At 45.3% G+C, this 60,948-nt stretch overlaps 1 protein-coding gene across 1 annotated transcript; it reads left to right on the forward strand.

Moving 5' to 3' along the window:
• Positions 1 to 4,654: 4,654 nt before the first annotated feature.
• On the forward strand, positions 4,655 to 60,336 carry LOC144100585 (sodium-coupled monocarboxylate transporter 1-like). Its single transcript, XM_077633483.1, has 16 exons — positions 4,655 to 5,556; positions 17,904 to 18,161; positions 20,125 to 20,190; positions 22,122 to 22,173; positions 22,550 to 22,617; positions 25,365 to 25,522; positions 27,988 to 28,128; positions 28,213 to 28,342; positions 31,531 to 31,619; positions 34,944 to 35,053; positions 40,624 to 40,691; positions 42,745 to 42,831; positions 44,159 to 44,328; positions 51,189 to 51,289; positions 55,711 to 55,805; positions 57,676 to 60,336. Exons 1-16 carry the CDS (start codon positions 5,443 to 5,445, stop codon positions 57,829 to 57,831), a joined length of 1,863 nt encoding a protein of 620 aa, XP_077489609.1. The 5' UTR covers positions 4,655 to 5,442; the 3' UTR covers positions 57,832 to 60,336.
• Positions 60,337 to 60,948: the final 612 nt, after the last annotated feature.

The following is a 60,948-nucleotide window of genomic DNA, read 5'->3' on the forward strand; positions in this document are numbered from 1 at the left end:
GCTATCTCTTCAGCGAGCCAATTCGAATCTGTTATAGACCTTGGAAAAAAAATCATTCTTGTACAAGTCAGATCTAAAGGCAATTTCCCTTACTTTTAATGGATGATCACGCCAAACGAAACATGGTGCGGTGCATGAAATACAAGTCACTGTTTATGCCAGAGTAGTAATTAAAAATACAACTAAAAATTACTCTCAAAGATTATTTGCATTTTTCTAGTGACTGCCATCCCGGAGAGATTTTTTTGCGATAAAACGATAAAATTCTTGCCATAATTATAAATACATATCGAACACCCAAGCTCTGTACGCCCTCTAGCTTATCAATATCTGTTTTATACAAAGGGTTCCATACTGAGAAAGCATATTCCACAACTGAGCGAACGTTAGCTTTCAAAAGTACCTCTTTTACTTCTGAAGGAGAATGTTTAGTGTTACACCTTAAAAAGCCTAGAATATGACACGTCTTTCCAGTGACATAGTCGACAGTTTTGTATTCATGCATGGGTTGCTTATATAGGGAAGACAGCCGGCTGCTTTGTTCGCTCAGAGCCCTTTGGCAATAAGGGCATAGGTTCTTATTCAGGCATACAGTACCACATCTTCACAATAGAAACTGGTGAATAATCATGGCAAGAGTTAAGGCTCTTGTTTCAGCCTTTTCACCAACCATAGCAATTAAGTCAAAATGCACATCATAAGAATGATCCAACAGCAGCCTTTCATATAACTTGCGGCCTGACCTCGTTATTAGCAAGGAACTTTTTTTGTAGTTCGCCATAAATTAAACTGAAACTATTATCGGTTGTTTTTTTGGATTAATTATTTTGACATTCTGGCATGTATTCAACTGGCAATAACATGCCTTGAGCTAAAATGCGCACGCTGCTCTTTGTTTTCTTGAGATGTCGCTGCTGACACCGTCGAAATGTGAATAATGCAATACAGTAGCGACTTCTTGCAGAACTCCCTGCTTGTACTTCCCTACAGCATGCCATAATTTCTATGCTGTTTTTTTGTCTTCGAGCCTGTTATTAATCATGAACAGTTTTGCACACGTTGCTCAAAACCACTGTAATACTAATGCAGTTAGCATTCGGTTAACACACATGAGTTAACAGGTCCGCAATTTATTCACTGCAACTGCTTGCAGAAAACAGCAGAGATAATTTAATTCTTTCACATGTTGGGAAACGTAAAGCCTGTGGTCAGTGTGACCGTGCTGACTGGCAATGTATTTTAGTGTCTGGTAGCGCCTTTCCGGAAAAATGGTTGACAGAATAACCGCATGCGCCTGGAGGTGCCGCAAGCCCCGCCTCAAAGCTTCCAGCTCCAAAGAAAAATGAAGGAAATGGAAAAAATATTTCTATAGAGCAACATGTTCACGTCATTCTTACTTTCTAAATTCTATACGAAAAAGAAAAACAAGCGAAAAAGAAAGAAGTCAACAAAGACGGTATTGATATTGATGACGTCTGCAGCTAGTTCTTCCCTGCTTTTCTAGAAATTTAAGCCTTTGTAGAATTTTCGCCATTTCAATATATATTTATTTCACACTAGGCGATGCAAGGCTGCATGTGACAAACGGAGGCGTAAGTAGCCTAAAGACGCTCAAGGTGCACAGTCTAGTAGCGAACAGTGTCCAGCATGCTACACCTGCCGTAGTTTTCATGAAACACCGGCCAGTCAACCCGCCATCCCCAGCGATGGTTAGAGGCTGCTTCTCTTTCTCTGCGAGCAGTCCTTCCTCTGGGATACTTCCACACGTAATAAAGTTACAACATAGCTCTACCAAACAACAATACGGTCAAGTACCGCCATGAATATAATGCTGCCACCTGAAAGCTTTAATGTAGACTTACTTTCACGACAGACGACAGTAAGAACTTTGATATCGAAATAACGTTCGTTGGCAGATGGTCGCTGCACTGATTTCCGAAAGCATGCCAAAACCCTTTGCTGAGCTGCGCCTTGTGAAAAGAATTCTCGCAGCTAAGCGAATATTGCCCGCCTCGCGTGGTCGAATCTTGAGCTGGTTTAGCCAAGAAAATGAGTGAATATCGCTGCAGGTAGCTGCAGTTGTATCAGATCCATAGACTTCGTGTTTAGCTTTCGTTCCTTGCAAGCGAACAAGGCATCATTCTTTACTGAAACGTTCCATACGAGTCGCTCGTATGAAATTAAGAGAATATGGAGTCCATAACGTATGGAAATTTTGTGGACATGCGCACGTTTTCTGTACGGTTTCTTTAAGCTTTAAATAAAATCTCTGTACAACTTCCATAAAGTGTGCATGACGTCATATGAAGTCCGTTAAGCTTCAATAAGCGCTTTCCATACAGTCCATACCGACTCTATGCACTCCGTACTGACTCCATATAATTCATCTGGAAATATATGAAATTATGGGATTCGCCTTATCGAAACTTTCAGAAGGAAAAGAGCGACGTCGGGGAAAACGATCGCGCCAACATTGATCCAAGAGGTGCCAGCGGGATTCATGCAATCTAGTCATGCTCACGCATTCTAGTCAGATCGACCCATCGATTACCGTTGAATTTTCGTCCACTGCACTGCTTTGTACAAAGTGAAAGTTTTGTAGAAGGTAACAACGTCTACTGGAGCTACTCCTCTCCTTAGCTGGCCATGAAATTAGTGTATGGGAGAACCAGATAATGTATCCGCTGCGCAAAAAACGTAGGTACACATGCGAAGATCCGCTGGCCATCGCTCGACATGTCTGTAATTAGATGGGTAGATGGCAGAAAGAGATAGAGAGGAAACGGCTTCCTTTCACTCTCTCAGCCGTGCCAAGATCTTTAGTTGCTCTCCCCTTCGCCAGGGAAGCTAACTGACGGCATGAAATCTGGGGGGGGGGGGGGGGAAGAGACGTTCCGTGACATTACTGTCGTTCCTCTGCTGAATTACACCCGCAGGCGGCAGGAAGAGAAGTGCCGTAAAGAAGCTGATGCCCCTTGTGCTTAATGGAGTACCTGTGAATGGTTCTGCGTTTATGGCGGCTCGTGGTCATGTTATAGAATGGTAGCAGCGCACGCCAATCTTGCTTGTCATGTTTAGCATACGATCTGTAAAACTCAGATGATTATCCATACGCCACAGCAAAATTAGGGGGTATACGTGAGAGATTTTGCGCCACTCAAATTTAGCAATAAACCAGCGTGTTGCAGGCAAGTTTTCCGTCTGTTTTATCGGAGCGGGATATCTGCAGCGTAAGTGAACTCTTCCTGGGCTGGATTTTTGTGACGAGTCGAGAACTGCAAAGAGCGCCTGGCGAAATTTTTTTCTTCACTCGAGGTTAACAACTGCCCAGCTGTTCGAGATATGGCTCCGAAAACACATGCCGTACACCGGATCATGGACCATTGCTTCGTCTATCGCAGAGTCAGCGCACCCGCGTGTTAATCCCATCCGTAGCTTGACTCATTACCTCTTTAATTACGCTCTTGCACGATAGAACGGAAACCCGCATTTATTTGATTCTCATCTAGCATCAGAACTCTCTCGTGCGAGCATCACAAGGCTGTCAAAGATAGAGGTCTTTGCCAAGCGTAACTAGGCTGCATGGTTTGCATAGGTTTCCCTAAAGATGAATAGGTCTTCAAAGATGAAGACAAGGGCATTTTTACCATAAAGACATTTCGGTTCACCTCTTTATGACTGAGAAGCAGAGCTTAAAATATGGTTACTTTTGACATACAAGGTACATCTGGAATCAAAAGTTTGCGGAAGCCTTTTGTAGAGAAAAAATTTTTATTTTGTCGGCGTCGTTCTGTACACCCGCATACAGACACCAGTTGTCGAATTGAGATTGTACGAAATGCACAGCACATTAATTACGCAATACGCCTTGGATGAAAACATACAAATTTCTCTGACAAAGTTCCCTGGCAAACAACCTAAATTGCGGGCGTGTACATATCTGTTGAAATTGAAAACAAATGAAGATTTTTGCAACTAGCCAGACAAAAGTTTTCTGGAAGTGACTACGTACTTTTCGAATGCCGATCTATATGGCAAGCATCCCATTGCTACTTTGATGGGGCACTGATAAATATTCCGCGGATTTCAAATAATGACCAATAGGACCTCACGTTTGGCCACATAACTTCTTGCCCACAAGCGTTATCTGCCGGCCTGAAAAGAGAAGCCACTAAAACATACCGCTTTATGCCAGCTAATGCGTTCCGGTATTGTTTCCCATGCTGAACCTTGTAAATGGCCCCCATTGCTTGCAATCGACGGATGTGACTACGAATTTCGGTGGTAGGATGCAACAGAACCTTTCTGATGTGGCACCTGCGTGCTAGGGCATAATGTGCTTGTTGATTACTTATATTTGCTTTGTAACCAGGGGAATATAGGCCACAGAGCTTCGAATAGCGTTCTTATGCGCTAGATTTTCCAGCGAGTTTGAGCAGCTGGCGCCTTATTTTCCCGGCAATGTGCTATGCGACCCGGACGCAACTGTTCGCGCTCTGAAAACGTAGCGACCGCGCGTGTACGCGGTCACATGGAATGTACCGCTGATGCCTGCGCAACTAGTTTGGCGATGCGGTCACACTTGTATAACTCGGCAGGAATGTTGTTTTGTTCGCCCTGATGATCGCTGACGCCGCAGAGCATACGCTGAGCCCCGCTCTTTAACACTATTCTGCGTCTAGACTTGCATGCACATCGTCTTCGGCGTCAGACCAACATCATCTTCCTGTCGAGGCATGCCCGTCATTAGCCCGATTCAGCGAAGAGGAAATCGAGCTTCTTGCAAAAAGGGGAGCAAAGAGTGAATCCCATCGGGAGATACTGAGACCGGTGTTTGTGTCTCGACATCGTCCTGTGCAGTAGGTGATACCCCTATCCACACGACATCGGTCAAGTGATCGTGAGTAGGAACATCTGGCTGTAACATTCAGACGCGGTGCATATTAGCCGAAGATATGATGATAGATTGAATATCGTAACCGGAGACGGAAGTGGCAGCTGGTGGAAGAAATAACAGGGGAGAAATTTGGAGCCCTATAGCCGGAGCTGCAAAGACAACGCCAGTGACAGCTGCAGAAAAAGTTGTTGGTAGGAGAAACATTTTGGTAAGAAACTTACATTGGGGTGTTGTGCATTCATCTCGCTACACGCGCACCGGCAGTGAAGTGGTGAACACCCAAGAGTCAGGCAAGCAGGCAGGCTGAAAAGAATATTCGCATGGGGTTAAATAGGACCACAAGTTCTTACATAAAGCAGGTAACTGGACAAGGACACGTATTGGTCTGATCTTAATGAGGTTGCAGTGACAGCCTAAAGAGCTTAAGGTATTTTCACACTCCAGTCAACGACAAAGTGCGACAGGCCTGCCAAAATAGAATACACAAGCGGACAGCGTCCCAGTCACCACCGTCGGCAGTGGCAGAGGAAAAAATCGAAGGAAACATGTCTTCACTGCCCAAGAGCCTAGATACCGCTGACTACGTCGTGTTCGGAGTGCTCACCGCAATCGGATACCTGGTCGGCCTCTACTTCTCCGTAGTTCGGCGGCGGGGGCAGGTAAGTTTTATGATGCACGCACCTGTGTTCATGACGTTAGCTTCGCGTTGATGGCGTGTCAGTAACCGAAACATATAAAACAGTATCACCCAATGTGTAACCAACATACTGTGCCCAACCATATTTAGGTCTGCCCAAGGTTGGCTACGAAGGTTGGCACAAATATGGGGCAGAAATGTGGACAGTAACAAACAAGGTTTTTAGCTTAAGTTGAGGACGACGCAGCAAGCTGTTAAAAAGGAAATGATAGGTGCAACGATAAGAGAGAGATAGAGGTCACAGTGGGCAGGGAACAAACGCAGGCTAATGATGTCCTAGTCGAAATCAAGAGGAAGAATTGGTCTTTCACAAGACATGTAATGCGAAGGCAAGATAACTGATGGTCTTTAAGTGTAGCGGAGTGGATTCCAAGAGAAGACAAGTGTAGCAGGGGTGACAGAATGTTAGGTGGGTAGATGAGATTAAGAATTTTGCGTAGGTATAAGGGGGCCGCAGCTGGAACAAAAGAGGGATAAGTGGAGAGACATGGGAGAGGCCTTTGTCGGGCAGTGGGGGTAGTGAGGCGCTGAAGGCTGGCCAGCATAGAGGCCACCGACACAACGGCAACATGGTCTACTGCAATCTAGCGCAATAATTGTGTTTAACGTCTGGTTAATGGGAGTCAGAATGACGCCGTAGTTAAACATATTTGATAGCAACTTAGCTTAGAATTAAATTTATTAAACACTAGCTCAAAGTTTCACAGCGTTAGGGATCACGCATAACTGATTGATGTAATTTAAACGAAAAGTGCTCGAAATGGTATAGTTGTGGCTTGTTCTGCTGCTCTGAAATGCGTCTGAAAAGCCTCTTAAATTCGGAAATATGATTATTCCCTGCTAATGTCGGCAAGATAGTGCCCCCTGCGCCTTCTGCACGGGGAAGCGTTGCCGGAACGACGTAACGTTCGCCAGAAAAATGCTTGAATTTTCTAGTGACCGAGAATACCCAGCGGTATGTCGAATGAGATGGTTAAATAGCTGAGACTTCTTATTGCTATTAAATAATTTTTAAGGAAGGCCACCGAGTTACTTCCAAAAGTACACTAAATATTTCCCAGCTGGACTCATGCATGAAGGAAATCAGAGCTATGAGTAGAAAATATTGTTTTGCATTCTCGCATTATCCAGTACTAAGCGGCTGGGCTTCCAGATGTAGCAAAAGCGCACAGTCTGCGAAAAAGTAGTCATCGTTTATCGCATGCGTTCCTACCTCAAATGCCTGGACGCAAACATTCGCCATTATTTCTGAGGAAATGTCTGTCAAGCCGGCATATGCACGCCTGGCTACGTTGAAATCAATGCACGCCACGCATCAACACTACGTGCACATCTATATGCCAAGGCGACATTAGCATATAACAGCGCTCCCACTTACTCTAAGAGGAAATATTATTTTTGTGACTTCAAACACAAGGAATATCAAATACAAATTCTATGCTTCCGGCCTTCATTGCACTGAACAAGAACTGTTGCTGGCCTGAATTTTTGTGCCAAGCCCAAAACTGGCAAAGAGCACTTGCGAACTTTTTCCTTTACCTGAGGTTAAACAGCTGTACAGCTGTTCTAGAAGGTCCAGCTTAGAAAACACATGCCGGATGGCGTGTCAGGGACCGCTGCTTGGTTGGTTCCGACTCACCGCACCTGCAATTTTTTTTACGTGCGTTGTTATGCTCTTTATCGTTTTCAATTTCGCTCTTGGCCGCCACAATGGATTCTCGTATCCGTTCGATTCTCATTGGCATGGCAACACATTTGTGTGAGCCCGACAAGGCTGTGAAATATAGACGTACGGCCTTTGCCAAAAGTAACCAGGCCGAACGGTTTTGTTCTCACTCGTATAATGGACCCTTTAAGGCTTTACTTAAGCTCAAAAGGTCCTTAAATATCAGAGCAATGGCTTTCTTTGCACTAAAAAGGTTTGCAGCTCGAGAGGTGGAGTGAGTTCTCTATTGTACGACTGAAAAGCAAACCTGGCAGCCCGGGGCTGTATTCCTAGTTTCGCCGTTTTCGCCCACACCAGAATGGCCGAAACGTCGAAAGAGGGTGTAGCGGCTCGGATGCAGCGAAAATTGCAGGAGAAATTGGACGGTGAGGTCGCAGACATAGCGTACCCTCCCGCAGCAGATGCTCAAGGAGTCAAACGAGACAAATAGCCAAGATGGTGGCGCGCGCTGAAGCGCAGTCTTTTGCTTCGATGTGAACTGGTCTGTTTTACTGCGTTTTTCGGGATCTCGTCTGGCTATAAATTGGGCTCAGGGGCTTTCGCTCCGTCTTATTTTGGTTATTACATATTGGATGCCCAATAAAGTTGACCTTGTGAACTACCACATTAGGCGAGCCTGCTCCAAGATATCTGCTTCTATCTAACCTCAACTGGCTATAAACTGGGGTCAGGACTTTTGCTCCGTCTTATTTTGCTTGCAACACATTGGATGCACAATAAAGTTGGCCTGTATTTCATTTCGTTGGACGATCTGGTAGCTCCTAGGCCTGACGAGAAACACCAGATGGCTGCATAAGTGCTTCACTTTACGATAACTAGATGGCGCCACTATCAGAGCAGTAGTTATTGTGTCTGCGTATCTGTACATTGAACGATGCGACATAAAGCGCAATGTCCCACAAAATGCTTGTGTTCACTGCACGCAAAGATGCATTCGCTATTCAAGAGCTCTCAATAAGCTGTCGGAGCGTCTCGCTTCGTAATCCTGTCGTCCAGCATGAACACGCTCATCATGCAGATGTGCCGTCGCCAGCGACGCGACAGTGCACCGACGCGTCCGACATGCCAGAGGTGGTTTTGCGGTGTCACGCACGGTTCTCGATAGCCGCGATGCCGAGGCTCTGCGTTGAGCTTCGAGTTAGCTCGCAAATGAAGTATTCTGGCTTGAGTGTGCATGCGTGCGCTTCATGCAATGTTGAGACTCAAAACATCGTCTATGATGGCACCGAACGCATGTATGAAGAAAACGAAGTTATCAATAGTCGGGTGCAAGCCAAGAAAAAGCGGTTTTTCCCCTTCAACAGAACACCTTCCAGCCAATGACGTCGCCCAATTCTGATGAACCTGCTATCCTCAGCAGCGTGACAATGCAGAAATGGAGGGCACCTTCAGAAACCCCCATTCTATTTATCTGTGATAAAGAAAACCTCATGTGTATCTTTTTTCGAGCTGCAAAGAAAGCCCGCGAAATACGAAAAAAAATCACGTGACTAGCACATCTGTGCGCCACTACTGGGCTGCTCTCAATCCTGGCTTGAGTGAACGAAATCAGCTGCTGGCATGGTGCAGGCTCGCGAGAATCGGCCGACGCCATTGTCTGGAAGGGGTCTCCTTGACAGGAAAAAGCAGGTTTTTTTTCCTGACTTGTATCCCACTATAGCTCATCTCTTTTATTTTTATACTGCAGAAAAAAAGAGCGCAAGAGCGACATCTCGCGGTTCATGCAGTGCCTCCATAATGCAATTAAAAGCGCTAATTACAGTGTGCACAAAGGCTCAGTCACAGAAGTAACTTGCGTTTAGCGATGTAGCACAAACGTCTTCAAGGTGACTTTCTGGTACAGCCATGGTTGAGCACTGAAGCAAACGTGGATTGTGTTGCGAGTGAGTGCAAGCCACTCCCTTGGTTAAAAAATTCTTTCCGCTCCTTTATCCATCCAGCCGAATGTAACGCGCCTTGTTACGTGAAGAAACAAGCTGTCTGCTATTTATCACAGGTGATTAGCGGCTGCAGTGGCCGTCATCTGCCACTGCACAGCCGTGCATAGTTGCGTACAATAATTATCTTTTTTTATGTAGCCTTCCTGGCTTTAGGTGCCGAATTAATTCATTGAAGTCCACTCTGTGAATGAAGCAGCTGTTGATCACCTTTTTGCTGTGGCATCTGAGGCTCAACTAAAAATGTGACTAAATTATTATTTTGTTATATTGCGTGTATCGGAAAATAGCAACAGTGCTGCTGGGCGTTTGGCCGCGGCAGCTGCAGCGAACTGACATCCCGCCGCAGCTCATAGTTGCAGCAAAACTGATGTCCTCTTCCAGCGTTTCGACTAATCGGGGATGTCTGTAAACGAAGGTTTTCAGGACGGCAAAGATCGGGATACGGTTTCTGGTTGCTTTTGGCAAAGAGGGTACCCCTACATTGAAAAGTTTGCGAAAGCCAATTTCAGCAATAAATTTGGTCACCATGTATTTACAGATTTATGGGCGTTTAACGTCCAAAGGTGACTCAGGCTATGCGGGACGCCTTATTGAAGGGCTCCGGAAATTTTGACCACCTGGGAGTTCTTCAGGGTTCACTGTCATCGTACAGTACACGGACCTCTAGAAATCCGCCTCCATCGAAATTTGACCGCAGCGGCCAGGATCGAACCCGCGTCTTTCAGGTTAGCAGCTGAGCGCCATAACCACAGAGCCACCGCGGCGGACAACATTATTTATGTAACCGTGAACAGATACATGAAGTATAATTGCGATTGCACGAATTACAAAGAGAACCATTAAAGCTGAAGCAAAGAATAGACCTTGCATACAAAGCAATCAGATATTTTTCACATTCTCACCTTCCATATACTTGAGACTGTTATCTTTGCATATGAAAAACCAGCAGGTCTAAGTGTCCTGAAAGTAGACTCCGTACCCTTGCAATGCCGAAATATATAGAAAGTATTCCATTCGTGTTTCGGTGAGGAAGTGATGAACATAGCGCCGATTTCAGATCATGAGCAATGAGATGTCGCGCTTTACCCCTTATTGTTACCTGCCGGCCTGGGTGGAGAGACTCTTCGAACTTAGTTGTTGAAAATTTTTTGATATTGTTCCCCATGTCTAGACACTACAAATGTCCCCCACCGCTTGTAGTCGACGGATGTGACTGTAACTTCCGGCGGTTGGATGTGACTGAACCTTTCTGATGTGGTTGCTGCGTGCTACGGTGCAATGCACGCTTTGATCACTTATTTTTTTCTTAGTAACGAGTGGAAAATAGGCGAGAGGGCTTCGAATGGCGTTAATATGCACTAGAGTTTCCAGCGAGTGCGCGGCTTATGTTGTAGCTTATTTTATGGGGACTTCAATAAAAACTAGGCGCATGTGCTCCGCTTTGAAAAGGTTGCGACCGCACGTGTACATGGTTACCTTGCGACGTGCCCCTGTTGCGGGCACAGGAACTAGATTCGTGACGCAGTGAAGCTTACCTCATTTGCCGGCTATGTTATTTTGTTCAGCACTGATGATCACTGACAACGGTGTCATCGCTGCGCTTACGCTGAGCACGCCTCTTTTCGAGTGGTCTCTGTCTAGATGTGCATGTACCAGGGCGCGTCGTTGTCGGTACAAGGCCCGCTTTATCTACTGTCGAGGCATCTCCGTCATTTACACGAAGAAAAGCGTGAATCCCGTCCGATTATATGGAGACTGGTGTTTGTAGCCCGACATTGTGCTGCGTAGCAGTGGCAACGCCTGAACGCCCGGCGGCGGTAAAGTTAACGTAAGTCAGAACTTCTAGCAGCAACATTCGGACGCAGCGACTTTTTGGTTGACGATTACAGCGAAAACATTAGAGACAGAAAGCACAACTGGTCGATGAAGCAATTTGGAAGAGAATTGGAGCCGAACAGTAGCAGTCATTGCTACGAAGACAACGCAAGTAAGGCCTGTTGCAAAAGGTGTTAGTGCCCGACACATTATCCTAGAAAACTCATGCTCGGGCTGTGAAGAACAGGTGTTGTGGATTTACAGCATTCTTCACTTCTCGTTCGTTGGGACCATCGCCTTGTTCTCTGAAGAAAAAAAAAAATACGGGCGCACCCGCAATGAAGTTGTGAACAGCCAAGGGTCAGCCAAGCACAGAGGTGATAAGAAACGTTCTGGAGGTGTTCAAAAGGACTACAATCTCCTGCAGCCCGCATATAATTGGACAAGCTCTCATCGTGAAGACGTCTTAATCGGTTTCTGTGGCAGCTCAAAGAACTCAAGCTATTTTAACTCTCCACTGACTGACAAACTTTAGCCGGACTGCCAAGGAAACGGGTATATTCTAAAATTGTTAGCGGGCAGAGAATCCCTCCCAGCAGCAATGTCAGATCAAGGAACCGGAGGAACCTTGTCTTCACCGCCCAAGAGCCTAGACTCCGTTGACTGCGCCGTGTTTGGGGTGCTCACCACACTTGGATACCTGGTCGGCCTCTATTTCTCCGTGGCTCGTCGGCGGCGGCAGGTATGTTCCGTAATGACCGCATCTGTGTCAAGGACGTTATCGTTATGCTGATCGCATGCCAGCAATCCAAGTAGATAAAAACTTACTGCGGCCAATCTTATTTATGTTTACTGAAAGTTGCCTACCAAGGCGGGCGCAACTTGAAAGACTCACACTGACCGAAGCCTGTTCAACAATACGGCACCAACACAGGGCAAACCTGGTCGTCTTAAACCCATTGAGATAGTTTGAGTCAACATAAAAGCAAAAAAAACAAGGTAAACACAATCGATGTGGCCTTGTTTTCAACACCCCCACTCATTCACAACATTGTTACTGCAGAATCTGGGCCCAGAAAAATGCACTTAAGATATGGTCACATCTTCACACTGCGATACGATGTGCAAATCAACCACCATAAGACCATTAGTGCTGCAAAATTGCATTTCAATCAGCAGTCTTAGCAGACCTGCACGCCCTACACAATGACAGCGAAGCTGGGCAAGCTGCTGTCGTATCTTTCGTTTTCAACACATTAGGATCCGAATACGGCTATATAGGCAATGCTCACGGAAGATATGACACAAAATTGTAAATGTGATATGACCCTTGAAAAGATCGTGCATGAAGGATGTGTTCTTTTAACACATTTTTTTCATGCTGAAATTAACACTGTGTTAATGCATTCTCATGCTTCGATTGAAAATAAAATTAGTTAACCTTCTTCTTGGTACCATACTCATAGGCTTGTCGAATATTATTCGTTTAAGGAGCTGTTACTGCCAGGATATAAATCCCTGCTGAGTAATGTGTCTGAAAGCCGATACAAATGAATAAGAACAAAGGCGCACTACGATTGCTAACATCGCATGAAATACTAATAAGAAATGTCTGTTCGCGTTAAACAACTTCTATTTAATACCGTATTAAAAGTGCTAAGGCAATGTTATTGTTGTTTAGCATATCCTTTCAAACGAACACTCGCCAAAGTCAAAAAGGAAAAAAAAAACGTAAGAGAATTTACGTTTCGGCACCACTACGGGTGCCTTGTTCACAGTGGGATAAAAAACGAGACGGGCTGCTGCTTATGTAGGGAAAACTTTGCGTATCGTGCGGATGTATATCTCGGGTAGATTGCCCTGTGTCCTGTTAACCGCTTGGCTTGTCATTTGTATGTGAAGGAATTCCTTGAGCAGACGAGTAGATAATGACCAGGGTAGCTGGTTTTTTCAAGCGGGTCCTTTACTCGTACCAAATGGTTTCTGAGCTTGCTGGATGGGACATGGGCAACTTGGATATCGTAGTCAGCCAGTATCCTGCATAACGTCTCGCTGACACTAGGGGCATATGGGATGGCTGCACGTGTTTTCTTTTTGGCTGCTCTTGCTTCGGCTTGAGGGGCCGCAGCGTGTCGTTCTTGTGATTGCAGCACTTGACGCAGGTATCCGTTCTTTGAAAGCTCCCTTCTTATGCGGCGGACTTCACGAGTTCTTTCGCATGGGCTTGAACAAGGCTTGAAGGCACGATTGTAAAGCGCCGTGGCAACTGAGCGTTTCTGCCCTATTGGGTGCCCAGAATGAAATTTCAGGTACTTCCCTGTGTGGGTGGGCTTCCTGTACACGCTCGTCGTGATGCCGTTTGCTGTTCGTTCGATCAGGACGTCGAGGAAAGGGAGGCACCCATTGCTCTCTTCTTCCATCGTGAACTGAACGCTCTCTTGAAATGAGTTCAGGTGCCATAGAAATTCTTCCGCATCCTGTCGTCGGATGACGCAGAAACAGTCGTCGACGTACCGCAGGAAAAACCTAGGTGGCGGGTCGAACGACGCAAGCGCACGACTCTCTATCGTTTCTAGGGCCAGGTTGGAGCAGACTACCGAAATGGAGGCTCCCATTGCTGTCCCGAAGACATGCTGGTACATAGTCTGGTTGAACACAAAGTATGTGTTTTACAAGCAGAATTTTAGGAGCCGGCACAAGTCGTCTGTCTCTATGGGCGTACGTTCTGGAAGAGACAAGTCGTTCTTCAGGGCATTCCTGCAACACTTGGCTGCGAAGTCCACCGGCACGCATGTGAACACGGAGCTCGCGTCGAATTACACCATCATATTATCGTCGCCAAAAGTCGCAGCCTTCAGTTTGTCAGTAAAGTGTGCCGAGTCTTTGACGTGCGTAGGCGTATTTCCTGCCAAAGGCGCAAGTACCCGGTGGAGGTGTCCCGACAACTTGTTCAGTGGTGACCGTGTGAAGTCAACAATCGGGCGAAGTGGTACCTCCTTTTTGTGTATCTTGGGCACGCCGTATACAGCTGGCGCCGAGCCGTTGTGATAAAGTAGGCGATTGTAAAGATAGCCTTTGTCGGGGGGGGGGGGGGGGGGACGAACTTGAAAATATCAGTAAGAAGTTTTTGCAGCTCGGACTCGATTTTCTTTGTAGGGTCTCGCGCCAGCCTGGCGTACGTCGCTGTGTCCTCCAGAAGGGCGTCCATTTTTCGCACATAGTCGGTGCGGTCTAAAACGACAGTGGCGTTACCCTTGTCAGCAGGCAAGATGCCGGTGTCTTTGTTCTTCTGCAGCCTCGTCAATGCTGTTTGCTCTGCGGGTGTGATAGTGCGAGTCTTGCTTTTTGAAACAAACTTGCTGCCACTGTAAAACAATGCAACTGCATCAGCGTGGGAATGGAAGGTTGAGCCGGGGCTCCGATTCAAAAATCATTTCAGTGGCGGAGCTTCATTTTATCTATCTATATTGATACTTATAGCTTTTAGATTTTATCGCAGAAGTGGAAAGAATGACAATAAATTCTCATTCATCACCAGTTAAATTCAGCAACCATAGTAATTGGACACAATATAGAAACAATTACGCCTGAAAAAAATGGAGAAGAAAACTATTAGAGATAAGCTTACCGGCTTTTCGTATTAATCAGGGAAATGTGTTGACATTAGAGGTTGAGAAGTCTTGATTTTTCAGTTTTGATGTTGATGTTTCACAGGTGACTGCTCTGTTGGGCGCCTCACAGGCCCGTTTGTGGCGACTATGCGCTCACAAGCATACTCAGCCTTCTGTCACTTGCGGTTTTCGATTTCCTCATCAATAGGGGCTCCAATGCACCCTTGCACGAAACAAATAGTCTACTTCCCAGTGTTGTCTTATTCGCGGTCTAAAGCCTCTGTTGGCTTTGAGAAAAGGAAAGGCACATAACGTGCTCCCTGGTTCAGTGGACGCATTAGTTACGTTTGAGGTACGTGGCAGTAGTAGCCAGCTAAAATGTTACGCGTAACCCGTTACACGGCTGACGTTATACCTATTAATTTCATTCTATTGAATGGCTTGTACAAAGCTATAACAGCTCTCGCTGTAAAAATCAGCAAGAAAATGAGTCAACCAAAGAACGGAACGCATAAGTTGAGGCATAATCCATACTAGTATTGAAGTGCGGTATGGTAGGTATGAATTTCGGCTCTCAAGAAATATATCAGCGTAGACACTTTCCACACGAAATCAGGCAGCGCGTTCCAGTTTTTGATAACATTAGGAAAAAAGCTGTATTTAAAACAATAATTATGAGAAAGTGGCACTGGAATGTACAGTCAGGGACAAAAGTATGTGGACTGCGTGTTCCGCAAACAGAGTCGATAGTTTCAGTGTTATACGGCAGGAGACCAAACTTGTGGAGCTTCCAGTACACAATTTTGGCTTTCAGCTGGACAAGTGCGGTTTTCTGCCGCCGGCTAATATAATGGCTATCGGCTTCATTTACGGAGCCCGTGGTCCACAGACTTTTGTTCCCGACTGTACATACTATAACGACGTGTTGATGGTTTATCGGGGAACTCCAAAATGCAGTGATGTCTTAATTTTCAAGCGACCATGAATTGGTAGAAAAAGTAGCTTCAACCTTTCTACCTTTGGTCTGCTCAGTCGATGTAAATGATAGCACTCAGAGCGATGCTGGACATTTTTATGGCATCTCCATGCAGAGCCCTCCATTTTCCATACAGAGATAGCAGCGGCTCGCATTGGACTACATCGCTCTCCCACAGTGTTTACCATTTAGCTGGCAAGGAGCTCGCTAAATAGCGCTTGCTGAATAGCCTCTCTGTATGCCCAACCTCTTTCTGACAGTTTAAATAACGCTTATCTCTGAATGGCTTTGGGCACTACGCACACTAAGAAAATTTCGCCCTCACAAGCTCGCACAAGCTTCGTGAGATGTTCTACATGTAGAGACCAAGGGGCACAACTGGCACTAGAAGAGCTTCTTTTTGCAGTGGCTGCGGAGGCGTGATAAAACTCGGTACTCGGTTTTTACAGCGTCACTGCTGCAAAGGCTTTCACCTTCAAAGACATGCAAAGACTTTTCACAGAATGCAATGATATTTTAGCAACGTTGCAAACTATGAATTTCTTTCATAATCACATTCATAAAAAAATTGATAAAACCTGCCCTGGGCTCCCTTCTACGGCAATTCCTGCAATGTTTCCTAATTCTTCTTTCAAATTTCTGTTGACATCAAATTTTTACTCTTTCCTGACTAATGCCGGAAAGTACTTCATGGGAGACAAAGTGTGTTTAATGCTCCGGTCCACAACAAATTCTCTTGCCAGTTTACCAATGATGGACGTGGAAAGCAGAGCACCTTCCAAGCATGAAGTCTGATTTTCTTTAGTTTTGACGATGCATATCGGCTCTCTCCTCTTCCGTTATATTTAGTAGAACACGATCTGGGGCAAGTTCTGGGGCAAGATAAGAATACTAAACGCACTAATTCACTTTTGTGCCCTCCATTGCATTGTCCTTGTCCTCGCACTTGTCATTTTTGTATGTTTTTGTATGATTTGTCCTCTTGGCTATATAATAGACCACATCTGGTTTCAATAAACAGCTCAAAGTAGCGCCTTTCTTCTGTTATTCTTTGTCTCCGTGCTGTATTTTGAGCGCTTCATCTACTTAGACCGTTCCATGTAAACTGGCAGCAGCCTGAAATAAAATTTGGCAGCAGCCTGCAAGCTATGTCTGGAGCATCTGTGCCTCTGAACACAGAAAACTAGATGACCTGCAATGTAGAAAAGCCTAGTCAGTTAAAGCAAGATCACTGCATTTGTCTTGAGTTCACAGCGAGTAGCTCCTGCAAGAACAAAGCCGCAACATATGGGACCTCTTTCATTAGCATATCATCTATTTGTACAACGTAGGGTATCGCAATAGAAATAAATTTCTTTTGTTGTTTTCTATGCTGGCACGAACATTGCCCACCGATTTAGACCGGTAATTGAGCGGAAATAATACGCTATATGTCGCGTCTCCGGAAACAGTCCGAGCGCGTGCAGCTCGCTTGAACAATCACTGGCTTTTTCATCAACCTGTTCACGGTCAGTTTTGCAGGTTTTGTATGGAAAAGTACGCTCAATAACTCCTTTACCTTTTCCGGTCCTCGCAAGCGCTGTGCATTGCTGATAAATGTTTTTTTTTATGCACGCTACAACAGTTGGACCTGCAAGCGAAAAGAGAAAGAATGAGTCAATCGCTCTGTCAACGAACAATATTTCTTGCCTGAAGAGACCGGAAGCTGTATTTTTAGGGATGCTTGTACACTTGCACTCTTTTTTATCGCGGCGCTAGCCTTTGATAATGGACAGGAGAGTTAGTCACAGGCGGCAGATAGAGAATGTTGAAGAGCCATAGACTGACTTAGCAAACGAACTTAACATACGGCTCCTGAAATCGACTGTCGTAATTGGCGAAAATTGTTCATACAGAACTCTACATTTACTGCATTGATGACGTCGAAATGAACAAAAAAAGACCAGTAATACCCAGTCTCTTGAAATGCCTTCCATAAAAACCTGAATTTTAGCTTTAGAGGAGCTTCAGGGAGGTGAACTCCAAAAACTTTCACTAAATTTGTATATCTTGCTGCCGTTGACATTCCTGTAGTACATCTATGATGTGCTCTTGTCGTAGCACACTATGAATGTGCCGCTGGAAAAATAATAGAAACACTGCTTAAGTGCTGGACTGATGTTTAAAGTTATGATTTTTTTTCGCTCCTTGAGGGACCACTGTAAAAATAGAGCTAAGAATATATCTCATTTTTATATTTAGGGGGCAGATGGTAGCGGTGGCAACGGTGCCGTGGTAGAAGCATTGCTCGGGGGCCGCAGCCTTCCCGAGTTCGCGCTCACCATCTCCGTCTTGGGTTCCGTGGTGAATGCGGTGTCTGTGGTGGGCTTCCTCGGCCACTACTACGCCTACGGGTTCCACGTGCTGTGGCCGTTAACCTCGATACCTTTGGCGGTGATCGTCACGTCGACGGTCCTGGTGCCCCTGCTGTACGACCTGCGCGCGGCGTCTGTCTTCCAGGTAACTCCCTGAAGGCCGTAGTAGAATGTCAGTGATAGACAACGGCACTATAAGATGCTATAAGTGCCAGGAGAGAAAGGCACACTGACTTTCATGAAGGGCTAACTCTATATGTGAATTTGTCTTGGGTAAACAAAATCGGAGTGAAATATGCCTTGACCAAAGACTACCGCGGTCGCCGCCTGCTGCCTTAAGAGCGTGTTGCCCAGGCGTTGTCTGAGCCATAAGGAACGTGTGGGTCGGACCGTCAGCGATCCCGAATCAATCAATCAATCAATCAAGTAATCAATCAATCAATCAATCAATCAATAAATCAGTCAATCAATCAATCAATCAATCGATCAATCAATCAATCAATCAATCAATCAATCAATTTTATTTCCACCAAAAAGAGATACGCGTGGAAAAAATGCGAGAAAAGCTGCAAAATTCCTGCTCGACAACAGTCCAACCACCTGGCCAATGATGAAAGAATTGTATTGATTTAAAGTTGCATTCTAATTACTAGGCAAAGTACGTAAAACGACAGAGGAAACCGGCATTAAAAACATAATAAAAAAAGCTGTATGTAGCCTCAACTAAAGGTCGTTGCAGAAATAACTCCGTAATGCCGCTTTTGTTCAGTGCTATTGCATCTGTTTTGTGCTTCACGGAATCATTATGTGTAGACAGGAGCATGTAATAAACGCGAAGGTGGTCAGAGCTTGTGTGTGTGAAAGGAATTTTCCATGGCAGTTGAATTTGATGAGGGTAGATGTACTTTTTTTTGCGGAGATTAGCAAGTAAGACAATAGAATCTAACTACCACGTATCGCTCCAATGTAACATTTGATTTGTTTGTATTTGTATATATTAGCAGCGTTTATTTCGTATTTGTGAAAAAGACTTTCAGCATGCACATTAAATAGAACATTTCTTATTGCTCCAACTGCCTTCTGTTAAAGATCCCCAGGTGGTCTAAATTATTCCGCAACCCTCCACTGCGGCACCCCCTTTTTCCTTTCTTCTTTCACTCTCTCTTTTATCCCTTCACTTATGGCGCGCTTCAGGTGTCCGCCGAGATGTGAGACCGATACTGCGCCATTTCTTTTCCCCGAAAAACAATTTTCATATTTTTTTCAAGATTGGTTTATCTTTTGTGAACTAGTATTTGGTCGCGCCAGTGCACAGTAATTGAATACTTAATGAAACAAATAATTAAAATATAGCTGTTTAGCTTCGGCAGGGAATGAATGGCGATTTGTATTGAGCATACCCACCACTTTTGACGTCTGTGAGCAATGTTAATGGACATTACCATCTTTATCCCCTGTGTCGATTTCCTCCACCTGGGGCAGGACGTTGATGCATTGGTGGGGGGAGATATGAACTGCTCGATTACTATTGTTATTTCTAAACCCAGAGGGTAGCGAAAATATTTCGATATCCCCGTGGTCGCAGCTGTATAAGGCAGACAATAGGCGAAAGCAAACGTCTACAATCCAAAAATAAGGTCCTACTTGGACTTCAGCACTGCTGTGATGTGCTTAATTTGTGCTGTCTGGTATGTACGGAGAATCAGGCAATTTTAAGATTAGAGGATCGGGTGCAACATTTATGAGGCATCGTTTACTTTCGTGGGAACTGCACAGTTCCCACGACGACAGCTAGGAGTGCCTGTGCTGACACATACGAGACAGAAGAGGTCGATGAGCGTGGCCGGCTTTTTTTAAACTATCTGTTTTACCTTAAAGTACGGCCACGGTAAAGCAAATGCCGGAACTAATTGCAAGGGTAGCCCCACTTGTAAGCCAACACCAACTTAAACCTAACGCTGTAATCATGGGAGTTTGCAAACGCAGATAATGGCAAAGTGACGTCAGAAGTGCGTAACTTCCAATTTACAGGTACTACAGTACACCCCGTCACTCGCACGTCACAAATCATTCTGTTTGTGATTGTTCTCTTCTTTTTCATGACAAAGTACTTGCGTCTGCGCTTCGACAACAAGGTCGGAATCACAGCTTGCGTCGTCTACTTTGTCCTCAGCGTAAGTGATTGACATTTATGTGTATGAAATAATGGTGTGCGACACTGTTCGAGTAAACAGTTAACGGTTCTTTGCTCTGGGTGCCACCAGTTTCTTAACAGGTGACGTTTTGTGATAATAACTAACTTAAGTTGTTGCTTTCACTTAGATGCAGATGAGGTTATGGCTCAACAATAAACTAAAAACTTATGTCATGAAGTAGAAATACTCTTCGATTAAGAACAATACATCTCAACAAAAACAACTCCGGAGCGGGTACGAACTACCAAATGCCTTGCCTATGCTGCACAGAGCAAGCTGCGGATGCCATTAGAAACTAGACATTCTTAAAAAATAACTCGGAGAGGTTCTGACAATTCGCTATGAAACACAGCCTTTATTATTGCAACTCGTAGACCCCTAATAAATGGAAGCAGCTTACTGTAGTCGTGATCTTGGGCTTCCCGGCATATGATAGCAACAGTGATGAGAAATAAATAAATAGGGTGTAAAAACGGGGCTTCTGAAATTTGCTGTCTTTGGAAGGACATATGTCCATGTGTAGATTGCTTGAGTGTTGCCTCCGTACTGTGAAAATGGTGCATGTTTGAAAATGCGCACTGCCGCGTTATCTGTAACTCAATGCAGAAAGGTGTAACCTTGAAGACACTTACTTCTTATTTTTGCTCTCAGAAGCCCACAAGCACCGTAGTTAATGGCAAAAAAAAGGTGGCTAATGCGGCGCTATGGTGATATGCGCGGCTAATTATCATGCTCATGCCAAGCCCGTTATTTTTATATCTCTCTGAACTAAAACAATTCGCAACTTTGCCCGTTTCTAAAGGTGACTGACCCCGTATTTGGAGCTTGTCAATGATATTCGTTCCTAGGTCTTTTTCAGGAAAACGAAAGACAATCATTACCGCTATCAATCACATAAAGATAAGACTTATATTCAGTCCGCAGTGTTTTCCAGAAATGCGAGAGACTATCATTACTTTTATCAACCAAATGAAACTGCTTCGGGCCCACCTGCGAACTCCGTTCTGAGCAATCAGCATGAAAATTATCTTGAAAAGTAACTAGGAAAACTTCTTCTTGGTCAGTAAATTTCGGCTCGCACAGTTTCGTAGAAATGAAAGAAGAGCAATTTCGGTCACATAAAAATAGCGTGTTTCGTTGTTAACATCAGAGAGCATGCTTCTGGACTTGGGTAACAAAAAATCGGAAAGCAGGACGTGTCTGATGTCACGGCGGTCTGTATAACAATGCCATCCTGGTATCTTGATTCATACCAACCATCTCAATATTTTTCTCTCATCGTATTAGCGACAGTTGGATTCCGCTTGAGAATTCTGAAGAGAGTGAATGAATGCGTGTAAATGGCAGGCAGCTTTTTATATATTTTTGGGGAATGGGTCGTCCGTACATTTCAAGAAAGATGCAAGGGCAGAAATTTCAAAGAGCAATGAACAAATTTAAGTTAACCGAATTATCAGGAATGAAAAGGAATAAAACAGACGCAAACACATTCTTGTTACCAGTGCTGAAAATGCTCTTGCAGATCAAGGTTCCATGATTAAAAAAAAGTGACGCTGCTGCAAAGAGGTATAGGCAGGCCTTAGTGCCCCTTAGGAGGGAGTACCTTGCTTTCCTGTGATCACGCACGCAAATGCTCCTAGAGTATTTTCCTGCGTGATAGCAGGAAAATAGTATTTGCCAAACAGATCAACAATAGGGGAATATCAAACCACATATGTTTTGGAATCACTCGGGAGATCTACCAACCGCGTATGCAAAGCCTTGCCATGCCAGCAAGCCCGACAGCGACGTATGTGTTCTGCGGAGACATTCTTCAAAGGATGTGCAATCGTTCGAAGTACGCAGAACGGTGCACAACTTTTGAACGTATTTACAATTTGCTGACCGTTCTCAAACGCACTCAAACGCAGCAAACACTGGGGGCAGTGGGAATCTACAGCGCCGCCATTGGAATATCCACCTGTACGTATCTCATTCAATATCTCTTCATACCTGTAGATCGAAATTATTATTATATAAAATGAGAGGAGTTGGTGAATGATCATGGCTATACTGAGTTCATTAAAGCAGTTCACTAGCTGTGAGCTCAGCGATCACCTCCTTTTGCGTAATATAAGAAATAAAGCACGCTATGGTAATTAACGGTCCGGAGAAAATGCATTCCAAGCGTTTGCGGATATTCAAAAAAATTTCTTTCAAAGACAAGCTAATCAGTTCAGAATTAGGTTTCTGAAACAAAGCTTCTTTGTTTAATCAACCCGTTCCGCGTCATTTTGCGATATAACCAGACATTGTGCAATGGCGAGACATTGTCATTGAATGTTTTCTACTTTTGCAGTCTTTCCAGTGCCTCTGGTGTACTCAAACATTGGCATCGGATTGGCAGGCACGATATACACAGCCATGGTAAATGAAATTTCCAACTTTTACTCATACCTAGACTATGCTCGATACGTTTAATGCCACCTCGAACATTATTTTCTGCGTAGTTAGGTGCATATTAGCCGCAATATCAACGAGACAGAGCACGAAATACGACATGCGTGAGAGAGGCGCTCGTAACTTCTTACATTCTTAATAACGAACTAGAGCTGCGGAACTTGCAAGCAAACTGGAAAGAAAGAAAAGCTGTCTCGTGTGTTGCCATCATGAACTGAGAGACACTGTAGATCTATAGATTTGGCCTGCGCCGACAGTGTGCAACGTTATAATCACAAGAACACCAGTGTCCCCGAAAATGTAGTGTTTGCACTGTTATAAGCTAGAAAATATTTAAAAAAACTGTATACAGGTGTCGCCATCACCGGTATATTTCGCAAGTAAGATGTGTGTGCTGACATTTAATTCTTAAGCGCGGATCCCAGAAGCTATGCTACAAATCCATTTACCTCAAACGGTGGAAACCCATCCGTTATCGGTAAGGACGTAAAGAATTTTAGGCGCTTGGCGGGAAGTATTATAAATACAGTTTTCTTGGCGATAAATCTGTCTGCTGCTGCTGGACAAACGTCAGCGCACGGAGAAAGAGCCTAAGAACGAATTTTTGCGCACAACAATAATTCAGTTGCTTTCTTCCCAAAGTCACTTTAATAATCTGAATAGTTTAATTCTCTACTGCACACTGCTTAGTTCCACGCGTCTCTAGGTTGAAGAATAAGCATTCTTCACGAAGGGTCTAATTGGCTCCCCGAAAACACAGAGGATCAGGAAGCAAGAAAAGAACATTTTATTTATCAAGAGCGAAAGTAAAGGATTCAAGCGCGTTAGCTTACGATTGACAATTATGCTTCCTGGTGAAAAAGAAATGACAGGTCAAAGGCAACCGCATCGCCAGAAAAGAACCAACAACGACCGGCCTCAAAACAGCTAATCACGCCTTATTCAAGGAACGTCAAACCATTCGCAGACCTCTCGTTCTCTGGCCCAGGGACGTCTGGCCGCGCTCCTCGTTGATTTACCTTTTAATCTCTCGTGGCCCCCTGGTGAGCGCGGCGCACAGTTGAGTTCGTGACACATAGGTGGCACTGGATATGCTTAACATGCTGCGCTGATCGTGAGTACATGCAGGTGGCGCTTACCGTGGTGTCATGAGCCGCGGGGCCCTACAAGATAAATGTGATAGCGTTAGTTATTTCGCATTCGTTAGTTATTTAGTTATTTAAGTGTTTAATTACGAATCCAGAGAGGGACAGCGAACATCGTGCCGCTGTGCAGTCCCGCGGCTTTCCTGTCGCAGGCACCTTTCTCTAGCAACCGAGAGTGCTCTAACAAAACATTGAGGTCTCGCGAACATATAAGTTTCTTGAGATGAGGAGCTGTCGCAATTTCGGTGTAGTTCTCGAGCTCTTCCCAGCATGCCACTTTTAATTAAAAAGATTAAGAAAAAGGTTTAGACAAATAAAATGCGCAGTAACTTCCTTATAGCTTAATCGGCGCCTCAACTGCGCCATGAGTCAATCGATGAATGAGGTAGTGAAAGAAGGACAAGAAAACTCAGTTCAGCAGCTGCGGACTTCTGAAAATTTTCGATCTTGGTTTCCTTAATTAACGCACACTGGTGCCTTTTGTGTTTCACCTCCGGAAAGGAAGACCGCGGACATTGGTTTAACGCGAAAGTTGGTGAGATGAGGTTCACGAAACAATGTGACAGTCATGAAGAAGATAAGGGTGCTTTTTGCCCGTGTCGGCTGGTGTCTCGAAAGCAGCGTTCAACACACTGCGTGGTTTAAATTCGCGCAGTCACATTCTCTTACTTTTGGGATCAAAGACGACAGTACGAACGTAATCCCCACTCATTCTGGCAAACGGATGATTTCGAATAAAGAAACAAAGAAAGCAGCGGACGCCCTGTCGAAAGCAAGCCATATAACTTCAGGTGTGAACCAAAATCAGTTCAATGAACATATTTGGTTTATGGGGGTTTAAAGTCTCAAAGCAACTCAGGCTATGAGGGACGCCGTAGCGAGGGTCTCCGGAAATTTCGACCTCAACTGGGGTTCTTTAACATGCAGTCACATCTCACAGTGCACGGGCATCTAGAATTTCGCCTCCATCGAAATTTGACCGCCGCGGCCAGGATGGAACCCGATCGAGCCGAGCGCCATAACCACTGATCCACCGCGGCGGATCAATGGACATGTAGTGAGGACCACTCTTGGAAAGGACTGCAAAGCTGTCCCCCTTTTTCACGCGGTGACTCTGTGCACGGGCGCTTTTCCTCCTCTGCCCTCTCTCGAGCTCCACTGGATGAAAACAAAACCACCACGTTGAAATGCACATGCGCATTTGATGATGGTGACAGATGCTGGCGACAGATGGCGGAAGCTGTCAGACACACTGTTGCGAATTCGCATGCAAAGTTGGCGCCTAGTGGACGCGGACTGCGTTTTGGTCGCCCTCATACGCTGATTTTCAACCAGTTCTTGTTTTCCTGCACATGAACGCAAGCAATGCCTCGTGCATGGCGTTTCGGTCTACAAGTGAAAGCCGTTATATAAGGGAATAAACTGGTTCGGTGTGTACACTCACCGCGTATCCTTCTCTCTAATCTCTCACCCATTGTGTGTTCTTTGAGGAATGTCCTCTTATTTGACAATGTTCTAGGTTACAGAGGTTTTACCCGCATACTAACAACGATTATTTTTGTACCGGAGGGTGGACTCCGCAGTGTCGTGTGGGCGGACTGCGTGCAAGCTCTTGTGATGCTGTCCTCACCGGCAATAATAATCGGAAAAGTCATCTACGACTCAAGCAGTGCTGACCCACCTCTGAGGCCTCTGACTGATTTCAACGTCACACAGTATATCCTGCGGTAAGATATTTTGGGAGAACGTTTTGTTGTAAAGTACACCCTAGCAGCGCTGATACATGTACCTCTCCACGAGACAGATGAGCCGATAACTGTGACTGCGTGAATTTTCTGGTGCAATCAACACAAAGCCATTATGGTAACAGTAAGACGCCAGGCTGCACTGGAACGCGTTTCTGGACCGTGACAGCGCAGCGATTGCCAGGCACACAGCCTATCTGTTTAAAAAGTTAACCTGCCCGATCTGGAAGAGACTTTGCACATGCAAAGAGCATTTGTTAACGAGCGTCGCTGAGTAAACATGAATAATGGGCGCATTTCAAGCACAAAGAGCCTTTCAAACGTTTGGAAACGTTTTGAAGATAGAAATGTATCATCTTAGCTAACTATTTCCGCTGGGCCAGAATTGCAAGAAAAAGACCCTCGTGCTGCCGGTCTTTTGTTTGCGCCGAAAATGTTTTCGACGGTGTTTTTTTTTTCTCACAAAATCTATTGCCATAATCCTCTCCACAGCGATAATCGTTTTGCCCACCCTTCGTATGTTTCACCCCGTTTTGATCGCATGTTTAAAACTTTAGAACTAAAATGTATCTTAATTCTTTTATTCGAAGAACTAGCGCGACTGGAATGACCTTCCTCCCTCCATCAGTGCCACCTCCGGCATTACAAACTTTAAGAATGTTGCATTAACTACTGTTTTGTAAAGATATCTTCTTTTTTTTATTGTGCAGGATGTTGGTTTGTGATTTACCAGTAGTTTCTGTAATGACTCCGGGATGGCAGAATAATGAAATAAATAGATATTCAACTGATCCTCCATTGGCAAGTCTTATTACGGCATGCGTGTTTAGCGATATGATGTTTTGTCATCCAAGGAAAGCGGGGCGTGATGTAATTTTTTCATTTGAATTAAGTACAGTTTATTTTCATTCTTTTCACAGTTCGTTATTGCCCTGTACTCTCACTCTCCTTGCAATAAGTTAGTCAGGCGGGCGTATGATAAGAGCCGAAGAACCTGTGATGAAAAGAACTATATGATAGCAGCCTTACGCTCATTACGTGAAATCGATCAACTGCTTATGAGAAAACTGATAGTGGAAGGTTTTGTTTATTTCTGCGAGAAAACAGTGCGCGCCGAAACCAGCACCCTCATTCTCTTCGCTGTTCACCGTAGCGAACAATTAGAGATATAAATTAACATTTAGGAACTACGTGGTTCATAAAATTTATGCACAGAGGAAAGGCAAAAGGGCGTGCCTTTATTATTAGTTAAAACTCAGGCAACAGCTCTGCAAGTTCGTTTTCTCTCTAAGCAGCATTGCAACCAATAGGGCTTGCTTAACAGCAGCGCTCAGTTCAAATGATTGCGCTCGTAGTTTTGTCATCTGACCGCTCTACAAGTTTTCATCATGGATGTCCCCGATTTTATCTCTCCAAAGTAAACGTTCAATATCTGCTTCGCCGTTTTCCCGCCGGCTATTTTCAAACACCAGGCTGCAATTTCCTCCTTGTCTTTCATTTATTCATTTCCAACCACGGCAAAAGAGGCCGTTTGGCTCATATTAGGCGGCCACCGTCCACGAAAAAGCATGTGTTTATCGTGAAATTTCAGAAAAAGAGTGGGTCTACCTTTGCTGACCATAGAATAAGTCCTCCGTATGGCAGCCATGTTTGACCAATCGAGGCGCCTCGATGAGCCACGAAAATTGCAAATTATCTTTGTCCACTTCCTTTATTTCATTTGAAGGCATTTAATGCATTTTTAGTTGTAGGACTGCCAGACTCGACTTGAGTTTTTGTAATCAGAGTGCATGAGACGGCGAGAAATTGTTTTGCGAGAGCTGGCTTTTTGAACGGTATTAAATGTGCGTTTGCGATCCCCTTTTAACTTTTCTTTTTAAACAATTTCATCCACTTCCTCTAGAGGACAAAGCGATGGCCGAGTTGGTCAGAAAATCAAACCGCTACAGTTTGAAAGACGGAGACAGAGAGAAGAGACAAACACGGCCCTGTTTGTCTTACCTCGCGGCCGTGTTTTTCCTGCTGCGTTCTTTGTTTCCGTCTTTCGCGCTGTAACAGTATGAATTCACTTCTTGGTGTCACTCATGTAAAGTAATTTCTATCAGCCTAACTTAGTTTTCTTTTTTAAAAGGACGGGACTCATCTTTATCCCCTCGTGCAGGGTAAAAGTGCAAGATACTAGATGGCCTAGTTCTCTTGCTCTAAAATATCTCGAGCACTGTCAGGGCATAAAGCCCTTGTCGCACCGCCCAGTGACTAATGTGACAGCAAGCGGTGTAATCTGAGACATCTCAAAAGCTGCGTGAGGTGTGAACCACAACACAGCGCGAACAATTTTTTATGTCCCTCCGTCACATTTTAGGCGCCTGTCAATAGAATGTCAAAAGAGACGTTGGCGCCTCTTCCTTGATCAGACTCTCGAACGAACCTTCAATTCCCATGCGTAGGACTGACTTTGACCTTACCAGCGACGAGAACGTCTGGAGTGGTCTGATTGGAGGGCTGTCGTACACCATTGTGCGCATCGGATTCGACCAAATGGCTGTCCAGAGGTTCATTGCTGCGAGGAATTTGCAAGAAGCGAGATGGTTTGCATTATACTCCTTTGCTTGTGAGCGAAAAGATTTTAAATAATTATGGAAACATATTTGTTCCTATCTCCACAATTCCAGGATAGCGATCACTGGCGCTGTATTCGTCGTGTTCTTCTTCGGACTTGGAGCATGCGGAGGGTTAGCCATCTTATACTGGTACAGGGACTGCGACCTAGTCCAGTCCGGAGCCATCAGCAGCTATGACCAGGTAACTACAGCTGTTTGATTTTTTTAATGCGAAAGCATTACATGTCCTATTAGCACAAAAGCCGGCGTCCACCGTCTATGGCACGGAATTCGCAATATATCAGAACATTTTTTCACGCGGCAGCAGTTTTCATTTTGGCGTCGCGTCATCATGTTCAACGCACCCGAGCATACCCACCATCCATTGACTGACATGTGGATCAAGATTTTTGCCCGCCAGCGTTCGACAGCTGGCAGTGCCTGCATCATCACTCTACGTCAACTTGAGTAGAGTAGTGTGAACCAGGACTCCAGGGGGGACGCAGTGCAATCAAAGATGATTATTTTCTTTTTGTCGCGAGGGCATCAGTGGCCAAAGAGCGCCATGGCACAAGGTTTTTTCTTCTACTCAAGCTATGGTAAAGTCGAAGAACATATATTTTTCCTGAAGGCTGGGAATTGTTACGCCAGGCAGTATTGGGAAACGTGTTCAGATTGACACAACTTTCAAGTCCGGTGCCTTTTAGCGCACCCAGCGTACACGAAGACATCGCGATAACATCAGAGAATATCAAGCAAGAAGTACAAATAAGAGACAACCACATGAAAACACAAAAATGCATTCACCAGGAGCAATAGCCACAATCGGCGGAAAGGGACAAATTGCAAAATGGAACTAAAAACATTTGACAGTACCAACCTGAAACCAGATATATGCGAGTTTAAAAACTACAAAAAGCTGGAACGAACGAAAAGATGAATTTCACGAAACGAGCAGATGTGCGAAAAGTAAGAAGGTGCGGAGAGAAGGGTCCGAGAGGTTTTTTTTTAGTGCGTGTGTGCGTAAATAATTTTATTGCTACACAAAATACTGCTGGGGATTGGGGATGGGTACGCATTGATCCGGTTGGACGAAGGAAGATGGTTTTGTTTGCCACGGGTAGCAATTCGGCCGTGGTGGCTGCCTTCTTCCGGGCTATGACCTCTAGTTTGCATGGCGGGGTTAGAACTTGACAGCATGGCCTCCAGCAGCTCTTGTGTAACGTTTGTTCTGTACTCTGGTGGTTCTTTGGGACGTGCCCATAATATATAGAAAATATTTGCTGGTTGATTTTACTTCTTACAGTGTTTCGGCGTATATGTCATGATATAGAAGTGCTTTGAGATACGACTGGTGAAGATGTTAAGAAATTGTTGTGTGCTGCCTGGGATGTCGTTTCAAAGAGAGATACGGGGAGCAATGCAGGAGAGCTAAAACCGGGAGAATACACTGGTAATGCTATGGCACCCTGTTTGTCTTTACTTCTTTGTCCTGTGCTCGGTAGCACTGGTTTATTCATTAACTATGTAGATCTAGTAACTCGCCCAATCTGCCGTTGTGCTTCAGTTTATGGTATTACAATGATGGTTGGGGTTGGGGGAGGGGGGGGGGAATAATATTGCATTAAAAGAAAAATTCATGAGGAGTGCTACGCATATTACAGAGAATTCAAAAGATCGTGTTACTTTGGTGTACGGTGCGCAACATAAGAAAAATCTTCAACTTCGCATTATTTCCCTGCTTTATTACCAAGCTTGATACCAAATTAACCGGAAAGTAATGAGTGAGCAGGTTTGGAGGTAATTAAAATTACATTTCATTTCGATTTGTTTAGGCAAAATCGCCATGGCTTTTTTCACCAGTGATTAATCAGCTAAGCTTACTTTGAAGCTTACAATATACATCAGTAGCGTTTGAAGGCCATGCCTGCAGGAAGGCGTGCTATTGTTCAGGTCATTCACCAGTATTAAACAAGAAAAGACTTCAGGGGTGTGCGGTGCTGCATGACTGACGTAGTCACGAAGTCAAGGAGGATAAATGTCGCACTAGAAGTTGACGATTTCAGATGTTAGGTCCGGTGCAATACGATCGCACACTAAATGAGGTTTCATTGCGGGTTTTGTGCCATCCACTGACTTTGAAGAAAATGGCCCATCCGAGGTGTTTCTTTAAGCTTCAGATAAGTTTAATATAGCCCTGTGTCTGGTTCTCGGTATTTATGCAAATTCCCCGTCAGCTTTCGCTACCAGCGCATGTTACCTTCGTCAACGGTGAAGTAACGCAGCATTCTCTGAAGTCCATTGAAGCACGTACAAAAAAGATCGTCCCAGCCGCCGCGGTGGCTCAGTGGTTATTTCGCTCCGCCGCTGACCCGAGAGACGCGGGTTCGATCCCGGCCGCGGCGGTTGAATTTCCATGGAGGTGAAATTCAAGAGGCCCGTGTACTGCGCGATGTCTGCGCACGTTAAAGAACGCTTCGGAGGGTGAGAACAGCAGAGACGACAGAGACTGGAGCGGCCTTTTGTCATGTATAGCAGAATGAGGTCTAGTCCGGACAGGACACTGAAAGCACCTTTCTTGTCTGGTTTGATGATGATTATGAGTTTTTTTATGGCGCCAGGGCATCTATAGCCAAAGAGCGCCATGATCAAGCTATTTTCGACTTCTCAATGTGGGGCCAAAGACACATTTCCCAAGCATTTCACAATGAATAAGCCGAGCACGAGACCAAGGGAAAGCTTGTACCAATTGTATCACCAGTGGGTACCCGGTGGCACTGGGGATCGAACCCCGCACCTCCCGCATGCGCGGCGGACGCTCAACCACTTGGCCACCGCAGCGGTACTGTCCGGTTTCTGTCCCGTGGTTCTGAGAACACAGCAAAGAAGTGATAACAGCAGTTACCGTTTTTATCCCTGCATATGTGACTGCATATGTGGCCTAGGGGATACAAAGGGTTAAATACCAACTAGCAAAATTTGTAGCCTATGAAAGTAGCTCAGGAGCAAGATCATTTAAATTTGTTGGTGAACGGAGCTTCACAACTTTAAAGGGTGGTTTTGCGAACTAATGAATGTTTGCTCATGAGATGTTTGCACTGACTGCGCTCATTATACGCGGTTAGCGCTTGGCTGCCGTGAAGAAGAGGCACTAAACTAAGCCGGGAGGAGCAAAACGTGTTGACAGCGCGAGCACAACGGTTTCGTAAGCTGTTCCAAGTGTCTGGCTTAAAGTCAGGAAACGTTTGCGAATGATATCAAGCATTTATTTGTTTTGGCTGAAAAGGGCCCTAAATACAAAAGCTGCATAATGACTTAAATTAACAGTTTGAATTTTGCAGCCATACGAATATGATGAGGGCATGCATCACCTTTTCTAATCCCATCCAGGTCGTTCCATACTTCATGAAAGAAAGGTTGTCCGACGTGGCAGTTTTGAGGGGCTTGTTCCTGGCTGGGCTTCTTGGTGCTTCTACAAGGTGAGGCAATTATTTATGTTGTGGTAGTACACATTTCCTTCCTTCTGAACATGCAGTGTCTTGCAGAGTGCAACAAGGTGATAATGTTTCCAAGCCTGTAGTCCAGTCTCTTGAGTAAAGATAAAAAATGTTACTTCAAGAAGACAGCTAATGAATTCTTATTTTTTGTTTCCTTCTGCTGTCAAGTATGCCATCAATGCGGGTTTTTTTCAATTGGTTGGTGACTTTTTGTCTCGTCCTGCTGCCGCAACGTTCCGCGATGCTAGAGTATGCAAAAGTAAGGACAGAAAACAATTGGGGGCTTCTTAAGCGAATTCTTAACGAATAAAGCGCGAGAGCATTTATGTTGCCTTCTGTGGTGTGTACAATGCGTTTCTAATGTTCTTCCTGCCAATTTACAGCCATAATTCTAATAGAAACCAGTTCTCTAATACCCCTGTCACACGGCCAGTTTCAATGCCGATCGAGTCGAGGGTCTTCGAGATTCTCAATCACCATCGAACTCGGAGGAGTTGTGTGGTGTCGCTGCTGTACGGCAAATCTCAATGGCATTGAAATGGTTCTCGTGTCTCACGCTACGCTTGTGTGGCGCCACAATCGCTACTTTAGATTTTACAAAAATAACAAAATATTCGATAAATGTATACGAAATGCTTAAATACACGCATACGCGCATGTTGTTTAAACCCCTTTTAATTGCACGCACGCGACGGACAGATGCAAACACTGCTGTAGCCAGTCTAATACAAGACGAGCCAAAACCAAGCCAGTCCAACAGCGTCGGAGCGCTGCTTCGTCAGGCTTAACACATGGGAAGTCGCCTTGATATCTGAAAAACAAAAGCTATTTGTCTCTTGAAACTTTATGCGAGGGTAAGAATGGGCAAATAGAAGGCGAATACAACAGCTTAGAACACGACATTGTTTTGAGGGATTAGCGACGAAGTTGTCATTGCTGCGAAGCGGGCGGGCAGGGCGCCGCCATGTTGTCAACGCAAAGTACGCAAACAACGCAAAGACTGCAACGCCAAATTAATGCGCTTAATGCGGTTAAAACCAGTCTGATAGAATTTTAGAATTATTGTACAGACTGCTAGCATTAATGTCTAGGCGAAACATGTTTGTTCACGCTTTTGTACCTTGAATGTGTCGTGTACGAAAGTGCGCTCGGCGCCGCTCGAAACAACGCCAGCAACCTTGGGCAGCGCTCGAAGACCCTCGAAATCTCGATGGAGTTCCGTGCTGCTCCGTTGACTCGATAGGCTATTGACTCGATCGCCATTGAAACTGCCCATGTAGCAGCGCTCGATCGCCTTTGAGATGATAGACTATCGGTTCGAGTGCCCTCGAAATGCCCGTGTGACAGGGGTATTATATGGTATGCATGCGTCCTCACTTTCTAGAATGCTCTAGTGCCTTCTATAGCATTATCATATAGAATTCGACTAATTCGACCCATAACTCACCTTGGTCTACCCACAAATCTCTACCGATCTATACAACGTGTTTTCTGGCGTGGGCGTTCATCCAAAACATTGGGTGTCCTTTGGCGATTTAGGTCGTGTGCCATGTTTAAAATTTGAGGGTTCTTATGCTTTAAAATTTGGTGGTGCCCTATGATTGAGCCCTTGGTGGTCGTGTGGTGTTGATCACGGCTGATGACGGATGATCGGTTACACGATGCGCGACTGCCGCGGCAGGTTGCTGTTTTAAACGCAGCCATGGTGCGACTAGTGAGATCTAGGTCTCTCTTTCCGAGCTCTCATAATGCTCAAGTGCAGCGCCATGGTGGGAAGCTGGCAGCTGCATTGAATTTTGCAAAGGTGCACAGTTTTCTCACAGTCCGCGGGCAGGTTGTGAGGGCGCCAGAAGGTCAAGCGACTTCTCTCGACCAATCAGAAAAGTTAGTTGCAGATAAGCCAGAAATTTTTGAGAGACACAAATCTAAACGCTATCGTGTTATTAAATACTGATTTTTTCCAGCAACAAGGAATTAGGAATCTGGTCAGCCTCGACCACGTTGCCGTTTAGAAAAATTCAGAAAATGGATTCATCTTCAATGTTGATGGCCCTTAATTTCGAAATTTATCTTGCTCCTGAAGTCAAAGATAAAACGCTTATTAGTTTATTCTCGTTAATAAATAATTTAAATATTGAGCTTTATGATATATATATAATGTGCTCCTGCTATAAAATCCGCCTGTACAGACCGCATCTAAATGTCTCCCAGTTTTTAAAATAAATATCTGGAAGCTTAAAAGTATCACCCTGTACAGCGCTATATCCTTCGTCATCATCCGTTCGGCTACGTCGACTGCAAGACAAGAGCAACGATACCTGAATCACCAGTTAACCCTGTCCTGAGCCAGCTACGGCCAAGATATTCCCGCTAACATTCTAATCTCACCATCTAATCTGATCATGTGCAGTTTCCTGCTGCATTTTGCCGCTCTTGAAGCACACTTCGCAACCATAGCGGACAGTGGGCTATCTGCTATGCGCACTACGTGCCCCTCCCACGTTCATTATTCTCGATGTGACCTCGATGCCACCTTTACTTGAGCTGCTAGCGAGTGGAATGGGTAACCGATGGCCATTAACGTTAACGGAGAATGGTGAAGCAGTTTTCCGTGGTTAAGCGCGAAAGGAGATATGCCGTACATTTCTACTTTGCAGTGAGAGACGCCTGCTCCACTGAAACGTGCAGGCCAACCAACAGAAAGGGTTCAAATTAAATTGAGGACAACGCAGTGAGCTACGGTGTAACTTTAAGGAATAGGAAGAAGGGTTCAAAGAACAAATGCGGGTTTATGAGAGGCTAGTCCAAACCAGAAAGAAGAACTTTCAGTTAGGGGAGTTCGTACTGAAGCATCCTTGTAAAACAGCGCGAACAAGGTCGGACAAGAACAAGAAGGACATGAGACGAGCGCTGTCTCGTGTCCTTCCTGTTCTTTTCCGTCGTAGTTCACGCTGTTTTACAGGAAGAAGAAATGGGTTTGCGCAGGACATGTAATGCGAATGCAAGATGAGCGATGGTTGTTAAGGGTAACACAATGGATTCCAGAGAAGGCAAGCGTAGCAGGAGGCGGCGGAAAGTTAGATGAGCGGATGAGAATAAGAATCTGGCGGAAATAAGATGGCCGCGGCTGCCACAGGGCAGGATTAAATGGAAAGGTGTGGGAGAGGCCTTTGTCCTGCAGTGGGCGTAGTCATGCTAATGATGATGACTATCAGCAAAAATGAAATGTGAACAAAACACTTCAGCCACGAACATCCCACATTGATGAGACTGCACGTTGCGAATATTCCCTCCTGAATCGTGCAGCACAGTTTCGTCTATCGTCAACTCCAACGCCGCCACCTTTTACATCGACATCGTCGCCCCGTACGTGAAGATGAGTGAGCGGACAGCCATGCATGTGGTGCGGATCCTAGGTAAATCAGCAAGAACTTGCTTTTTTTCAAATACGAACTTTTCTTCATAAAATACACGTTCATAATGTTTCTGGCGCATATTCGTTGGCGGAGAAAACACAATGAACCGGTGCATTGAAAACAAATGACGGTCGATTTTCGTTGTTAAGCCAAGTGAGAATTAGGTGCGCGAGCAGTTAGCAATTGTTAGGACGGCAATAATCAGTTAACTGTCCAGCAATTTTGTCCTGCAATTCTAGACAAAAGCATTTTTGAACAGGAAAGAGTCTTTGGACGCACTTTTTTCATATATTGCAAGATTTCACTATAACAATCAATATATCTGCAGATATCCTGTCGGCACGATTGCACTATTTGGCTATTAACCGTTTTTGATATGGTCAAAAGCGTTCCCTATTGTTTTTCCACGGCACTCCTAGCTGCTCAACGCCAGCAATTAAGAAACTTCAAACGAAATTTTTGCTACTGATCAGAAGAATTAACTATTGGCTTCAATATTTTCATTACAGTATCTTGCAGTTTTCTAATAATAAATGTTTTGCCCAGAAATGCTGGGCATGGGAAGGCATGCAAATGAACACTTAAAAGGCTATAATACAAAGAGAAATCTTGAAACAGTAGTTCTTTAGTGCACATGAGAGGCAAACACAATAAACACAAGTCGTTCACATGCAACTGCGACAATCCGAAGACCGGAGGGTGATGATGACATCGTCCCGAAGACAACGCGTGACCCCTCGCAGGTCCGCGGCTGGCCTTAGCGGTGTTCCCCGGCAGTCGTGCCGGGGCGCTTCTTTTGATATCAACTAGAGCCCGGGCGGACCAGCGGCGATAAGCGGTCGTTATTTTTAGGACATTCCGCGCCTGCTGGCCACTTGCCTCAAGGCAGGTCCAGACACACGTAGCACCAACAGTATAAGCGTTAGCTCACACTCCAACCGGCCCGCGCATCACCATCGGTCAGGAAGGGCCAGGTTCCAGAAGGTTCGAGACGTTTCTTCGCCGTCCTGGCGCCGCCGCTTCCGAGCGAAGTGGAGAAGGTGTCAGCTCCCACGCAATGTTACGTACCATCCGGTGATGATGTGGACTTTTCTGCGTCGTTGTCTACGGCGCGTGTGGGCCAGAAAAATTGCGCTCTTGCACTACGTTCATCAGTAGTCCCACAGTTTAAAGCAGGTAGGCCGCAGGTATGGGGTTGATATACTTTTTTCTGCACCTAATAAGCTTTGCAGAACTTGCGGCATGGTTGATAGGAAAACAAGAGAAGAAACACAAGACAAAAAAAAGAGGTAAAAAAGCGGGCCGAGTAAATCCTGGCTTGGAGTTCGTCCATTGTGCCGAGGGTGTGGTGTATAGTGTTCCCTTCACGTGTGGAAAGAGTTATATAGGCCAGACGGGAAGGTGCCTGAATACCCGCCTACGTGAGCACAACACTTCTTTGGGACGGGCCCTTTTCTCAAACCTACCCTTGCACTACACAGAATGTCGTCGTAATACCACAATGCCTGCTGCAGAACCATTCACTCCACTTTTTAAGGATACTAAGATCGTGTAGAATCACAAAGATAAACTAACTAGAGATTGATTGTAAAACATTTTATTCGCCAGAAAGAGCTTGGTAAGAGGTCACGTTGAGTGGTCGAGAGAACAATGCCCTTGTCGACTTTGTCAGCCCACTCCACCGCCAGAACGTTCGTTCTGGGGTCCGAGATAGCCAGCACGGCCTTCAACCGCTCGAAAGAAGGAGCCGTAACTAGGACACCCGGAGGAGGCTCTATTTTACAATCCCACAGGATGTGATCATAGTTGGCTCCTTGGCCACAGTGTTTACACTTCGAGTTGCATAGATCCGGATAAATGTGCGCGAGGAGTGATGGGGTGCGCATCGAACGACGCACGTAACTTCTTGTTTTTTAATCAGGCTTTTGTGCGGGGGGGGGGGGGGGGGGGGGAGTTCTCCACTCTAGTTTAAAATGATTGGTGAGATCATTATATGGGATCATAAAGTCCTCCGTGAAATTCGGGGAGCCAGACTCATCCACTGCACGGTCGACGAAACCTCGTACTTTATTGTTGGCTGCCTCGTTGCCCGGATTCCCCGAATGGGAGGGGACCCATATCAGTTCCGAATAATTTGGTGGCGTTAAGGATTCTAAGGGAGGTGTTTGTAATTCGCCCTTTTGCGAAATTTATTGATAGCTATTTTGGAGTCGCTGAGAATGATGCTCTCTTGGGTATGCGCTAGGGCGAGGGCTATAGCCGCCTCTCCTGCCGTTTCAGAGGATTTCGTTTTGATTGTTGCCAAGACGATGTGGTCACCATTTTCGTTCACAGCCACAATTGCAAGTGCATTCGTATGTTTGTATTCTGCCACAACTACATAAATGTTTCCAGCATACTGCCCGTATTTAATGTGTAAGGCTTTGGCTCGTTCCTGTCTTCTACGCTTATGGTGTATGGTGTGAATGTGTTTGGTTAGTGGTTGGATTAGTAGGGCTGTCTTATAGTCGCGGGGCAAGTCTACTTTAGCGTCTTTATTCGCCAGTTGAAAGTTAATGCCAAGCCTGGTAAGAATACTCGTGTCAGATCTGGAATTGGCTTATCTCGCTGTTAGAGCCATTAAATGGGATTCTTTCATTTCATTGTAAGTGTTGTGTACTCTTATAAGCTCATAACACTTTCGGTTGAGGTATTTAGTGGGAGTCCTATGGCAGCTTTGTAGGCCTGCCGTATCGTGCTATCCAATTTGTCCTTTTCCGCTTTAGTAGATTTGAGATAAGGGGTAGCATAGAGTGTCTTCCTTAGCGCAAAGGCGGGCACTAGTCGGCATAAATCTTTCTTTCGCCCCTTGTCTTCGATTAGCGATGCGGCGGATTAATCGCGCCATCGCTTCTACCGTGCAGTTTAGCTTAGTGAGTGTGTCATTATTCTTTCCATTTGTTTGTGAATACAACTCCATTGACATAGGCGTTTATTTGCAGGGGGGGGGGGGGGGGGGGGGTGTTGTAGTTCTTCTACCTCTTTGTTTCTGGCGTATCACGAAGAGTTCAAATTTTTGCTCTGAACAAGTGAGGCCGGATTCCCATGCGCATGCCTCAATGATATCTATTGCTTCTCGGGGTGTGTCTTCTCGGTAGCCTTCGCATGCTTTGGGTACGCAAAGCGTAATGTCATCTGCATAGAATGTGTGATGTAGGTCCGGTATTTGTGCAAATTGGGGGGGGGGGGGTTAATGAGGAAGAGGTTAAAAAGGAAAGGGGACAGGACAGAGCCCTGTCGTGTTCTTTCGGTTCCTAGTGTGATTGGGGCAGACTCTATTGTTCCGACCGTTATCACGGCACTTCTGTTAGTGAGGAAAGATCGGATGTAGCTGTACCTCTTTTCTCCGGTGTTCATTTCTGACAAGTTTGTCACAATGGCTTTGTGGGTCACGTTGTCGAAAGCTTTAATAAGGACTAAACCCAATATTGCTTTCGTTCCTGTTCCCTCGTCAGCTTCAATTGTCCTTTTTAAGCTGCAAGAGTATCTCCTGGGTAGATAGTTGGGCCCTGAATCCTAACATAGTTTCAGGTAGGAGGTTCATGTCCTCCGCATAGTTTTCGAGCCTGTTGAGGATGACATGCTCCATTAGTTTGCCTAGGCATGATAATGAAATTGGGCATAGATTCTCACTGCTGAGGTTTACACCCTTTAGGAAGAAAAGTGATTTTCGCGTGTTTACACTCTTGTGGTATGTTACTTGAGTGCCAGTATTTGTTCATAAAGTCTGTAATCGCCGCAATCGACGTTGTGTCTAAGTTCTTGAGAGTTATTTATTTCGTTGCCTGGTCCTGCAGCAGATGTTGTCCGCTGATTTCCAATTGCGTACCAGACCTCCGTGTCTGTGGCGTTTGCGTCTAAATTTAGATTAGGAGTCCCCGGAAGTCTTGTTGTGTGGTGCCCTCATCCGTGTTTAGATAGCGTTCTGTTGGCTCTTTGATTAGGTCTTTAGTTGTAGCCTCATATTTATGTATGAGTCTGTACAGTTGGTTTCGTTGCACGGGACGTGTTTGTTCTGGGTCAAGCATGTGCCTCAGAAGATGCCGTCTTCTTATTTCCGAGCTGTCCGTTGATGCTTTCTCATATTTGGTTCTATTATTGTGTTTGTATTGTAAGTGTATGTTCCTCGATTCGCCTCTGAATTTGAGCTATCTTACATTGGAAGAAGCAAAAATACAAGAAGCGACTCCGCTTGTATTTTTGCTTCTTCCGTTGTTTGTGGAGGCCTTTTTGTGCCTGCCACAGGTGTAAGAGTTTGTAGTCTGCAATCTGCTCCGCTTTCTCGACTGGCACCACAACAACGCTAGTGGACCTGACATCTTGATTCAGGGAGATAACCCAGTCGCTAAGGTTAGGGATCTCCTTTGGAACTGTTTTGTTGCAAAGTTCCCTGAACTTAATAATAATAATAATAATAATAATTGGTTTTGGGGGGAAAGGAAATGGCGCAGTATCTGTCTCATATATCGGTGGACACCTGAACCGCGCCGTAAGGGAAGGGATAAAGGAGGGAGTGAAAGAAGAAAGGAAGAAGAGGTGCCCTAGTGGAGGGCTCCGGAATAATTTCGGCCACCTGGGGATCTTTAACGTGCACTGACATCGCACAGCACACGGGCGCCTTAGCGTTTTTCCTCCATAAAAACGCAGCCGCCGCGGTCGGGTTCCCTGAACTTGCCCCAATCCTTGCCGCAATCCGTGGTTCGTGTGTTTTTACTTTTGTTTTTAAGTTTTGTCGCGTGGAAGGTGCGGTTAATGATGAAGTGATACCAAGGTTTTGCCCGGTGTTGAACCACTTTGGGTCCTTGACATCTCTAGAGAGGGATAAGTCTGGAGATGTGGCCACACATACACTGCTACCCATTCGTGTGTGGCCGCTCCGGTTGTTTAGCGTTGTGAGCCCTAGTGATTGGATGGTTTGACAGAGCTCGTTTCCTTTCGTAGTTGCTTTGGTATCATCAACGAAGCATTTCATATTTTCATATTTAAAAATAACCGCGACACATGCGTAAGCGCCCCATCTGTCTTCGTCCATAACTGTGAACTCTTGTATCTCGATCACCATGACTGCGATTTATCAATGTTGCTGATGCAGCTCATGTGCGCTCTGGGCTTTACAGAGTATATTTTACGTGTTCCTTTTCAATGAACCTCCAGTTGCTAGTCAGCGCCTGTTCCGTCTTCTTTCTTGTCCCTATTGCTGTGCTGTTTTTGTTCAAGTATGTACCAACTCGCTCAACTCGCCATTAATGAAGTTTCCAACCATTGTGGGTGCTCCATACAAAGTTTTGTACATGACTGTAGCAGAACAACCGTTGGCGTTCTGCGTGAAATCCAGACTAATTACCTTTCTTTAGACCCGCGCAAACAGTTGAAGGAGGCAAAAAAATTCTGACGAGATCTGACGACCGACCCCTGCAAGGGCTATACTTCAACCAGACCTGCAAAAATAACCAGAAAACGTGGGAAGGGCATATACCAAACACCGCAGTTGTGAGTAACAAAGCTTTTTAACTTGTGAACGCTGGTTTCAGCTCTGGCAAGCGGTATCATCATGACCCTCTATGCCATTGCGGTACCATACATGGGCACGGCTACCAGAGTACGTATCGACTTTTTTAGTTCGTCAATGAATCAACCTGTGTGTATTTGTCTGTCTGTGTCCTTGTGATCGAGCACCCACTATTCATTTGGGACGTGCTGGGTTCGCTCCCCATTGCCGTTGGGTACCCACCGGATTTCTAATTAGTACATGATCGAGCCTTCAACTGTTACTTTCCCATTCATTAAGATAATCTAAATCCTGCCTAACTGCATAAAATCAGAGCCTTAGAGGATATACTGTCATGACACTTATTCTGCTGCCGCGTAAGAAAAAAGCGCCTAAACACAAACAGTGCTGTTCGCGGTATTCAACTTTGTTGCCACTGCATGCATGGCCTGCCCTTCAAGCCCACTGCGGATTTGGTTCGCCTATCGTGTATAGCTGCTGCGGAAATCTTTTATTATTAAAGTTTATTGTTATTACTATTATTAATATATCTGCCTGCCCGCTTCCCCGCCTGCCCGTCCGCCTGCCCGCCTCTCCGCCTTCCTGTCCTCCTGCCAGCCTGCCTGCCCGCCTGCCTTCCTGCCTGCCATTTCAAGATCAAAGGGTTGTTGTGGCCGTATGAGAGTTCTGGCTATAGAAAAAAATGCATATAAAAGTAGCGAAGGAGTAACGTCAACGCCGCTACATATTAACATTACCAATTATCAACTCAGATGCACTGGGGTTAGTTGATATGCACGCTGGTAAGCTCGTTCAGTCAACGACAGTGCGTGGTATGTATGAACGAATATGCAAATGAACGACACGCGATTTTTTTAAGTTTGTGAGGCCGGTCCAGGCACGGAATCAAGGCTGGTGACTGAAAAAATTATGGATTACAGACGGATGGGTCGAAGGTTTATGTAAGAGTGCTAGTCGTTAAGGTTCATGGCACTGAGATGAGTCCTCTAAGTAGGCACTATTTCTCATAAAAACAAAGTAGTAAAGACCAATATTAGACTACCATAAACTGTTTTTATGCTCATAAGCTCTGTCGTTTGGCCATAGATTTGGTCACTCGAAATTATCACGTTAATTTAGCACATTTTAGTTCCTTACGTGATGACATGGCAGTTAGGATTCAACAGCTTCAGCCTGTTTAGAATTATTTTAAAATATAATTTCTATAACGAATCTTGGCCTAGCGTCACGAGACGGTTCGGTCTGATCCGTCACAAGGTAAAGTGCTAGGCAGAACGGCTAGTACAGTCGGGGACAAAAGTATGTGGACCATGTGTTTCTCAAGAGAAGGCGATATCTTTATTATTGGCCGGCGGCTGGAGACTGCCCTTGCGAAAATGAAAGAACAAAATTTTGGCTTTCATCTCCACAAGTGCGGTCTCCAGCCGCCGGATAATAGCAGAGCTATCGGCTTCGTTTGAGGAACGCGTGGTCCAAAGACTTTTGTCCTCGACTGTACAAACTATATGGTTTTGTTGTATGGTTTTATGGTGTGGTCCCTAAGCGACGCAGGCTATGAGGGACGCCGTAATGAAGGGCTCCGAATATTCCGACCACCTGGGGTTCTTTAACGTGCACTGACATCGCACAGTACAAGGGTCTCTATCATTTAGCCTCCTTCTAAAATGCGACCGCCGCGGCCAGGATCGAACCAGCGTCTTTCGGGTCAGCAGCCGAGCGTCATAACCACTGAGCCACCGCGGCGGCTTACATTATATGAATACTGCAAGGAGAAAAGTTATTGTGCAGAAAACGTGATGTACAGCGCCCAGTACACAATTCCAGCGTGAAATAAAAGGTTCGCCGTAAGGCCATGGAGGCCTGAGGGATTCTCAAGCCCGACGTGCCTAAGCCTAGGTGCTTAATAGTAAGTCTGTGCTATCACTGCGTTTCCTGTCACGGGCTGCCATAAGTGCGAGTTGCAGCTAAATAACACCCCAAACTTTGACAACGCACAAAACACATAAAAGCGGGGTGTCAACAACAGCGTACACTTTGGGCCACAGCAGCCACGCATACTTTCCACCAAGCCCTCTTGGCAGGCTGGCGCATAATGGATAGTGGTTCCGTTTCCCCAACAACCCTGTTTGCTATTTCTCCGCAGTTGTTCGTGTCACTCTACTCATCAGCTTCGGGGCCTTTCATCGGTCTCATCCTCCTCGCCGTCTCGTCACCGTGGGTCAACGCAAAGGTTGGCATGACATCGACCTTCTCTTAAATGCACGCAGTTGTCTGCAGGCCACGGCGTCGGGATTCCATTCTTGTTCGGCACTATGCCAAAAAGCGATTTGCTCCTCGAACGAAACGCGAGGTATTTAAAATTCTTGCGCAAAGGCGAGTAATGAGCAGGGATGCCCCCAGCCTCAGAAAAGACATCACGCCTACTACTCGCTTATTTCTCGATGGCCAACTCGGTATCTGGGCTTGTGAGCGGAGCTGCACGGTTCGGATAAATCTAGTGCAGTGCTCTAAAATACGAAGGCGAACAATTTGGCAACATGAAAACAAGAGTTGCGTTTAGATTGGCATTCAACATCAGAATATGCTGTGCGGCAAACATTGCGAAAACACTCGTACCAACATGGGGGATAAAGGCAGGCGACATGCTACTGAGGCATTCATGCTCAAAGTAGAACAGGGTGTGGATCCAGGAGGACACTGCAAGCAGTCACCTGAAAAAAGTCATGCCTAGGTGCACATAAGCCCGGTGTATTTGAGATAAACTCCCAAATGTGGAGTTGGTTCCAATTAGGAACTAACTATGTACTTATCAGCATCCACCTGAGCTCATCCATTAGCGAGAAAATGTAAAAGAAAATACCTTTTCCTGGTTCAACAGCGAAGCTTCTTAGAAACCTGAATAGCTTTCCTTTATAGCCCTATGGATGCGCTCTGGGTGATGCTAATGAGTAATTACTCCCTATGTGGATATGCATTGCGTCTATGTGAGGGCATGAAAGTAGACTACACTTATGATTATGCTCTCGATTGGCCACAGACAGCATTATGAGCGCTGCCTGACGCTCGCTTTCTAAATAACTCGTTCGCACAGTCCTGTCTGTCAGTCACCCTGGCACTATCAGTGAGGAAGCAAGCAAACTCTGTGACAGCAATGAAACCTTAGGGGCGTGACGACGCAGCCCCCGAACCCTATCTGGGCCACCCATGCTGACAACGATACATGTGCTGAAGGCTTCAGAAAGAAAAACGAGGGAAAAGCCAAGCTACTTGAGCTGATACGTGGCGCTACCACTTCAAAAACAGGAAACATTTAGTCTGATTCACAGAATCGACACAATATTTTCAACAAGTCAGTTTTTTTTACTTACGCGTTTTGCGTATCCCAGCCCCCTGATAATGCCACAAGCAGACAAAAAGGTTTTTCTTCTAGTGTAACGCGCAGAAGTTGTCTTGTTCTCTGCTCCTAACCAAGATAAACCAAGATGGACGAAAAGCTATTAAGCGGCACATACTTGGAGCATATTTCCCTACGGCCCCCATGACTGCTGCGTGTGCAGGGCGCTGCATGGGCCAGCCTGCTCGTATGCGCGATCCAACTGTGGCACGCGGTTGGTCGGGGACTGTCGGCAGTACCACCACCGCCTGTGATTCCGGGGACGCTCGACCGATGCCCGCCGAACACCAATGGCACTGTTGCAGATCTGGTGGGTGTGTCCGCTCGCCATAGGTAAGCACTTTGTTTCAATGCGAGCATATGCTTTGTGCGCAAGTGCTGAAACGAGCATCCGCTTGACTTGTATTATCGGCTTAAGTGCAAGCATGAGGTTATTCAGGGTCAGGGACGGCAGTTAACATGCTGGACGTGAACCTGACTTGAGAAATCTGTGAAGACCAGAACTATCTGAGATGCACTGCATGTAAGAGCAGTGAAGGTTATACACTTTTTGTTTCGAAGGGCCAAAATAATGGTGGCATTACTTAATCAAAAAGTTGCGCGAAGTTGAGTGAACGATAAGTTTTGACAGCACTGTGAGCTCTCGAGAACTTAACTTGTACAAGAGAGCATGCCTGCTTCCTGAGTAAATAGCACCAAAAGTGTAATAGGCTGGGGTAAGGGACAAAAAAACAGTTGCAAACCCTCATGGTGCAACACAGCATCAAAGAACGCAAGAGCTGAAAGTTTAGGCGGCGTGAGCAGATAGGCTTGGCGCTTGATGTGTGGGCTTCTGCAGCATACCTTCATTTTACAGAGATAATGGTTTTCTTGATGCAGCTCAAGTGACAGAGTCAGGTTCCTACAAGTAACACGCCTACAATATGGATGTTTCTGAGCTCACTGAAAGCGACCGCGATTTGAGCTTCGAGAACAGTCGGCGCTAGATTCTCCTCCTCGCTCCGATTTACAAGCCGATTGAGAGGCTGGCGTGGTATGCCTCAGTGGGCATTAAGCACGAGACAGAAGCATTCAGGTTTATTATACAATTCTTCTCCATAGCCCACCACAGCACACTATCCACTACTAGCGGAATTCACGTTATCAAAAGGGAAACGAAAATAAATATATACATAAAAAGAAAAATCACAGTGCAGCCCTATGCTTCCTACGTGATAGTTTTATTTGCTAATGCGGTGGTAAACTCCAAGTACTGTTTATACCCTGCGCGATTTCATGGTGGAAAAGGGTGAGAGATAGAATAACCACCATAGTACGCCAGAAAACTGCTGCAAATAGCCGCCAAACAGACACATTGAGTTTCAAGGGGATGCCTGTTGCCAGCACGGACCCTTGAGGCACCAAAGCTCAACCATTACCTGCACTGTGGCGATAGGTTGCAAGGTGAAGGGTAGAAACTACGAACTGTTGCAGTTGGGGTCTTGTCCCTTTTTCAGGCTAATGGGCTTCCGGTCCGTCTACCAGGTTGTGGCCTCTGGGACCTTCCCGATTGTATTAAGGTGAAGCACAGGTGACATAATATGCGCCCGTAGTCCATACATGCCCCATGGATTGAAATTTTTCCGCCCTATAAATGATCGCACTCGGACATGGTTTCGCACCGAAGTAGTCAGAGCATCACTTCAAGGGTACTGTGAGAGCTTCCCTCAAATTTTGATTGTACACTCTGTTGAGCACAATGCTCCAGTTGCCACCAGAGCAGTTTTTGTCATTGCAAATTGTTAGTGCGAAAGCACCATTTCGATGCGTAAAACCCGAGCAAAATCTTGCATTGTTTGTATGGTTGCGGTGTTGGTGGGTTTTTGTCGAGTGAAATAATGATTTTCCACGGCTGGGATTCGAACCCTGGTGACGTGAGCAGATCTGCCTCGCTGGCCGAGGTTTAACACGCATTGTGTTAAGTCACAACGCACTTCCACGCTGTGCATTGCACATCGTCTTACTCATCAACTAATACTACTCTCAAAGTAATATTAATCAACTAATAGTATTATCAAACTAATTTTGGAGCTTTGAGCTATGTGGCAGTAGTTACAGAGATGTGCGCTTCATTCGTTGGCGTGGACAACGTAGTGGCAGAAGCGCGGCTCTGAAGCATAGGCTGCCGGCGTATATGGGGTAAATTGGCATTGATGATGAAAAAGCTGCAGACGTGCATAACTGGATTCCTGGGTCAGTGAAACCTCACTCGTGCTTTCAGGTACATGGAGCTAGTGTCCACCAGCAAAAAACTGCGCTTTCACAAAATAATTTGTATTTAGCAATGCTAAGCCGTCTGCCATTTTCGTCATTCCAAAATTATCGGGTAGGAATGTGAGGCACAGGAACTTTGTCTGGGGATCTGCTTGTCCTAGCGAAGACAGCACCGAAGCGACATTCCACTGAACCAACAGAACTCGTTTCGGTCGTACCGCACAGAGGTCTCAATAGTGTCCAGAGGGCGTACTATAGGAGCAGGTGTTGCTCAACGAAAGACGGTGAGATTGTTGAGCATTAAGGAGATCGAGGTGTGACTTCTCTTCGCGTACCACCTTACGGTGGAATGGTGAGGATCCAGATTGGGACAACACACAAAATGTACCCGCATTCAGCAAGACTCCCTTGTCGGAGTCTCATCGTGTTGGGTTTATTCACTATTCCTTTCGCCTATACAAACCCAACACGAGGAGGGCTTTCAAGTGCCACAAGTAGGACCATGTCGTACGAACTTATATAGGCAAGGAGACCTGTGGAAAGCGCGCCAGAAGTTACCGCCGCACGGACAACTGTAAACCATTAAAAAAAAAACGTGCAAACTGCCAAGGGCCACATGCTGCTTAATCACAGACATGCGCAATAATCAAAACAGAAAAGCAAATTATCCGCCTCAAAACATCTACGCTAATGCAAGACTAAAGTATGCAAAACAGATAATCTGGATCTTACGCTGAAACTGTGGAAAGTAGAGCTGAGTGGTTCCTGGTGACAGCAGGCAGATATTGCAGCATTGTTGACGTGTGCCGTCTTTGTCTGTACGAAAAATGGCACCCAGGTGATGGAACTATTCACATTCCAATGTCCACCTTACGGGAGCCTATGAGACTGCCAAGACAAGTGAGAGGGACAGTGTTTTTCCTTTCGTATCCGGGCCTCTCCCGGAGACGATGCAGCTCTCAGTGATTTAAGGGCAGCATGAGGCTCCTCTTGCTCCACGGGCTCCAAGGTGGCACATCTCTGCGGCCTCTGGATTCCAGAACATTCCTGAGAGACCGGGCCAGCCGAAACCGTTCTTCATCAGCCTTTAGCCATCAGGCCCACCGGCGCCTTGAGTGCTGAAAGAGTCTGCTAAAGAGCAGTGCGGTCTGCTATAACTTACAAAAGAGAAACATCCAAAAATTCCTGGGTCGGTTAAGCGTGGGAAAGTACAGTTCTTGCAGGTATAGTGTTCATCCTCTGAGATAATCATGACTGACAAGCGTCTCATCTGGTGGAATTGGAGAGGACTATTAAAAACCGGTATGGCAGATATAAATATTGAGAGAATACCAAATCAACATATTATATCTGAAAAAAAAACAGACTTAAGCTCAGCCAATACAGAAAAATAGGCAAGGCAGTGCAGTCTCTTAATGTGGCTTTGCTCTAAATACTCAGAAATCGATTCCATGGGAAGCCGATCGCTGATTGCCGATCTTGTGGCTGTGGCGATAAGAGCCCTAACGATTGGTCACTATTTGTTGTCATTCATTTGTTGTCAAGCCAGGAATTCGAGGCGTTAATTGATCAAAAACCAGTGCCGTTAATTGAAAAAAGTCAGAGCCAGATCCGTGCTGATTCGAAACTCTAATGCACACTAACCGCCATGGGGATGCACGCGAACTTACTCCCGAGTTGTGAGTCTCGAAAAATTCGTGTAGGCCTCCATTCATGTCTTTATAGCATGATTTACTATACTATATTATGCTATAATACACTATAATAAACTATACTATGCTCTATAAAAGAGCGAGCATGTTATAAAATAGCACACATGGGCACAGCAGCAGACCTTGCTATCGTTGCTCAATTGGTCATGACATCCATCAAACGGGCTGTTATTATAATGCGTATAGGTGCGAGCATTTCTCGGTGATTCTCAGTCACATAAAAAAATGCAAAGTAAATCTCTTTACGAAGTTTAACTAGCAAGCTGCTGATTGGAAGAAGTTAAGAGAACGCTCAGAGCTCAGTTCTACACCTAGGCATCGATCACTTTGAATAATTCATCGCATTCCACATAACGGGCGACATAGGACGCTGTATTTCACATACATCAGAAACAACACTAAACAGGCGTATATTGTTGTGGAATGCGCATTTCGGGAATTTCCGTGAGGGGCAGAATAATGCATGGTCGAAATTTCGCAGATACGGGGAGTTGAAACCCTAATAGCTTTTAGGCTCGCTGAGGGATACGGAAGGCGTATTCGACGTGTGTCGAAGCGGGAACGCAGGGCATTCTTTGTCTCATCATTCAGTTCCTACACAGATATACACAAAATGTGTAACAGTCTTAGCGACCTTAGAGGGAATAGTGCTCATTCAACACCTTTTGTCAGTGCTGTGGCGGCCTACTGAGCCTCCAAGACGACGCAAAAAGTAAATGTTTTGAGTACGTATTCAGACAGCATACGGTATGCATTTCTTTCTGCCCAGGAGCTACCTCTGGAGTGGAAAGCTATTCCTAAAAACAGCTGATCCGCGGGAAGGTGCAATGCCCTTTTTGCACTGCTGTAGCTGAATGTTGCGTTAGTGACGTGGTAACGCAGTGGTAAGATTACATACAGTATTCTGAAGCGTCTATATGAACACACCCTCATCCTATCTCTGTTCAATAAGATCCCCTGGACGCTTTCACAAAGCAGGGAAAGCGGTGATTATCAACCCAATACTTAAGCAAGGCAAGGAAGCCACACCTGCGGCGAGCTATCAGCCAATTGCTTTATCGAGCTCATTATGTAAGAGTTCGATAGCGTTATGGACTAACGCCACGCTGTTATTATGGCCGGCTGGTCAACAACTAAACAGCTTGTTGCTTGAGTGTTATGTTAGTGGCAGTTTGGTGCAAAACTGCGCAATTTTTCTGTTTGCTTTGCTCTGGAGAAAGCTTATGAGAAAGCGTAGTGCTATGGTACCCTATGTGACCTCGCCTCTTAGATTATCAAGGGATACGTTCAATGCTAATCAGAGTTATCTGTACGAAGAGTCTTTAAAACTTTTGTTTGAAAGTCTTTATCAAAACAGTCCAGGCATGGAAACGGTGATCATAAAGGCACCGCTCTCAGTTGCACACTTTTCATCCTCAAAATGCATGAACTGATTATCGCACTGCGTTGATACATCTATTACTCTGTTTGCTTTGATGATGCACAACTAAGCTTCGATTCATGTGATCTGTTTATCTTGAAACGGCAAACGCAGTTAGGAGTTTACCCTTTCTCCAAGTGCGCAAGCGAAAATGGTCTTAAAATTAACGAGGACAGTAAGCGCCCAATATCGAATGGAAGACAGAAGTAAGGAACAAACTGAGCACAATGAAACAAAGTACAGCGAGGTGTGTCTAAGAAAACTGAACTTAAAGAAGTAGGCCTCTGCAGGGTTACAGTAGGACATGCATACATGTCACATTGCCATCGCCTAAAGAATACACCAGCACCACCCTGCACGAGTTGTGGTTGCCACATCTCTGTTATCTGCATCGTAATCATATGCACCCAAGGTTAAAAATAGAAAGGACATGATTTTTCGCAGTTTTACGCAAAGAAAGTACCAGTGCGCCGATTCTTCTTTCTAGGCGATGATCGAATGCTTACTTTAGGCATGTTTTTCTTTATTTTTAATGTTGTAAGATTTTAGGCGGAATCTTTTATTCTGAGTGGCCTCAGCCCCTTACTTCGCTTGTTGCCTTATGTTCGAGGGGCCTCACACTTCTTCCTCTGAGAAGGACTCTGGCTGAGTTTGCCTGGCCAGGTCTTCAAATTAAACGACGGTTATTGAGCACTCTTACAGGCAACATATGCCTTTTCATTTTGGTCATTCCGCCGGACTCAGTTCGCTTCACGACAAAATACGAACATGCATGTACCCTTTGCATTCACGGCTTTAACACGAGCGTTGGTTTTATGGCAGTTTAGAAATTTTCTATAATTGCGTACGTGATTGATCCGCGATGGCCAACCATCCCGCATGTGACAATCTTTGGCCAAAAATGCCCTTGAGTCGTAGAAACTCATTATCATCATCTTCAAGAACGGGAGACTATTAAACTGCTCTCATCCCTCGAGAGCGCCACTTTCATGCGAAGCTATACCACAGGGCCTTTTAGATGTCACTCACCATTTCTAAGCACACCCAAACATATTACTGGGCAGCGCCAATTCACCCAGAGCAATATTATTGTAGGTAAGCTCGAGAACGAGAGATTCACTTACAAATTACAAACGTGGATAGCACAAGATCAAGGGAAACAAGTTCCATCCTAATATTCGCCGGCTGTTTACACTCGCTAATTATTCTCATAAACATGATGAGAGAGAGAGAGAGATAAAACATTTATTATTTCATTGAAGTGTTCTACGAGTCAAGTAGGCGGACTCCTCAGTTCAGGACTCCGGTGGCTTGGGCGGATGCCTGGACCAGTCTGATGATGCGACACTGGTCCTCCAGACCATTGCTGTTCAGGGCTGCCTCCGACTGCTCGTATGATGTCTGTAATGTTTTTAGATGAGGTGGTTTTTGGCGACAGTTTTAGTAGATTTGAACCAGCGCAGGCTTATCGCCGCACCATGGACAGAAGGGGCGGTATTTGGAAAGGTGGGAGAACATGATGGAATAACATAGCTCCGACTCGTACATGCAGGCGCTGGTTCTGAAAAACTGGTAAAGCAACACAGGCGCTGGTATCCCTTTCGACCACTGGCCGTGTAACGGTGACTACTCCGCTTAGTAACTAAAAGGGCCGAGCTGCGCAAATGCGCCAGACAACGTAGCGCAGTCACTTGGCCAAAAAGGTGCCAGAGCACCGTTCTAGAACACAAAGAGGCTTTCTGCAGAATACACGTTAAGGTGAAGCTCATGTGTGTGCACTAACTTTCCTATTACTTTTTTTTGCGCAGTCCTTACGTGTTCCCGCTGTACCGGCTGTCGTTCTTTTGGGTCGGCTTCTTTGGAACTGTTGTCACTCTTACATTGGGGACAGCCCTGAGTTTGGTCACAGGCAAGTATACGGAAAACGACTTGTCTTCAATGCGTTCAGTAATGAGTGAACTACTTAAACAGAAGCTGGTGAGCGCGCTAGTTCGCTGGCCGAGAGACGCTGATGAGAAAGTACGGTGTGCAAGTGATAAGTACAGGAATACACAAGACATCCTGTACAGTTTTGTTTGCACGAAGTGTGCGACGTTAGTAAAGCTAAGAAGCGCGAAATAAAACAGGCAAACTGAGTCACTCTTATTTTTTCAATAAATTCTGATGGCACGTCACCGGAGACCTTAAATAGCACGAAGAATATGCGCGCAGCAGATCTGTACTTGCTGTACGATTTCTTTATACGTGTAATATTTAGCTGAATCTACTTCTGAAATAAACTAAGACATCCTGAAAACAAGCCTAAGGTATTAAAAAAATACCCGTTAAAACTTTTTAACACATATACAGATTACGGAAAAAGGTGCTCAGTTTTCTATAACCTGTTCTATTTTAACCAGCTTGTCTTTAAATACTCCGATTAGAGTCTTTTTAAAACCCCAGATCTAAAAATGTGTCTAATTATTTCTAGAACGCTGTAAGTACTTCATTTTCATGACTCCTGAAAAACAATCTAAAGGTTTTGTTGACATGCCTTGTGAAACGCGATTGTCTTTACTTGTTTCCTATCAACTTGTGTACTAAGAAACAATTTTCACAGTGTGCAAGTGTGATTGCTGTTCATATTTTATCTTGTTTCTTTGTGTATTAGTACTGTGAGCTTTGCATTTTGTTTAATTTTCGTGTCTCTGTATGTTACACATCATGCAATTTTGTCTCCGCTTAGTCTGCACTTCGCATGATTGCCGTGTCCCGCACACTTGTGCTTTTTGTTGCGGTTCTGCGAGCACACGTATTTTCATGTATTTATGGTTTATGGGAGTTATGGTCCCAAAGCGACTCAGGCTATGAGGGACGCCGTAGTGAAGGGCTCCGGAAATTTCGACCACCGGGGGTTCTTAAACGTGCACTTACATGGCACAGCACACGGGCCTCTAGAATTCCGCCTCCATCGAAATTCGCCGGCCGGTGCCGGGCTCGAACCTGCGACTTTCGTGTCAGCATCTAAGTGCCTTAACCGCTGCGCCACACCGGCGGCCTAAATTTTTTATGTGTAATTGTGACAAATAAATACATATGTGTAGCAAAAAGTATTATAGATTTCAAACAAGATCAGTTTTCTTCTTTCTTGCCTGTCTCATGCTGCAGCGCTTATTTCACATACTTTATCACATGTATTTAAAGAGCAGCAAGTCATTAGCTGTTTGCGTATATGCCGGGCTATTTTGTTTTTAGTTTTTTTTCTTGCCCATTCTACTCGTAGTTTCTATTTATATGGCACGCAATATCTACCCTTCACCATTAGTAAAAAAATCGAAAAATACTACTAGTAGGGCAAGCTCCGCGAATTTCCCGGTGCAAACCATATATTACACGTCGGGTTTTAACACAAAAAATATTAAGTTCGTTGAGTTGCACTATGCCAGCAGTTGTGCAGCGCGTTGCCGCAGGACTACTGAATGTGACGTCGCTCTCCTGATTGCTCTGCAATCTAAGTTCGCACGTGCATATAGGCGCGCATCTCGGTTCAGTTCAAATTTATTTCCATCATTTCGCAATGTTGACGGACTACCTGACAAAAAGCTGTAAGGACCGCTTGACGCGGTCAGGGAGCCGGCGGGAGCAAACAGTGGCAGTAATAGCAAGATTTCTGACAAACATCTGTTGGTGATCAGAGAATTTAGTACCTTTTATGGCTTTGGTTTGGTTTGTGGGGTTTAACGTCCCAAAGCGACTCAGGCTATGATGAACGCATTGGTGATGAATCTCGAAAATTTCTGCCACCTGGGGTTCTTTAACGCGCACTGACATCGCACAGTACACGGGCCTCTAGAATATCGCTTCCATGGAAATGCTGCCGCCGAGGCAGGGATTGAACCCGCGTCTTGCGGGTCAGCAGCCGAGCGCCATAACCACTGAACCACAGCGGTGGTGCCACTTTTATCACATGTTTACAAAAATCAGAGGTGAAGCAAAGGTAACAACTGTACGGATGCAATACGCAAAACATTTTGTTTCCATGCATAAAATAAGGCTGCAGAAGTCATGATCGTGCAAAAGACTGACAAAAAACTCATATTTTAGTTCATTACGCGTGGTACCATTCCGCGAGAAAACTGCAACAAAGGTCATTCTAGAAACAATGAGCGCAAAACTTAAGGTATTGTTGTAACTTGACTAAGATTGCAAAGATTTATATTTAGTAGAATTGGCACTGTAAACGTTGACTCCAAAATGTAATTTGTTCGCTGGTGTGGAACCATCCATTTTTCAGAGCACGTGTTTTAGATATATGAGTGCATTATTATGAACAGTAGGCCTGTGGGGACGTTTTAGCACAAAAGCATCTGCAAGAAAAAAAATTAGGGTGTATTGGTTATTTTCGCAACCTGGAGGGGATGCCTTAATTGTTCGAACGGGACGGCGTTAGGGAAGATTGCTTACGGGGTAAACAAGAGTAGAATCGCGCATGTTTTATAATTACACAATAAACTCGCAGTTGTCTGTCCATGGTTCCAAACTCGAGTGAGCCACAAGGTCTCTTTTCTCGAGGCGGTAAGAAAACGTGACCAGAGACAAGGAAGAAATCGCAATTTCTCATTTTAATAGAAGTTTAAATCATTTTAAATCAGTGGCATCAGCCGTGAAGACTCTTGAAGAATGGGTCGATGACAGAACTATAAGCGAAGTCATTTCCATTTAGGACTACAGGTCAAAAACACTCAGGGATTGTCAATTTGTTGTACTGTCTCGAAAAAAAATCAAGTTACAAAAGACCCGGTTACTGTCGCACAAGTCTGAAGCGATAAAGCTGCGCTCTGCTGCGCTTTTCCGCACTCAAACAGTTTCTACGCCATGTCCTGTCATACACGTGAACGTAAATTCTTAATAACTCGTTGACGCGGAAGCCGGAAACACTAAGATCGCCTTTTTCCGTCCACTATCTTCTCGGAGCAACTAACTGGGCCATAATTTGCCATGTTTCTCGATGCAGCAAAGGGAAGGCACACAATTATGCAGGCCACTATACTCGTACGATACAAATTTTTTCGTCTCGTTATTTTTGGGTCCTCATAATCCGCCTGTGCGTCTGCGTGGTTTCAACAACAGCGAGGGCATGGGTCAATGGAAGTGTGATAATAATCAGCATTAAAAAGTTCAAATGAGATTAATATATTCTCCTCTCCCCCTTATACGTAGACAACAATACTCGCATGCGCAATAAGGCCGGCAATATCATTAACAGTCAAGCACAATACTGTTCGAGCTTCAAGTATGCGCGTTACTCATATGTGCCATGCAAAATTTGTAAAATAAAGAATGGCTGGAGTTGAACGTGGGTTAAACCTAGTAATCCGAACAAAAGCTGTGTTAAGCATGGTCTCCTGTCTCAAATCAATTGTAAAGGTCAAGGGTGAAGTCAAAGGTCAAGGTCAGGTGCCCAATAATCAGTCAAATTATCATTTGGTCATACTACCAAAGCTTGGGTTATACCACCACGCAGTTAAGTTCGGCTTGACTTTGTGAGTCATTGAAGGCCATTGTTGATGTGATGCCCACTGTGAAAGCAAATATCGAGATTAAAGGTCAAGGTCAGGTACGCAATGTTCATAGTCACATGATCATGTGGCCATACTACCATTGCTTGGGCCATACCACCACGCAGTTAACTTCGGTTTGACATTGTGAGGCATTGATGGTAACTGTCGATGTGGTGCCCACTGTCAACGCAAATATCAAGATCAAAGGTCAAGGTCAAGTGCGCAATGTTCATAGTCACCTGATCACGTGGCTATACAACCATAGCTTGGGCCATACCACCAAACAGAAAAGTTCGGTTTGGCCTTCTGAGGCGTTGAAGGTCATTGTCTCATCCACATTGAAATCGAAAGTTGTATCGCGGGGTGTAGAGCTAGCACTATAAAACGGCACCTCGTATTTGCATTGGCTGTTATAGTTCAGACTAATCATCTTTTTAGAAATATAGGCTGAGTTCTTCAAAGAGATCCTAGGTAATCGTTCTGCAATAAAGCGTGGACACTTTTTGTTCCCACGTTCTCTTTGCATTGCTGGCATCAGAAATCTCTCGCCATGATGCTTAGCCGTTCTACTATCTCGTTAGCGTGCGAACATCACAGTAACATTGTTCCTAAAATATATATATTTTAAGCAAGACTGAGACAAATCATGCCAGAATATGGCGGTGAACAACTCAGGCTGGGGTATATGACGCGGTGTTCCAGGCGCCAATTTTTTAGACTAATTGCGGTGGTGCGGAAACGTCTCGTCGATTTCGTAAAAATCGTCATTAATTTTTTCGCTTTTCTTTAGGCGGAGTCCAGAGAGCTCCAAAATACATGCATCTCACCAGCCCTTTGTTTCTCAACTTCTGGAGGCGCTTCAAGTTTCTTCGCCAAGCCGTTCACGTAAGTCGGATGTTGAGACGTAGGGTGCTTCTGTAGGGTGCGCCGGCCTCGTCAAGCCTTGCCACTGGCTTTTTGCCGGTGCACCCAACATCGCCATGATGTTAAATAAATATATTCTGATTCTGATTCTGAAATATCGTGATCCGTCACAGGCAGTATCCCGAGATTGAACAAAAAAACTCACAGCACGATTACGATAGTCAGCAATGCGTTATTCCAGCAAAGCTAATGTGGGCGCTCTCTGCGTGTGAAGACAAGAGTTTTCTTATTTATGCCTGTGTAAGAATTAAGGTATTGAAGCGGCTTTCAGAGATGAATGTCGTCGGCGTTGCGCTCGGGCTTCAGCAACTTGCAAAGCTGGATCTTGGAGCTACCCTGCACCGAGGGCGGCGCGTTTACAGCTGTGTAGTAATTACGGATTACATAATATCGTAATCGAGCTCCTTTGGCTTTCATCTTCCTTCAGAGTACTGTACAGGTGTCCAACTGCTGCATGACTGCAACCTCGCCTTTCCATAGAAATTCTTATAACTTCTGTACAGGGTGCACTGAACTGCTATTTGTGTGGTGGTGTATTACGACCAGGCGCCCCACTCGATGTCAACGAACGTTGCACGATACGCGAAACACGGCACGCGTGCACAAAGTAGTCACCCGATTGCGGTGAAGAACTACTCATAGTCACCTCATCACCCAAGCAGCGCATGTAATCGGCACCACACATTGCATTTGGATGACTTTACTCTGGTCCTTTGCCAATATGTGTGCAATATTGGGCTGATTACCCGTGCTGCTTGGGCAGGTGGTGCCGCGGAACAAGACGAGAAATACTGCGCGAGGCACATGTAGGAGGAGGGAGGGGGGGTCACATGATCTGCTACACCAACACCGACGCCAGTGAAGCGGCAGATGGTTAATAGCTGCGCGGTAAACGACGAAGAGACAATGACGATAACTCAATCGAGTTATAGCATTCAGTAAACGCACATTGTCTACCTTTGGGTAGTCCAGGCATAGCACAGATTAGGCCGGAATTTATTTTAATGCGAAAGCATTACTAGTCCCATTAGTAGAAAAGCCGTCGGCGAGCAAGTGTTACTCGCAGATGGTACAGAAAATTCCATCGATGGCAAGAAACACTGGGTGACGTCGCCAAGCGGCCGTATGACGCACAAAGCATGCCGAACGCCACCACTTCAAACAGTTCTATACATTTAGTTCGTCTAAATATACTCGTCACTTCATGTTGTGCTAGTTCTCCCTTATACATTTAGTTCGTCTAAACATACTCGTCACTTGTCGACCTTCATGTTGTGCTAGTTCTCCCGACATTCGTTGCAAAATTTTAACGCAGCCGTTTGTCTTACCATGTTCCGGGTGGCGTTATATGATTCTTCGTTGCATATAGCTTTCATGGACGAGCCGAGCTTGCCACAGAGATTCGAACGAACGACATATGCACCTTCAATTTTATGCCTTCCCAGACATTCGTATCAAAATTGTAATGCAAAGGTTCGTCGTACAACTTTCCGGGTGGTGTCATACGCGTGTGCGCCTGTGTGCGTGTGTGCTCATCGTAATACATAGATGCACCCAGGGACAGTTATGCTTCCCCATTCCCACACGTAAGCAGTGATAAGCGTCTCTGCCGAATTTTTTTTTTCTTACGCTTGTGTTTTCCTCAACTGGTCAAAATCTTGTTTAAAAATCACTGCGGTATTACAAACAAATATATACAATGTGGACTGGTTAAGATGGTTTATAAGGACGCATCATGTTTTTCCTTTAAAAACCTTTCTTCCCGATTTCTTAGACAGAGTGATTGCTCCTAATTTTTTTTGTCTCTGTCCCTCTCTTTTTCTCTGAACAGCTTGACGGGCCGGAAGCAGGAAATGGAACGAAAGTTGCGCCCGGGCAACATTACGAAGAGGAATGCGTGGCTCTCAGCTCGGAACTGGCTATGCATAATGAAGGGCATGAATCCATTCATCTCAAGGTTGACTACCGGGGAATGTCGGCTGCTTGACACTAGGAAGCATCCAAATATATTGAGTCGCAACAACGTGTCACCATATGTTGTGCAGCAAATGCACGGCGAGAAACAATTACCGGGCGGCAATAGCGATCTTTTTCGCACAATTTCGCGTACGGTATTTCTCTGAGTTAGCGCGCTTATTTCTATAACGCATATTCACAAACAGACACTCCCCAAAGGGTCCTCAAGACAAAAAGCACAATCAAACGCTTGGAAAACGACATTTATTGTGCCCAACAATTCCTGGAAAGGCTCATTACCGCGGGTTTCTTTGACGTTCGGCTGCAAGCCAACAGCGAGACCGCCAAGAATCAAGAATTAAAACATATGGCTCAAACATCCAAGTTCAAGCCGCTGTTGGGCAGCCCGCTTGAGGTCTGGACTACAGCTGGTGAATGCAACCTGTCTTCGCACACGCTTGACACGGATGAACGCAGCGTACTTCGCTGAGGCCTAAATTTTAATATGACGCTCCTCCAAATGCTGCCCACATGACCTCCGCTGCTGAAGAGGCTATGCGCGAGGTCGCCCGAATCTTATATTGCGAAGCACGCTCACGGGCCAATGGAGCTGTCTCTAAGCTTGCTAAAAGAAAGATTCGCACAATCACACGCGCAGAGCAAACAGCATTGGCCAGGCTGCAGAAGAACAAAGATATCGTGATCTTGCCTGCTGACAAGGGTAACGCCACGGTCGTTTAGACCGCACCGACTATGTGAGAAAAATAGACGCTCTCCTGGAAAATACAACCACATACGTCAAGCTGGCCAGAGACCCTACAAAGCAAATCGAAACCGAGCTGCAAAAGCTTCTTGTTGACATTTTCGGGACTGAAGTTGTCGGGATACCTCCACCGGGTACTTGCGCCTTTGGCAGGAAATACGCCTACGCACGTCAAAGACTCGGCACACTTTATTTACAAACTGCGACTTGTAGCTGCGGCTTTTGGCGACGATAATATTATGGTGTCATTCGACGGGAGCTCCGTGTTTATATGCGTGCCGGTGCACTTCGTAGCCACGTGTTGCAGAAATGCCCTGAACAACGACTTATCTCTGTCGGAACGTACGCCCATAGAAACAGACGACCTGTGCTCGCTCCTGAAATTTTGCCTGTCAATCACCTACTTTGTGTTCAGCAAGACGAAGTACAAGCAGATCTTCGGGACAGCAGTGGGAGCCTCCATTTCCGTAGTCTGCTCCAACCTGGCCCCAGAAACGATAGAGAGTCGTGCGCTTGCGTCGTTTGACCCGCCACCTAGGTTTTTCCTGCGGTACGTTGACGACTGTTTCTGCGGAAAAGTTTTTACGGCCCCTGAAATCGTTTCAAGAAAGCGTACAATTCACAATGGAAGAAGAGAACAATGTGCACCTCCCCTTCCCTTTCCTCGATGTCCTCATCGAGCGAACAGCAAACGGCGTCACGGCGAGGTTGCACAGAAAGCACCCCCACACAGGAAAGTACCTGAAGTTTCTTTCTGGGCACCCAATAGGGCAGAAACGCTCAGTTGCAGCGGCGCTTCACAATCGGGAATTCAAGCTTTGTTCAAGGCCATGCAAAAGAACTCGTGAAGTCCTCATAAGAAAGGAGCTGACAAAAAACGGATACCCGTGTCAAGTACTATAGTCACAAAGAAGGCACGCTGCACCCCCTTCAGCCGAAGCAAGACCAACCAAAAAGAAAACATGTGCAGCCATCCCATATGCCCCTGGAGTCAGCGAGACGTTATGCCGGATATTTGCTGACTAGGACACCCAAGTTGTCCATGTTCCATCCACCAAGCTCGGAAACCATCTGGTACGGGTAAAGGACCTGCTTGAAAAGACAAGCTATCGTGGGCTCGTCTACAAAATCCCTTGCAAAGGATGCGGTGCAGATTATAGATACGAAACAGGGGTCTTCAAGAGACGTTTCAAAGAACACCAGTGTGACGTCAGGAACGAAAAAGTCACTTCTAACGCTCTCCGTGAACACCAAAAAAAAATGCGAGCCACTTGATTGACTTGGATGCCACGCGCATACTTGAAGAAAAAAAATCTACTCGCCTACTCGCCTGCTCAAGGAATCTCTTCACATACAAATGACAAGCTATGCGATTAACAGGACACGGGCAATCTACCCGAAATAGACATACGCACCATACATAACTTTTTCCTACATAAGCAGCAGCCCATCTCGTTTTCATGCTGTTGTGAACGACGTACTCGTAGTGCTGCCCACACAATGCTTTTACGTTTTCTCTTGTATGACCATAGCGAGTATTTGTTTCTGGATATGCTTCTTTCTCTCGCCAGACGGGTTTCCGTCTAACCCTCAACTATGTTTCTGTAACGCTTTCAAGGATTAAAATGGACATTATTGGACACACACAGCAAACACTATAGTATTTCTTCCGTCCTTGGAACGGCTCATTACAAATGCTAATATTAACACAAGAAATACAGATAATTGGCTAATCCTGCGTTTCCGCACTTTCTACAGATGCGAGTCCCAAACCTATAGCCTGCTTGATGGGCTGAATACGTATAATTTCACTGATGGCTTCAGTCCTACGGAGTTGCGCTCATATTTTAACAATCCATGATCTGTAACGCCGTTTTATTTTTATTAAATTCATTTATCTTCTCTTGAGAACATCATTTGGTATTTAAATGCACAGTGAAGTGCAGTTAAATTTAACTGCACAGTGAAGTTTTTGTCTATTCTCTTGACTAAGGTGAAATATTTTTGTGCTGTATATCTCATGCGTGCAGTGAATCGTATTAATTGTCATTCATGTAAGTTTTTGTGTAAATATATTTTAAGTGAACGTCTTCGTACAGTTTTGTACCGTGCACTACTACCAAGTATTGGTATACTGGGTTTTGTCGAGCTTTCAGCTTTTAGCCCAGATCTTTCAAGTTCTTGCGCGAATAAAACGTGCGTGCGTGTGTGTGTGCGTGTGCGTGTGCGTGCGTGTGTGTGTGTGTGTGTGTGTGTGTGTGTGTGTGTGTGTGTGTGTGTGTGTGTGTGTGTGTGTGTGTGTGTGTGTGTGTGTGTGTGTGTGTGTGTGTGTGTGTGTGTGTGTGTGTGTGTGTGTGTGTGTGTGTGTGTGTGTGTGTGTGTGTG

The sequence above is a fragment of the Amblyomma americanum genome, chromosome 8 (genome assembly GCF_052857255.1).
Source record: "Amblyomma americanum isolate KBUSLIRL-KWMA chromosome 8, ASM5285725v1, whole genome shotgun sequence".
Lineage (NCBI taxonomy): Eukaryota > Metazoa > Arthropoda > Arachnida > Ixodida > Ixodidae > Amblyomma > Amblyomma americanum.

Excerpts from the sequence above, each read along its gene's own strand:
- LOC144100585 (XM_077633483.1), top strand. The coding sequence starts at position 5,443 with ATGTCTTCACTGCCCAAGAGCCTAGATACCGCTGACTACGTCGTGTTC. Across the intron at positions 5,557-17,903 it reads TAGTTCGGCGGCGGGGGCAG|GGGGCAGATGGTAGCGGTGG; the intron begins GTAAGTTTTATG and ends TTTTATATTTAG. Across the intron at positions 42,832-44,158 it reads CACCGTGGGTCAACGCAAAG|GGCGCTGCATGGGCCAGCCT; the intron begins GTTGGCATGACA and ends CTGCGTGTGCAG.